Source organism: Microtus oregoni, unplaced genomic scaffold (genome assembly GCF_018167655.1).
Source record: "Microtus oregoni isolate MIOR12 unplaced genomic scaffold, Mior012 000007F_ref0000211, whole genome shotgun sequence".
NCBI classification, from domain to species: domain Eukaryota; kingdom Metazoa; phylum Chordata; class Mammalia; order Rodentia; family Cricetidae; genus Microtus; species Microtus oregoni.
In genome coordinates this window covers 23,441,084-23,513,172 of record NW_024543066.1, presented here as the reverse complement: position 1 = coordinate 23,513,172, position 72,089 = coordinate 23,441,084, and the positions used below count along the sequence as shown (strand labels likewise).

At 41.9% G+C, this 72,089-nt stretch overlaps 1 protein-coding gene across 1 annotated transcript; it reads right to left on the bottom strand.

Annotated features, from left to right (window-relative positions):
* Positions 1 to 37,120: 37,120 nt before the first annotated feature.
* On the bottom strand, positions 37,121 to 66,827 carry Ankrd30bl (ankyrin repeat domain 30B like). The gene is made up of 10 exons (XM_041655915.1): positions 66,574 to 66,827; positions 63,582 to 63,699; positions 62,694 to 62,867; positions 61,267 to 61,373; positions 57,972 to 58,033; positions 47,079 to 47,112; positions 41,844 to 41,901; positions 41,049 to 41,081; positions 40,240 to 40,389; positions 37,121 to 37,288 (listed from the first exon to the last, which is right to left on the bottom strand). The coding sequence occupies exons 1-10, from the start codon at positions 66,825 to 66,827 to the stop codon at positions 37,121 to 37,123; spliced, it is 1,158 nt and encodes a 385-aa protein (XP_041511849.1).
* Between the last annotated feature and the right edge of the window lie 5,262 nt (positions 66,828 to 72,089).

The following is a 72,089-nucleotide window of genomic DNA, read 5'->3' as shown; positions in this document are numbered from 1 at the left end:
GCTCACTGACTATACAAGGAACAGTTTGAGTATTTCTTAGGCGATTTGTAGGTCTCTGTTTGAGCTGAGTCACTGGAGATCATTATTTTTGTCTTTGCTGCTATCCCATTTTGATGGTGTCCCAGTTTTTTGATTCTTCCTGTTCTCTAAAACCCTGTTTCCACTTGAAGACACAGCCTTCTCCTGCACAGTCTATCAACTGGGAGAGTTTTGTTTTGTTTTTTTTTTCATGCAGCCTTGCTAGAGATTTTGGAAGTCCATCTGACTTAGGATGCACCATTGATATACCTGCAGCCCTTGTGTTTCTCTCTTGACTGGGATAAGTATGAAAACTCTGAGTATTTTCCTACTTCCCTTGGCTGAGCCAGCTGTTGGTGAGTGCTTCTGCAGTACTAATGCCATGTAAAGGAGCCATAAACATGTCTTCAAAAGTTTGCAAATAGGTTCTCGGAAATACCCATGGAAAATAGAAGCAAAGGTTGACCAGTAGAGGGCTCAGGTGAGATATCCTGCAGGTTCATAGGAAGGCCCCTCAGTATTTCATAAGACACTTGGGAGTACCTGTGACCACTGCTTTAAGGTTACCTGATGGAGACTCTCCTCATACTCTCTCCCCTCAATGATCTGGGTGAACTAAGGCAGAAGTAGGCCTTTGAGAAGTTCCCTTAGGTTTGAGACTATCTCTGTGCTCTTACCTTCCCAAGTGAGTGGCTTACAGCATGTGTGTTCCTTGACACGGAACCACACCACTTTGAGTGAGATGAGTGAAGGTGAAGTAAAATTGTTCTAGTTTTGGATTATGAGACTTCTTATATCTAAGCACATATACACACTATGCTGAGATTTTTCCACTGGATTCCTATGTTTCCAGAGATATATTCCCATCAATGATAGTCACAATGTTCTTTGGGTATGCACGTGGATATTTGTACATGTGTGCACACATGCACATGGAGGTTATAGGTTGATGACCTATGCTGCTGTCTTCCATTATTACTCATTTCTTTTATTACTTATTTCCCCTTAGTTCCGTTATTACCTTATCTTTTGAGACAGGATCCACTGAATCTGGAGCTCATTGACTAACTAGTTTGTCTGACCGGCAATCTCCAGAGATCTACCTATTCCATGCCCCCATCCCAAGCGCTAGCATTACAGATGCACTTGACCACCCTCAGCTTTTGTGTAAATGCTAAGAATCTGAGCTCAGGTCCAAGCTACTGTGCAGAAGGTACTTTAGTACAGAAACCATTCCTCTGGGCCCACAATTGGTGTTTGCTATCGCCACTTCTGCGGTGAAACATTGTGTGTTTTTTTGTTTTGTTTTGTTTTCTGATAGATTTTTTTTTAGAATTTAATCTTCTCTCATTTATTACATTCCAACAACAATCCCCCCTTCTTCTCTCTCAAATCCCCCCACCCAGGTTCCAGCCCAATCTACTCCTCCTCCTTTCCCTTCAGAAAAAGGAGGGCCTTCCAGAGATATCAATCAAACATGGCATAACAAGCTACAATAAGACCAATCACCTTCTCTCATATTAAGGCTGAATGAGGCAACCCAGTTGGAGGTAAAGGGTCCCAAACTCAGGGAAAAGAGTCCGGGCTAGCTCCTGCTCCCACTGTTAGGAGTCCCACAAGAAGGCCAAGCTGTACCACCGTAACATATGCAAAGGCCTAGGTCAGTCCCATGCACGCTCTCTTTCTCTTCTTCATTCAGTTCATAGCTCCAGTCAGTGGACCAGTGCAGCCCACGTTCAGGGTGGATCTTCCTACCTGACTTAACCCATCTGGGAATTTCCTTGCAAGCATGCTCAGAAACTTGTAGAATCATGTCTACTGGCTGATTCTAGATCCGGTGTGCCTCTCTTGGAGCTATTTACATGCCAGGCACACACACACACACACACACACACACACACACACACACACTCCTGGAAGGATGTCTTATTTCTTCCATCCTACCTACGCATTTGCAAACCAAGAAAGACAGCAAGGAGTGAAGTGGTTGAGGGTGGTCAGTAGGTGACCAAGCCGAGGTGACCAAGGGAGGTTGGTTCCTGAGTGCACACACTGTGTGCTGGGCTCTGGCTCCTGTGCTGCTCTGCAGTGTCTTTGTCACATGCATGCTTGTACGGCTCTCTTTGGTAAGAAGAGCTCCGGAATGCAACCTTCCATGCCTGCAAGGCTGCTTTTAATGCTGTCACCGTCCCATCTGTGCATCCGCCACTCATGAATTTTGAAAACAATTATCTCCATAGAAATTCACAAAATTGAGGATTTTCAGGTAATTCTGCATCTGATTATTTGATTTTACTATCCTTGAGTCCACTGCAGGAGCTGAAGCTATCTCTCCAGGGGTAGAGTGCTTATCACGAAAGCATGAAGACCTGAGTTCAATTTCCAGCACCTACACAGAAGGCAGACCATGAAGGTGTGCCCTTGTAATCCCTGTGATGGGGGAGGTAGAGATAGGATTCCTGGGGATAATTAACCAAGAAGACTATCCAGGTTGGCAAACCCCATCTCAATGTGAAACCCCACCTCAGAAAACAAGTTGGAGAGCTTCTGAGGAACATCTGAGGTTGACCTCTGACCTCCACACATGTGTACACGCATGCACATGCACTGGCATGAACACACATGGAGGCTCCATGAGATTTTCAGGTAATTCTCACTCCGCAATCTCTGTCCACTATGGAGAAGTTCACTGAGATGTGAGGGAAGAGATTCACACTCAGTGAGAGAGCAGAGAGTGTCCAGCCGCCGAGTCTATAGACAGAGAGCAGATGGCGGGGGACTGCGCAGTCACCAAGAGAATAAATAATCAGCAGGGAAGATCGGCCAGTGGGATTCGGGGAGTCGCCGATGAGGCTCTGTGAAATCTCTAAACTGGAGTCGTTTCTTCTGATCGCTCCCCATTAACTGAATATTTCTAATTTAATTAGGTCACATTTTATACCCTGCCTGCGCACGAGCAAAATTACTGCAGGTTTGGAAAGCAAAGACGCTTTAAACATGCTGACAGCAAAGAGAAGCCATAGAAAGGGGTAGGTGAAGGGACCCAAAGGCCGTGCGCAGCTCCAGGCTGGTCTCCTCGGGCAGAGCTGCCACCGTGAAGTCCACGTGTGCTATGTTCTAGGTCACTGTTCAGACCGCAGGCTGCACAGCCTGAGCATAAACAAATTAACCAAGTATAAAACCAGCCAGGCTCCTGCACAGAAACATGCATTTAGACTTTGGTGTTTTATGCATTGGCTAAGAAGACATCTCTACAGAGCAGTTTGTCTGGATGCTTTAGGGCTTTGAGGCTGAAACAGACTTGTGAGGAGGAAATGGATGCCCGCGGAGGAAAGGAAGACTGTCCCCATTCCTCAATTGTGAGCTGCTGTGTATTCTAGTGACTCATCGTCTTGTTGCTGTGACAAGAGACGTAACTTACGGATGTCCTGACGCCAGGGCCCAGGTCATCATGGTGAAGAGGGCCTGGCGTCAGGACAGGAAGCAATTGCTCGCTTGTGTGCAGTCAGGAAGCTGGGAACACTGATTGTTGGAGCTCAGCTCACTTTTGATTTTTTTATTTAGCCCAGGACGTCAGCCCCTTTTATGGTTCGACCTTGATTAACCTAACCTAGAAAGTTCTCCCAGATGTACCCAGGTGACTGGAGGTTCTGTCAGGTTGACAATGGTAACTGGAATGGGGAGGGACAGCGTGTTCTGACAGCTCAACAGGACCTTGTCAGCACACCAGCACCGTTCTCCCAGTGTCCTCTCTGATATCTGGCTGGCAGGGTCAGACCACCAACTGTGCTGGATGGTTTGTGTCAACGTGACAATAACTAGAGTCACCTGGGAAGAGAGGGCCACGATGGAAGAATCATCTCCATCATCTGGCTTGTAGGCACGTCTGCGGGACATTTTCTCAATAGCTAGTTGATGAGGAGGGTCTAACTCAGGGGCAGGTGCCATCCCTGGGCAGGTGGTCCCTGCTTATATAAGAAAGGTAGCTGAGCAAGCCAGCTTCTGTGTCTCTGCCTCAGTCCCTGCCTCCACATTCCTCCCTGAGTTCCTACCCTCGCTTCCTTCAGGGGTACACTGCAACCCAACCTCGAAGTATAATCCAAGTAAACCCTTTCCGCCCCAAGCTGATTTTGTTCTGTGTCATCATGGCAACTGAGAAGCAAAGTAGAGAACCCTACACTCAGAATTATCTTACATTTATGAATTCAAATCCATGGCCTGCTTTGAATTCCACTGCTTTTATTAGCTGCTTGAGATTTTATTTAATTGAATATTGGCTCTAACCATCAGTACCTTGGAATAACATCAGCATTAGCTAAGCAGGATGCAGAATGACAGCGCCCAGCATCTTTACAGGGGCCGTACATGCTCCCTAGTGCTCAGGATATGAGAGCCCGGAAGGAGGGATGACAAAGCTTTGAGTGCATGGATATCAAGGCAGAGACTCTGGGACCGCCTGCCCATCCGTCTTCCTGGTGGTGGTTTAATAAGCCTTTCCTCCGAACCTTTCAGTATTGCTACATTTGACTCCAGGGCAGAACGGGAGTAGCCCAGTATCCTTGCGTGACTGATGTATACCAGTGGTGTAGAGAAGTGATCTCTAAGTGTGGGCAGGAGGATGAGACACATGTCTGGAGGCCACGTTTATAGCGGTGCAGGCTGAAGTCAGAGCTGTAGTGAGGTGTGAGGCCCGAGCTCTAATGTCAGGGAAGGAGGGGAGGGGCATGGGAAGCTGGGAGGTTGAACAGAATTCAAGAGCTGCAGACTCATATGATAGACCTTATTCACGCTGGGTGAAGGCCACCACATAAACTGCTAGGAAGGCAGATGCTGGCAGACACCCAGGAATATACTGGCACATGCATACAACACACATGTGGGCACTCACACACACTCACACACACACACACACACACAGACCCACAAATAGACAGCAGCAGGACAGGCCTACACAGGCATAGTGAGAGGGTAAAGGTCAAATGTCGGGCCTCTGACCTCAAAGCTACATTTCTTTGGAACCAATGCAAATACAGCCTTCTGCCAGGAATGCTGATATGACAGATCATATCACTATTTATTTTGATGGTTTCCAAACATTTGATGTCAGCCATTTTGTGTTAACCATAGCCCCATAAATGTCAATATCAGCCATGTTTAAGCCAACTCTTACAGTATATCTGTATCAGTGCCCTGGCCTCTAAACATAAACTGACCGGCTGGACCTGGCAGCAACAGTAGGGATAGAGGCACAACTACAAGCTGTCCCTGTCAGCCTGAGGACTTCTTTAATCTTTTAAGAACTTTGATTCAAATAAAGTAGATCCTTGGCCATGGCACAGAAATGATTTTTAGCATGAGCTGCTATGAAACAAAGTTGGAGTTTATTAAAGATGAAAGGGAATGGCTTAACCATTTCTGCTGACATGTTGAAACACCATGACCAAGATCAACGTGGGCTTATTCTTCTTACAGCTTGTAGTCCATCATTCAGGGAAGCAGCGTGGAAACTCAGTGCAAAAACTGATGTAGAGGCCCTGGAAGAATCCTTATTGCCTTGCCCCTTGTGGCTTGCTCAGTCTACTTTCTTATAGCATGCAGGACCACCAGCCCACGGGTGGCACCACTCACAGTGAGCTTGGCCCTCTCCCATCAATCACAGATTTTTAAAGAAATGTACCAAGGTTTCCCACAGGCCAACCTTGTGGGGATATTTTCTCAGTTACGGTTTCCTCTTCTAACATTACTGTAGCCTGTGTCGAGTAACTAAGCAACACAGGGGGTTAGGGAGATGGGTCAGGGGGTTAGGGAGATGGCTCAGTGGGTGAAGTGACTATTTCGCAAGTCTGAAGACCTGAATTTGGATCCCCAGAACCCACATTAGGTCAGGCGCAGGCGCCTGCATCTATAACCCCAGAGCTAATGTTCTGAAACAGAGAGCAGAGACGAGAGAATTGCCGGAAACTCAAGGGCAGTGCCAGCTAGTCTGCTAGTCTGGAGGATGCAGTTGTAAACAACCAAGAGATTCTGCCTCAGACAAGGTGGAAGGCAAGGAATGGCACCCACGTTGTCGCCTGACTTCCACTCTTGAGTGTGTGCGCACAAACACGAACACACACATACGCACACACACACACACACACAGACCAGAAAATCACCCAGGGAAAGAATAAATCACACCTGAGACCTTGAGTGCGGGCTTCTCCAGAAAGCATCTAAATTGAGCCATAATAGTGGTGACTCCATCAGATCTGGGGGGCTTTGTAAATCTCATTGTCCAGTGGGCTTCTAAGAGACCCTCCCCTCCTCTATTCCCATCTGCCTTTTGAAAAATTGAGATTATAGGGTGGCCCCGGAGGTGTGCAGGGTGGTATTTCACACTGATAAGGGAAAACCTGGGGCCATCAGGCTTGTACTATGGGTTCTGGAAAACGGCAGCTGGGAATCATAAATGTCCTAAGCAGGTGTCCCTGCTTCTCAGCTGCAGAGAGGTCATAACCAGACTCTATAGAGTGAGGAAGTCCTTTTCCTTTTCATGCCTGTGATGGTCTCTGTTTTTCGAGCTGCACCAGTTCCCTGATGCTCTGGCCTTCACACCATCAATCACCATGCCTGCGGTCAGCTTCAACTTCCAGGATTTTTCTAAAACCTCACATTGGAAACAGAAGGCCTTGAGGCGAGGGGTGCCTGTTTTTCTTGTCCTGGATGCAGCCGCATCTGTCCCAATCCCTGTGGTCTCTGTCCCCAGAGACCTCTGTTCTCTCCAGTAACTTTTCCTTTAGAGCAGAACCACGGCCTGGCTCCTCCACCCCAGTTCCTCTGCCGTGAGTAGCTTCTGCTATAGCCTCTTCCTGAAATACGTTCCCCTTTAATAAGACACACACAGTGTGATAACCATCTGGCTCCTTTATTTCTCAGTGGAGCTGAGCATGTTCGGTACTGACCTTTGCTGGCCTTGCACTTCGCTGGAAGCAATCCGCTTATTAAATCAGAAACCAGAGAAGACCCCTGATCCTTACCCCTGACCGCATGACAAGCCTGAGGCTGGTGTCCTCCTGACTTCTGGCGGACTGGCATTTAAATGCCAACATCTCTCCAAAGAGCTGCGATGTGGGCAGTAGGCTGGGCATAACTTTTTATACTTCATTTCTCACGTACAGGAAGAAAAGGACATAGAAAATGTCGTGAGGTCTTGATACTATCACTAATGGCTGCTTGAGCAGAGGAGCCACTGCTGTGGACTGGGGCTGTGGTAGGCCCTGAAGAGGTTGGGAACGCTCCCACGGTACCCCAGTGATTCTCTGAGTTTCTGCCTGTCATCGCTCTATAAAGCATAGTGACTGACCTATGGCTACAGAAACTGAGCGCAAGGAGTGAACTCATCATGGAAACTAAGAGGCAGGGGCACTGCAGCCAGGCTCTTCTTTTCTATTGGGCGTGGCCATATGGAACAATGATGAGAAATGTTTGCTTAGCCAGCAAAGGCTTGGACCGGACCGTGAGGTCAGTGCAAGAAGCCATGTCCACGTCAGCTTCCATGGGGACCTGACTGGGGTATCCTGCCATCTAAGAATCCAACAGAAAACCCCACCGCAGGATGGTAGAACTCGAGGCAGCACTCACCCTGGAGCATCTGCCTCTGGTTACCCCCGTGGCGTGTGCTGAGAAGGAGTCCGTGGTCCTCTTAGTGACACCTGTCATTAAAACCTTCATGTTCGGTTCTGAATTTAACCAGTGCCTTATGCTCAGGAGCTACTCTTTGGGGTTGGTTCACCCAGCAATTGCTGCATTTCCTGAAGCCAGCTTAGGCCATCTTTTTCTCTTATACAAAGAGGCCTAGTAGTTTATTACTTCTGTGCCAGCCACAGGCCCCATCAAGAAGCCACATTACAGACACGAATACAACAGGACTCAGAAGCGTGGGGCCCTTTGCTTCAGTGTGTGGCACCCGGAGATGCTGAGCAGGACCCAGAGTAAGCTGTCTCATTCTAGACATCACTCTGCTTCCTGGCTTCATAGCCTTAGAAATTTTATAGGCTGTCACGCTTGGATTGCCTCCAAGGATTCTCTTTTTTATCTCCTTTTGTTTTGATCCTCTCAAAACTGCTTTCTTATTAGTCTTTTTTTTGTTACCACTACAATTCTTTTTTTTTATTTAAATTTATTTATTTATTAAAGATTTCTGCCTCCTCCCCGCCACCGCCTCCCATTTCCCCATCAAGTTCCCCTCCCTCATCAGCCCGAAGAGCAATCAGGGTTCCCTGACCTGTGGGAAGCCCAAGGTCTGCCCACCTCTATCCAGGTCTCGTAAGGTGAGCATCCAAACTGCCTAGGCTCCCACAAAACCAGTACGTGCAGTAGGATCAAAAACCCACTGCAATTGTTCTTGAATTCTCAGTATTCCTCATTGTCCGCTATGTTCAGCTAGTCCGGATTTATCCCATGCTTTTTCAGACCTAGGCCAGCTGGCCTTGGTGAGATCCCAATAGAACATCCCCATTGTCTTAGTGTGTGGGTGCACCCCTCGTGGTCCTGAGTTCCTTGCTTGTGCTCCGTCTCCTTCTGCTCCTGATTTGGACCTTGAGATTTCTGTCCGGTGCTCCCGTGTGGGTCTCTGTCTCTGTCTCCTTTCATCGCCTGATGAAGGTTAATATTCAGGAGGATGCCTATATGTTTTTCTTTGGATTCACCTTCTTATTTAGCTTCTCTAGGAACATGAATTATAAGCTCAATGTCCTTATTAGTCTTAATGACGCTTTGGTTGCTTCCTCGTTGTCTACAGAAGACAAGTGCTTTGAATTGGTTTTCAAAATCCTCCAGAATTGTGCCCAACTTACCTTTCCTTTCTATTATAAAAACACTACATGAACTGACACATGATAATTGGCTATTATTAGGACTCCCCAAACCTCTGTAGTCTGCTGTCTCCTCTGTTTCTGGTACATGGCACTCCTAATTCTACCGACCCCCAAACTGATGTAGGGTGGCTTTGGAACCCGGCAGTGGGTAGAATCAGGAAGAACCTTTATAAACACATAGAAAGATCCTGGGCTATTTCAAAGAGCTTGCTAAATATGGACAGTGCTGAGGTAAATGATAATTTTAGAAAATTCCTCAACTACCGAAGAGAAAGTCTAAACTTCATGGAACAGAATGCTAGCAGACACGTGTGTGGAGGAGGTTCACAAAGAGGGCTTTGTGGTAGTTTTCTAGCTTTAGGATATTAGAACAAATGGTATCTTTATGATTATAAACGAATACTGACAGCCTAGCAAAAGTGTGTCTTGTATGATCACAGAGGCATTTGAGATGTAAGGGGAACTAGAGGGCAATTATCGGCCCACAGCTGAAAAGCACATTAGATAGGCTTTGCAAGTTCACTTTTGGTGGTGAAGGATAGATTGGCCACTCTGTTGCCCTGGCAAAATAGCAATGCCTGATGGGTGCAACTTAAGGAAGGAGGGGCTTATTTGGCTCACAGCTGGAGAGGACAGTTCACGGTGGCCAGGAAGCCATGGTGCAGCAGCTCGAGGTAGCTGGTCATATTGCAGCCAGGGCAGCCAGGAAGCAGAGAGCTGGATGCTAGTGCACAGTTCACTTTCTCGTTTTCATTCAGTATGAGACTATCGTCCATGGAATGGTGCTGCCCACATTTAGGGTACCTCTTCCTACCTTAATTAACCCAGTCTAGAAACTCCCTTACATATTCCCAAAGGTTTCGCTTCTAGGAGATTCTGAGTCCTCTTAAGTCGGCAATCAGCATCAGCCATCACAGGAGACCATCTCAGCTGCAAGCCATGGAAAGCAGAGACTTTGGCTCTGCAATATCACAGAACCATTCTCTGCCAGCTGTCCAGTGATGAAGAAGGGTGCTCTCCCCAGAGCAGTTAGCCAGCAGCCTCGCTGGCTGATACCTTGATCTCAGGCTTTTCACACTGAATAGAGGAACAAGGACTTGCAAACCACAGAACAATGAGATGCTAGATGTGTGCTCTTCACAAAAATCTTTTACATGTGTTTATTTGTTTAAGGGAGTGCATGTGGCAAGAGAACGGTTTGTGGCTGTCTGTTCTTCCCTTTTAACCATGTGACCCAGGGATGCCTCATCTCATCTCTGTCACCCAGTGCAGGGGTCACAAGGCCATGTAACCATTTTTCATGTGGGTTCCAGATTCCAGGGCCCAAACTCGGACCCCCATTTTGGGCAACAAGGCCTTTAGCAGTTGAGGCAGTTTTCCAGCCTTAGAACCTACGGTTTTAATTACTATTTTATGTGTGTTTTTGTCTTTCTTGAAAATATTCAAGGAGAGAGGAACGTAGAGCCTATTCTATTCGTTGTCTCCCAGTTTGCTAACTCGTCTCTGATTTGGTCCGATCTCCTGTGAACCAGTAGATTCATACCTTGGTTTTTCGTAAGCATGAGTTCTAGAACTTCTATTACATTCTTCTTCAAGCATTTCAGCTCTCTGGCGAACTTCATTGAAATCTTGTTACTCTTTTCGTGATACATCAATAATCAGCATTTCTTGGCATTTTTCCATGCTGTATTCCATGGCTAGCATTTTTCTCTTAGTTTGGTTTCTTGTTCTTCCCAATTTGAGATTAAAATTAGTCACCATGTTTCAGTCACTTTCTGGGTACAATGACACCTCCCTTCTCTTGTTGTTCTGTCTTTCTAAGCAGGACTCCCGTGGAAGGAGATCAGTTCAGCACAGCCTGGTGTGTGCTTGAGCCATGGGAGGCCGCCGCGGGAGGCTGCCCCGGAGACAGTGCAAGGCCAACCTGTGTGACTTACCCTCGCTGTGAAAGCTAACCCCACCAAGTCCCACCGGAGACCCAGCTCCTTTCTCTCCAGTTTTCACACTCCCTGCTAACCTTTTTGGGATTCCAGATTCCAGATAGAGAGCCTGCACACACACACACACACACACACACACACACACAGTGAACTGGGAACCTTCCCTGACTCCCCAGAACCTGACCCTCCAATAATTGTTGGCTTTTGTCTTGTGCTGTCCTCCTCTGAAGAGCCTAAGATGTGTGTGTGTGTGTGTGTGTGTGTGTGTGTGTGTGTGTGTGTGTATGTGTGCGTGTGTTCACATTCTTGTATCCATGTATGTTTGTGGAGGCCAGAGAACATCATCAGCTGTTGTCACTCACCTGTTGACTCCCTTGGTTTTTTTTGTTTTGTTTTGTTTTTGTTTTTTTAACAGGGTCTTTCACTGGTCTGGAACTCACCAAACAGGAGGCTGCCTGGCTAGCAAGCCCCCTGAGTCTGCCTCTACTTCCTCAACTCTGGGACTACAAGCACAACTTCCCCACCAAGCTCGAAAGAAAACAAACAAACAAACACACACACACACACACACACACACACAAAAAAACCTCCAACAAAGCAGAATAAATAAGCATTAAAATGCATACAGCCATGTGGGCTTTGCACGCGTTGATCCTGGAAGTAACACAGGAGTCCTCTGCTCATGACCCAGCAGGTAGACTCCAGTCACATCACAAAAAAGACTGGCAAGTGAGATTTGTGTCTATCCCAGAAAGCAGAGGTTTTGTTAAGATCTGGGAAACTGCAAAGGCACAGGCTGGGTTGAAAAGGGCGAGAGGTGTAATTTGGTGAGTTTAATAACGTTGGGAATGTGGAAGATGAACTGTGTGACCCCAAAGGCACCTTCAGACCTAGTATTCCCTCTACTCCCGAGTATAGTTTATTAAAGGATTGCCTACAGCACATGGAAACACACAGGCACTAGACAAAGGCATCCCCCTGGCCTAGGGATCAAATGCTGCAATCCCAATAGCTTTCATTTTCATGGCTGCAATGCCAGAGTGGAGCCTGTGATTTAGAATTGACCATGGATTCTTTTAAAAATAATATTCCTACACACATTAATTCAGTGAGTCCTCCGAAAGTTCAGTTCAGTGGCCTGCAATAAAATGTTCACTGGCTAGGAGATAACTCAAAAACTCTGTCTAGCATAAAGCTAAAGTGTCTTTTATCCAAGAAGAATATGAGTTGCTTTCTTTCACTGTTGTTAAATTACATTCAAGTCCTAACTGTGCATTTGGCCACTCAGACCTTTAATAGCTGTTCAGGAAATGCAAGCAAAGCAAGATCATCGTGCCTTTCCCCAGAGATACTGCGCTCCCACCAATGAAATGTAGGCAAAGAAAATGACAAAGGAGCCAGGAAGAAGGTTCAATGGTCAAGTGCCTGCTGGGCAAACCTGAGAATCTGAATTCAGATTCATAGCTCTCACAGAAAAGCCAGGCACAGCGGAACCCATCTATAACTCTAGTGATGGGGATGCAGAGACAGGAGCAGCCCTGCCATTCATTGGCCGGCCACTCTAGCTGATTTGATGAACCCCAGGACCAGTGAGAGGACTTGTCTCAAGACACAAGGAAGACAGCTACTGAGGAAGACACACAGTACTGACCTTTAGCCTCCACAAGCACCAACAAGAAAGCAACACTCACTCATACATACACACACACACACACACACACACACACACATACACATATACACACACACGATGACCCAACACAACAGCCAGAAGACACCAACATTAGGCCTAGAAATATACATCATATTAAGATGTTATTGTTCGTTGTTTTATAAGTTACTGGGCCTTGTTTCTAGATAAGCTTTATATCTCCTGAAAAACTAAAAAGATAGTACAAAAAACTCACACACACGCTTTCCCCCCTCTTTCTTCTGTTGGCACATTTCACATTAATAGGGTACATTCATTAAATTTCATGAACAGATGTTGATATATTATTATTGAATATGATCTATGGTTCACATTAGGGCTCCATCTTTGTGTGGTAAAGTAATGTATTTTGACAAATGTGTAATGTTATTTAAGGCAGTATTGGAAAAAAATAGTTTTATTGCTATTATTTTCACTTGTAATTTTCTGATGTTAACCAGGTTCTGATGGCTTAATGTGTGAAGAGTCTGTTCAAATACTTTAGTTCATTTTCATTCTTTGGGAATTGGGCCATTTGTCTTCCTGTTGTCGACTTTCAAGAGTTTGCTGTAGGGGTGGGAGGATGGCTTGGCTGTTGGCATTGTTTGCTGTCCTTGCAGAGGACTAAGTTTGGTTCCCAGCACTCATGTCAGGAGGCTGACAACTGCCTGTAACTAGGGTGCAAGGAGGGGATCCAGTGACCTCTTCTGGACTCTGCAGTGTGTGTGTGTGTGTGTGTGTGTGTGTGTGTGTGTATGTGTGTGTCTGTGTTGAGAGCATGCATGCATATATATGGAGGCCAAAGTCAATCTTGGATCTTATTCCTCTGCTAACATCCACTTTGTCTTTTGACACAGATTTCTCACCAGCCTGGAACTCATCATATGCTTGGTTATACATACTGGGAAGGATGCCCCTGGCATCTATCTCTTCAAGCATGTTCCACCACTTCTGGCTTTTTACATGGATGCTGGAATCAACACATGTCTTCATGCTTACATGCCAAGCACTTTACTGACATCTCCTTAGTACCAGGTCAGAGTTTGGTTCTACAGAAGTCAGGCTTACCAATTTCCTTCTTCAATGGATAGTGTTCTTGCTGCTGAACCAAAAAACAAGCTCTGGGGCTGGAGAGATGGCTCAGAGGTTAAGAGCACTGACTGCTCTTCCAGAGGACCTGAGTTCAATTCCCAGTAACCACATGATGGCTCACAGCCATCTGTAATGAGATCTGGTGCCCTCTTCTGGCCAGCAAGCATACAGAGAGACAGAACACTGTATGCATAATAAATAAATAAAATTAAAAAAACAGCTCTAAGGTCTATGAATTTCTCCTGCAAAATTTATAGCCTATAAGTTTTGTTGTGTATATTTAGCATTTTGTGTATAATGTATTTTGAATTCATTTGTTGAGAAGCAGGAAATCTGTTTGTACTGTATTCACATGGACGTCAGTATGTTCTAGCATCACTTGGTGAAAGACTTTTTCTTTCCATATTAAATTGTCTTTGTTTCTTTGACAAATGTCACTGGCGTATGTAGGTCTATTTCAGAGCTCTCTATTTTGTTCTATCAATCCAGTATTCCATCTTCCCTCCAGTTACACTGTCTTAATTACTACTGCTGTTCTAAAGGCAGTCTTGAAGTCAGATGATGAGAGAATTCCTTCAAATTTGTATATATATATATATATATATATATATATATATATATATAATCTTTTAGTTAGGATTACTATTGCTGTGATGAAACACCATGATCAAAAGAAAATTGGGGAGAAAAGGGTTTATTTGGTTTGCATATCCTGAATCATAGACAATTGAGGGAAGTCAAGGCAAGAACCAAACCCGATAGGAACCAGGAGGCAGGAGCTGAGGCAGAAGTCATGAGGTGTGCTGCTTACTGACTTACTCCAAGTGGCTTGCTCAGCCTGCTTTCTTACAGAACTCAGGACCGCCATTCCGGAGCTGTCCCCATCTACAATGGGTCAGGCCCTCCACCATCAATCACTAATTAAGAAAATGCCCTGCAGACCAGCCTGCAGATAAGTCTTATGAAGGCAATTGCTCAGTTGAGGTTTTGTCCTTTCAGATGATTCTAGCTTGTGTCAAGTTGACAAAAAACTATTCAGAACAGGTAATGATTTATTCGTGAACTTTTCTTTTGAAGGGCAAGGTGGTTGGTTAGAGATTAATTGGAGATATATTTAGTTCTCTCTTTTTCCCCCTACTTCTCCCTCCCTCTCTCTCCCTCTTCCTCCCTCCCTCCCTCCCCCCTCTCACTGTGCATGCACATGTATGTGTGCACATGTGTGTGCCTATGTGTGTTCCTATGTGTGTCTGCCATGATGCATATGTGGAAGTCAGAGAGTCTTGACTACTGACCCTTCCCTTCCACCTTGGGTGAGACAGCTTTTAAGTATTGCTGCACAGGACAGGTTGGTGTTTAGAGAGTCTCCTATTTCTGCCTTCCAGATGTGCACTGGGCCACCCACCTTTTTAGCAAATTCAGGTCCTTGGACTCATGTGGTAAGCATTTTACCCACAGGGCCATCTCCACAGCCCTCCTTCTATTTTTAGTTTTCATCAATGCCTTAAGTTTCATTATACAAGTCTTTCACTTGCTGGGTCAGAGTTATCCCAGGATTTTTTTTTTTTTGAGGCTACTGTGAAAGGTATTATTCCTCCAATTTCTTTCTCAGTATGTTTGTCATTTATGTATAGGAAGACTATTGATTTTTCTTGTTAATTTTGTGTCCTGCTACTTTGCTGAAAGTGTTTCTCAGCTGTAAAGTTTCCTGGTACAGTTTTCTTTCATGTATAAAGTCCTATCATAAATAAGGATACTTTGACTACTTCCTTTTCTTTTTGTATCCCCTTTCTATCTTTTTTCTCCTCTCCATTTATATTATGGATACTTGGAATTATGGAATAGAAATGTATCTGGAACTGTGGCAGCCATGCGGACGTGGGAAGTGATAAGCATACGGCATCTACATGGAAAAGAAAACCCATTGACATACAACATGCAGTGGAGATAAGAAGGGATGAACGCAGGGCAGCCGTGTGGAGATGGGAAACCATGAGCATGAGGCAGCCATGTAGAGATGAGAAGGGATGAAGGTGGAGGAGGAGAAATTATTGTTATGAGGCAGCCATGTGCAGAGGTAAAATGATGAACATGATGCAACCATGGAGATGGGAAGTGAGGGATTGACATGAGGCAGTCGTGTGGAGATGGGAAATGTCTAACATGAGCTCTAAAAGCCAGCACACGCAAAGAGCCTGAACCCTTCATGGATGGCGCACAACACAAGTGGCTAAGAAATAAATGCATAAAATTCCTGGAATTGAAGACAAGTTGGACCTCTGGTTTTTGGAACTGAACACGCTGCGGCCCATCATCAAGATCTCTTCCCTGGTGCTTGCCTCAGAATTCCTGCTCATCCTAGGAAGAAGGATCAGGGAGGAGAACCTTGAGAGGGAGTTAAACAAAATGAGCTGAACTAGTATTAGCTTTGAGCCTCGAAGAAAAAGAAAAGTTGATGTCGCATAATTTAGGCTAATTTCATTTTCCATGAATGTTTTCTGTAAAGAAAAAAGGAGTTTCTACATTGACAGATTTGGGCTTTTGTAAATTACTGACATCTGTGACATGCAGATAGATTAAGTTATAATGTGCCCTCTAGGTGTCCTGAGTGATAAAGCAGAGGTGCTGTGAGTGAGAAATGAGCTCCCCAGAGGGACCCCAACTTCAGCTAGGCTCACAAGCATTGGCCACGCACAGAGCACACATGTTCAAATGGCAGAACTTCGTGATTTGTCTCCATCAAGCCTAACTGACGTGCTTTCTTGCAGGAAGAAGTGAAGTCTGAGATTGTGCTCACTCTCTCCCGCTCTGGATGGCCAACCAGACTGGCAGGTGTCCCACTTATCAGGAGTGGATAAGCAGCCAGCACGAGCTGTGGGAGGCACTAGTGTCTCAGAGCATAGGCTAAGAGACGAAGCAAGATTTTCAGAAATGCCAGGAAAAGCAGCCCAGAATCAAATAGACATGCAAGCAATGCTAACGCAAAATAAAACAAAAAGCAAAAGCAATGTTCAAAGAAAATATGAATTAATTAGTATTACCTGATAGTTATGGAATAATTGTTCTTAAATTATATATCAAAACAGAATGGAGTTCTATATTGGTTATAAGATGAATATATATAAAATAGAAGGACAAAGAAAGGCTAATAAGAAACTCATGGGGAAATATAGTCACAAAAACTCTTAATAAAACCCAGCATAGTAGGGCTGGAAGGATGTCTCGGCAGCTAGGAAAGCTTAAGACTCAGTGTTACTGCTCTTCCAGCATCTGTGGGAGGCTTACCAGTGCCGCTAACTCCAGCTCCAGGGGGATCCAGTGCTTCCGGATTCCTCAGGCACATGCAGACACTCATCCATACACACAGAGCTAAAATAAAACAAAATGAATTATAGATTCTTAAGAAATAAAAATCATAGCATTATAAATATTAACAAAATGTATTTTTAAGGGGGAAATACTGTGATAAATGAAGAAGCTTTCTAGAGGACAAAAGGGTAAGAAAATATAGTCAGGAAGAATAAAAAAAAGTCTGAACTTTGTTTGATTAAATAACATAATCTTCAGTTAACCAAAACAAGCATTAGTGGCTTTACAGGAAGTAAATTACAAATCCAAAATTGTAAGGAAAATTTCCTACCAAGATATCTGTGCAATTTAGCTATTTCCCCTTAAAAACCCAGATAATAAATTGGTAGAAATTGTTAGTTAGCTTCACTGTGGTATAAATGATGTGTAGAAACTTTCACAGTCAGTGTGTATGGTCTGGTGGGTTGGCATTATACATATACCCCCCAAGAAGTCGCCACATAGCCCAGGTGAACATACCCATCACTTCCAACACTTCCAAACTCAAAACATGCTCCTTTAAAAAAAAAAAAACCCTCAAATGTGAATCCAACTGTCCTAACAAGTTTGGATGTGTGCAGATCTTTATTCTTGTCTATAGGCAACTGTGATGGTTGATATTGAGTGCTAGCTTCATAGGACCTAGAAGGACACATCTCTGAACAAGCCTGTGAGGGATCATCTTGATTACAGTAATCAAGATAGGAAGACCCACTCTAGTTGTGGCTAGCGCCATCCCTTGGGGTGGGATCCTGGTCTGAATGAAAAGGAGTGCGTGAGCTGGGCACCAGCATCCATCCCTCTCTCATTCTTGACTCAAGTTATGTGACCGGCTGCCTTGAACTCTTGTCCCTCGACCTCCCTGTCATGATGGGATCCACCCTCCCATCATATCCCAAAATGAGCTCTTCCCCCCTGAAGCTGCTTTGTCAGATATTTTGCCACAACAATGAGAAAAGAAACCCAAACAGGTCACCTCTGATCATTTCTAGAACTTGTTCATCTCACGTAACTAAGACTTGATTCCAATTGAGCAAACACCCATTTCCCCCTTTGGAACCACCAACCTTTGGTGACTACTGTTCTCTTCCCTGCCTCTATGAATTTGATGAGTTCAGAATCCCTTGTCCTTTAGCTGACTTACTTCAATTAAGACAGAGTCAGTATATTACCCCGCAGTTTTATTCATGTTGCAGAAAACAACAGAATTTCTTTCCCCAAGATAATAGAAAAACCCAAGTATCCATTGATACACAAATGCACCAAAAAAATATAGGTTTTACTTACAATGTAACTTGAAGTAAATGGGACCAGTGAGATGGGGCATGAGGTAAAGGCTCTTGCTGACAAGCCTGAAGACTCATGTTCGATTCCCAGGCACCAAACCATGGAAAGAGAAAACCAGCACTTATAACTTGTCCTCTGACCTCTATAGATACACTATTCTTCATGAAAACACACACAAATGTTAAAAAAGGTAAATGTATAATTATCTTAATATACATGAATAGCATAATTTAAAAACATGTCCTTCAAACTAAGAAAGCAACTGATATTCTAGTAAATCTTTCTTACTTTAGCAATGTGTTGGTAACAAAGTCCTCATAAACAGTAGAGAATTGGTATCTAGAGCATGCTTTTTTGGCTTCTTCTAAATGTAAAATGGTGTGGTGGATCAACTTTATAAGTTTTTTTAATTTCTGGGTGAAATAATAAGCTAAAGACTGCTCCTGAGTGTCCTGCAGACATAGAGCCAGAATAAGAGGGCAGACTCTATTCCAAGGAGATACAGAAAGGAAAGAGGCTGCTCAGTGACGTGATGCTGGAAGAGCTATGCCAGACAGCAGATGCGTGAACTGCAATCCAAAAGCACAAGAAACCCCAAATCATCAGGGGAATAGAGTGCGTCCAAATGACCATAACTCCTCAGCCACAGAACTCAGAGGTACTGAAACGGGAACATGCCAGGTGATGATTTCCAAAGTTTGCCAGCGGAAGTCATCACTGTCCTGAAATAGGACATAGGGAAGCAGATGGGTTCAGGAGAGGCCCTGGGAGGAGAGCCAGGAAAGCAAAAGAATAAGACAATCAGCAAGAGGAATGAGAAAGTCAGGCTCGTGTGAGTCGAGGGGAACCTTCTCACCTCATGGGGTGAAGGAAGAGAAGGGGGTGCGGAGAATACTGGTATACTGCTGTTTTGTTTGAGGACACCAGCTCCTAGTTGGCCTGACTTCTCCCACAGGCTCTGCTTCTTGGAGGTTCTGCCATCCCCCAGGAGCACCTGGGCTGTGGTCCAAGGCTTAACACACAGATCTTCTCAATTCCTTGCAGGCCTATAATAGGGGTAATTAGGTGTGCTCTAAATGATCATCAACATTAAAGGGCATGAATAAGATGGGGAAGATGGCTCACCGTGTGAGGGCTCCTGCCACCTCACCACCTGGCTTGATCTCCAGAACCTACTTTACGGAAGGAGAGAACTAACACCCGCCGGCTGTCTTCTGACCTCCACATGTACTGTGGCTCATGTGTAGCCCACGTGTACACACATACATAAATCAATGGAAGAGCAAGATTTTTTAAGGCATAAATAAACCGTGGTGTATTTACTCGATAGAAAGTTATTTAGGTGAAAGTTTATTGACAAGAACTGCCGGCTTGAACAACAGACAAATCTCAGAACTCAATGGTGTTTAGTCTACAACAACAGTCTTAAAGATTTCTACCCCACACATCTATGAAAATATTGAAATTACAAAGGTTTTCTATTTGGTGAGTGTGGGATGTTGTATAATAATGCTTGCCATCCCATAATGCAGGTTTAATATTCTGATGTTGCAAGTTGGTGTTGTTCACCCCCTGCCGTATGTGCGCATGCCCACACCAGGCCTGAGACTGAATGTAGTGCCTCATCCGTGCTAGGCAAGTACTCTATGACTGAGTGATGTTTCCAGCCTGGAGAAGTCAGAATGCTGTTTGCGGGCACTTGGGAGAAACTGCTTGCATGGGTTTCTAACTATAGGGTGAGACAAGAGTGCCCTTGGAGGCCTTTGTGGGACATCACATTACTTTGTTTTTTAAAAGCCTGCAGCTAATAGTCAACACATTAAAGCTTCCCAGGGCTAGCAATGTTCATTATATGATTCTGCATAAAACTTCTTGTGTTTACAATATTTCATAATAAAAACTGGACAACAGCTAACAGAGAAAGATGAATGTAAGCTGAATTTGCCAGTGCCTCACCACCAAAGTCTGGCTCAGTGGGCTTGACTGCTGACAGGAAGCTTGGCACCCAGTGCCTCTGTCATCTGCACTAAAATAAAATTCTTTCAATATGTTCGTTCATATAATTCATATAAAATTGTTAAAGTTAAAACGCATTAACTAGAGCCACTGAGGTGAACAATAGATGCCAAGGTTCAATCACACCCTCAATAGATGACCCATTCTTCTTATTACTGTGTGTGTATGTCCTAGCCGCTGTTCTATTGTTGGGAAGAGACATCAAGACCAGAGCAAGTCTTCTAAAAAGAAACCATTTAATTGGAGTTTGCTTGCCCTTGCAAAGGTTAGTCCATTATGTCTGAGAGTATGGTGACATGTAGGCAGACATCGTGCTGGAAAAGCAGCTGCGAGTTCTACACCCAGATCCACAGACAGCAGGAAGAAAGAGACACTGGGCTTGTCTTCCTCCAACAAGACCACACCCACTCCAATCAGACCACACCTCCAAATCCTTCCCAAGTAAGTGCCGCTCCCTGATGACTAGAAGTTCAAATATATGAGCCTGTGAGGCCATTCTCATTCAAACCCCCACAGTATGTGTGTGGCTATGCATGCCATTGCACATATATAGAGGTCAGAAGACAACTTGTGGGAGGCACCCCTCTCCTTTCACCACATAGGTCCTGGGATTAAACAGCAGTCAAGCCCACTGTCCCAGACTTTGGTGGTGATGCACTGGCAAATTCAGCTTACATTCATCTTTCTCTTTTAGCTGTTGTCCATTTTTATTATGAAATATTGTAAACACAAGAAGTTTTATGCAGAATCATATAATGAACACTGCTAGCCCTGGGAAGCTTTAATATCTTGACTATTAGCTTCAGACTTTTAAATAACAAAGTAATGTGATGTCCCACAAAGGCCTCCAAGGGCATTCATGTCTCACCCCATAGTTAGAAACCCATGCATGCAGTATATCCCAAGAGCCTTCACACACTGATCTATCCCCTCCTTACTGCACCCCCTCAGGGTAGAATGTTTCTGTGTGTAAGGAATTATATTAGAGCACCTCCAAATATCACAGGCTCCCAACCATGCTGCTTGCCCTTTTAGGGTGAAGTTCCTTGTTCCTATTTGCTATAGACAATTCTCTCAGAGTTACAAGAAGCCACACAGATGGACACTGAATGTATCTGAATAACAGAGAGGGTGATGGGAGGTTTCCTGAACAGAATCCCAGATCAGATCAACCCACTCGGTCCCTTCCTTCTTGGAGCAGGACTTGTACCCTTCATGCCCAAGGCACGAAGGAACAGAGCAACCATGAAGGGAAAAGGTTATATACATATGTATCTGATCATGGCTCCAGAAGTCGGGTATGGCAGCCCTCCCACCCCTCAAAGAGAGGCTGCAGGAAATGAACCTATAACTCTGTGCACAGAGGCTAGGTGGAGAGCCTCCTCCAAGAGGCTTTCATGGGTGTGCTATAAGGATGAGAGAAATCGTGAATGCAGGTCCTTGGGCAGGTGGCTGGGACATGGCAAGGGTTTGGCAGTGACCTCAGCTGTGTAGTTTGCATTACTGAAATGTTGATATTTGCAGCTATGCTTGTTATCTACTGCAGCTACCTGCATCCTTCTCCATGTCTCCCTCTTTCAATAACATGAGACAGAAACCTCTTTCCACACAGTACAGTTGACAATGGTGAGTGACAGAGTCATGAATGGAATCCAAGCCAACTTAGAGCCAGCACCCCGCCCGGGAGAAATCAGCTTGATATTCCATCTGTGGTGAACAGGAAGGAGGGGTCCAGGGGTATTGGGTGGAGATGCTGCTCATGTTCCCTGTGGCAGTCTTGCCTTGTGATGGCTTGTGGGCGAGATGTTCAGAAAGGAGGGGCACAGCATTGTGAGCAGAATTGGTGAGCAGGGTGTTGAGTGAAGTCCCGAGTGACTGCATGCTGTTGACATGGGCACAGTAACATTGAGGACCAATGTCACGGCCCCATGCTCCCAGGTGAAGTTCAGGAGAATGGCAAAGCCTTTCTCTGGTCCAAGTGAGAATGTTGAAAATGTGTACGGACAATGCCCACAGTAGCTTTCTCCCCTGGGTGTTAATGACCTGAAGATTGCTTGCCCGCAGATACTGCTCCTACTGAGAACAGGCAAACCTGCTTCCTTGTTCAGCTGTGTATAACAACCCTGCTTTCTATTTAGCTGCATCTGACAGGCTGTATGCAATAACTTCGCCTCCCTGGGGTTTTATGATAAACACACTTAGCTTCTGGGAAGGCTGTGGCTTCTCCATCCGAGAGCCCAGACCATTGGATTCCAGTTTTTCTGTGTCCATGTGTCTGTGTGTGATTCATTTATTTATACTTTTTTTTTGTAATAAATACAAACTCAAGAGAGAAACAGCAGAGAAGAGACTAGTGACCTCCTCTCCCCCCATCCCTGCTTATTTCTCCTTCTAAAAAAGCCGAGACCCTTTCTAAGCCTTGCCCTAGTACTTCCTGCCTCTCTATCTTCCCTTAGTCCTCTAAAACCTCTATGGTTAATTTTGGTCAGTTAGTAGCTAGCTCTGCCCTGTGATTCAAAACAAACTTTACTGTCAGTCTTGAAGCATCAGAATGCAATCTGATATCACACAATGTGTGTCTATCTTTCTTGATTCCCTTACCACCCGGGCTAGGCCACTCCCTGGAGCCTTGCAGAGTGTAGCCTTCATGTACATACTATGCCCAGGTCTGTCCATGCGATCCAATAGGACAGACTCGGCTACTGTGGAGGGACTGGCACTATGAACAACCATGTGAGTCCTGTACTGTGCCCTATGGATATAAAGACTGACCCTGACCGGCAGAGCCCTGTGAGACCCCTCATTTCTGTTCTGACCTCTCTGGAGATGAGTCAGCCCTAGAGAGGACTGCCACAATCCTGTTGTCAGGAGTCGCATCTTACTGACGTCAATGCGTGCCCGGAGCCCAAAATAATGTATTACCCAAGACTGTTTAATGAGCAAAGGCATTTGGTTTGGTGCATAATGAAAATAAATCTCAGAGCAGTGTTTCCGGCTGATTTCCCCAGTTAGAGTCTGTCGCATTAGTGTGACATTCTGGCTTATAAAGCTTGCACTTGGCACACTGGCGTTCCGTAAAAAGTCGTTTTCTGCGGCTGCTAAAACGGCTCAGCGGATAAAACATTTGTCACCAGAGCATGCGGATCAGAGTTTGGATGCCCGAAACCCACATAAAATTCAGGCAGGTGTGGCAGCCACCTGTGATCCCAGAACTCAGGAGGCAGTGATGGGATCCCTGAGGCAGGCTGGCTAACTCCACTAGCCTGAACTGATGAGCTCTGCACTCGACAAGAGATGCTGCATCGGCAAATCAAGTAGGGGGCAATGGAGGAGGGCGCCTGATGTCATCTTCTGGCCTCTGGGACCACACACGCACACACATACCTGTACACAGCTGTTCCTTCACGTGCAAACATGCCCAAACACATGCAAAATGAAATGATTCTCCCCGTCTTTGTTGAAGCCAGCATATCGCTTGGCCCCATTCACCTTCTGAACCGAGGCCTACACTCCACGGCAGCACCGTGTTTCCTCAGCCAGCCGAGCGGGGCTGGAAGTGAGATTCTAGACTTTAACCACCTCCACGCAGGGAGCAAAGCCCTCAGGAAGTAATTGTGGTGTCGGGCCCACATCAGCCCTCACGAGCAGCATGGGGGAGGATAAATGTACCCTTTGCCTCACATCTGTTTGACATGAGAACTAATTACAGGGCCAAACACACAAGAAGTCAGTCTCTCACCTTCAAGCAAAGCTCCGTGCATTGAACACAAAAGGCCGAGGTTCCGCCTACAGGTCCCCACGCTCCACACATTCTGTGTACAAAGGGCTTCTCGGAGTTTCTGATTCATTTCTATAAATTCTTTTTTTTTCTTTTTTTTTTTTAGTAAGATATATTTGTTTATTCATTAATATTTCTTTTTTTAATTGAGAAAAGGAGAAAAAAAAACAAGTTTCCACCTCCTTCCAGCCTCCCATTTCCCTCCCCCTCATCCCCCCCCTACGCCCCCTCCTCCCACCCTTCTCCCCCTCCCCCCACTCCTTTCCCCCTCCCTCTCCAGTCCAAAGAGCAGTCAGGGTTTTCTGCCCTGTGGTAAGACCTAGGACCTCCCACCTCCGTCCATATCTAGGAAGGTGAACATCCAAACTGGCTGGGCTCCCACAAAGCCATCACATTACGTAGGATCAAACCCCCGTGCCATTGTCCTTTGCGTCTCACCAGCCCTCATAGTTCGCCATGTTCAGAGAGTCCAGTTTTATCCCATGCTTTTTCAGTCACAGTCCAGCTGGTCTTGGTGAGCTCTCAATAGATCAGCTCCACTGTCTCAGTGGGTGGGTGCATCCCTCGTGGTCCCGACTTCTTTGCTCATGTTCTCCCTCCTTCTGCTCCTCATTGGGACTTTGGGAGCTCAGTCCAGTGCTCCAGCATATAAATAAACTGAAGGAAAATAACCATATGATCATCTCATTAGATGCTGAAAAAGCATTCGACAAAATTCAACATCCATTTATGTTAAAAGTCTTGGAGAGATTAGGGATACAAGGGTCATACCTAAATATAATAAAAGCTATATACAGCAAGCCGACAGCTAACATCAAATTAAACGGAGAGAAACTCAAAGCCATCCCGCTTAACTCAGGAACACGACAAGGATGTCCACTCTCTCCATACCTCTTCAATATAGTACTTGAAGTTCTAGCAATAGCAATAAGACAACATAATGGGATCAAGGGGATTCGAATTGGAAAGGAAGAAGTTAAACTTTCGTTATTCGCAGATGATATGATAGTGTACTTAAGCGACCCCCAAAACTCCACCAAAGAACTTTTACAGCTGATAAACAGCTTTAGTAATGTGGCAGGATACAAGATCAACTCCAAAAAATCAGTCGCCCTCTTATACACAAAGGATAGGGAAGCAGAGAGGGAAATCAGAGAAGCTTCACCATTCACGATAGCCACAAACAGCACTAAATATCTTGGGGGTAAATCTAACCAAGGAAGTGAAAGATCTATTTGACAAGAACTTTAAGGCATTGAAGAAAGAAATTGAAGAGGATACCAAAAAATGGATGGATCTACCTTGCTCTTGGATTGGGAGGATCAACATAGTAAAAATGGCAATTCTACCTAAGGCAATTTATAGATTCAATGCAATCCCCATCAAGATCCCATCAAAATTCTTCACAGATCTGGAGAGGACAATAATCAACTTTATATGGAAAAACAAAAAACCCAGGATAGCCAAAACAATCCTATACAATAAAGGATCTTCTGGAGGCATTACCATCCCTGACTTCCAACTCTATTACAGAGCTACAGTAATGAAAACAGTGTGGTACTGGCATAAAAACAGAGAAGTCGACCTATGGAATCGTATAGAAGACCCGGATTTTAACCCATTTCTATAAATTCTAACACAGGTGAGGGCATGTTTTGTGATTGCTGACTCCTTTTTCCAACGTTTGGTCCAGAATCTAACTGAAAGCCTGAAAGAACGTTTAAAAACAAAACAAAACAAAAAAACAAATCTGGGTAGAGGAGGCCTGCTCACTTGATGCCCAAACCCAGTGACAATTGTGCTGTTTCAAACCACTGCTGCCCATCTATCTTTTTTTTTTTTTTTTTGGTTTTTCAAGACAGGGTTTCTCTGTGGTTTTGGAGCCTGTCCTGGAACTAGCTCTTGTAGACCAGGCTGGTCTCGAACCCACAGAGATGCACCTGCCTCTGCCTCCCGAGTGCTGGAATTAAAGGCATGTGCCACCACTGCCCGGCTTGCCCATCAATCTTATGTCTGCCTTATTTTTGTTATTGTTGTTTTTTTCTTTTTCTTTCTTTCTTTCTTTCTTTTTTTTTTTTTTTTTTTTTTTTGAGACAGGGTTTCTCTGTAGCTTTGGAGCCTATCCTGGAACTTATTCTGTAGACCAGGCTGGCCTTGAAGCCTTGAACTCATGGAGATCCACCTGTCTCTGCCTCCCGAGTGCTGGTTTTAAAGGCATATATGATGTGGGAAGTCCTTCTGTATATGTGTTGCTCTTATTGGTTAAGGAATAAAGCTGCTTCGGCCTATGGCAGTACAGAGTATAGCCAGGCTGGAAGAGATATATAGAGAGAGTAGGTGGAGTCAAGGAGACGCCATGTAGCTGCCAAAGGAGAAGGACACGCCAGACCCTTACCAGTAAGCCTCAGCCGTATATGGCTCCATTTGTAAATGGAGACTACTCATTCGTTTCCTGACTGCTCAGACCTGAATAATCACACAGAAATGATATTAATTCCAGCATTGTTTGCCCTGTTAGTTCAGGCTTCTTATTAACTAACTCCTACATCTTGAATTAAACCATTCCTATTAGTCTGTGTATCGGCACGAGGCTGTGGTCACATTCTGTCTCAATAAACCAGACCCAGTGTGATCCTGGACTTGTCCCATCCTGTGGCACTTTGATAGATGACCATGCTGCTTTTGGGTTTTATTTATTTTGTACATTATTAGCAGAATAATTACTACGTAAATGTGTGTGTGTGTGTGTGTGTGTGTGTGTATCCTGGTGTCATCATCTACTACATGCCTTGCTTTTCAGACATGGCCTTAACTCACCCTCTGCTCTAGGCTTGTTGGTCAGTGAGATGCAGGAATCTGTCTATTTCCACCTCTCTGGTCCTGAGATTATAAGCATCAGCACCATCTCTGCCCTTGTTATGTATGTTCAGTATTGAGATAGATTCTCAGGCTTGGAAACCTAGTATTTCATCAACCGAACCATCTCCCCAGGCCCAATAAGGGTGTGTGTGTGTGTGTGTGTGCGCACGCGCACACACACTCATGTGCATGAAAGATTTTATTTTTCTTCAAGAAAATTGGAGCTTGTAGAAACAGCAAATAAAAATACAATATAGATTTTAATTACAGATACAGAGTAAATTTTTAGTGCAGGTATGGCCCATGTAATATTTTATTGGATTATACTTAAACAATATTCATTTTTTTCTAGAATTCAAAATTAACCCAACACTACAGCCTGCACTTAGTGGGCAGCACACTGAGTAAGGGAACTGTTGGGTGACTGTACAGGTGAACGCTTAGCTATGAGAACTAGTACATTCCTCCTTGTTTGTATGCGTCCCTGTGTGTGCACATGTGTATGTGTATGGTGTATTACGCATTCATGTGACGGACATGTTCCACTACTGAACCATTCACATGAACTTTTAATGGGCACGAAACAAAAGAAAATCCTTAGTCAATCCATTTGTGAGGACAGCCAGTAGGCTGCAGAAGAGCTGAGAAATCTCTGCTGTAGGTTTCAGCAGCTATCTGAAGACATTCTTAAGCTCCGCATTGATGGACTCTGATGATTTGCCATGTTTGTACATTCGGAAGGATTACCTCATGGTCGGGAAATGTTGTATGAGAAGCAGAGAAATATGGTTATTAAGGAGACTAAAGGTCATCCAAGGTAGTCTTGTCTCTAGATCTGCAACATTCCAACTCCCCACAGTCAGGAAGTTCCAGCCAACCACCGTTCAGAATGCTCCACATAAAAGTGACTTTTTCAAGGAATTCTGGATCACTTTTCTGAGCCAGTGACACAGAATCCAGTTCTTTCCACCTCTCTGACAGCTGAAGCAAGGGGATGCTGGGACTGAAGTCGACTCCTAGCCCTCCCCACTCACAGACCAGAGCATGGCTGCGGCTGCTGCCACCAGGGTTTGCTCAGATCACAACCAGCTAGACAGCAAGCCAGCAAGGTAGAGGCCAAACTGAATTCTTTTGTGACCTAGCCTCGGAAGGCCCTAATGCTACCACATTTCCACTCTGTTCCTGGGAAGCACTAAAGTTTGCCAGCATGAGACCGAAGAGGATGCACGCCACACAAATAGCTCCCACTGGGGTTTTAAAAAAGATCCTTGCACTTGACCCTCATGGGGTAGAAGAAAAGGGAGCCAGCAAATTCCCTTTCTTTGAAGTCTGGCCTGCAGATATGGGAGGGATTGTATCTTCTACAAGATCCAGCAGGATAACGGCTTATTCAGCATGGTCTTCTGAGTGGTCTTCTGGTCCTTAGTAATCCTGAAGGAATCATTCACCACTTACCATGCTTTGCTCAGAAACAGGAAGTGGGAGCATAAGCTGGTGGCATTCTTCAGCGTGGGCAATGGTCACTGAGTTTGCGAATGGGTCCCTATTCTCTGCGGCCATCAGGGTAGAGGTTTCAGGAGCCTCCTGAGGATATGGTGGCGTTGACTGGCTGTGTGCCAATGGGACTCAATCCAAATCAGCAAATTCTCTCTCATGCTACCTTTGACCTTCTCCAATTCCACCCTAAACCTAGATCAGGAGGTGACACTGGCTTTTCCAAAGATGGCAAACACCTGCATTCTGGGTTGCCACTTCTCTGAACCCTAAGCAGATGTTCTCAGCTGAACAAGTTTTTATTTCCTGCCACCCCAAATCTAGGTGTGTGTGTGTGTGTGTGCAGTGTCTAGGACTATTTCTGTGTGTATATCTACATATGTGTTGTGTGATTTTGTACTTTACATATATGTATACCTATATATGTGTTTGTATTTTAGTGTTCACGTGTACATCTGTATGTTTTGTGCCTATATAACTGTTTGTATTTGTGTGTGCCTACTGTGTGTGATATGTGTGTGTCTGTATGTAATTGAGTGTGTCTGTGTCTGATGTGATGTAGTTGTGTCTATATGTCTAGTATGTGTGACACCCTGTGAGTATGTGTCAGTAGGGAGGTACGAATGTCTTCTTGCTGTAGCCATTGACGGGGAGCTCAGTGGGGAGAAGTAAGCATCTGTTGTACAGACCCAGAAACTTGGCTTTCTGATCCCAATGTATTTGCCCAGAAGAGCAAACTATGCCCTCGGTGAGATTCCTGTGTGAACCCAAGAGGCAGCTGGGATTTCTAGAACAGGAGATATCACTGTTCTGAGGGTGACCAGCACCACTCACTAGAGGACAGGTTTTGTTGGGGGACGATGGCTGCAGGCTGTCTGTGAGGGGAGCTGCTGGCTGCGGAGTCCTGGGATGACAGCCTCTGGCACTCCTTGCTCTCTTGGGAAGCTCAAATTCAGTGAAAACTTTCCGGTTTCAGCTTCCAGTCCTCTCTATTTCTCACCTGAATAAATACCTTTTTAGTTTTAATTACTTCCCTGGAGTATTGAATACGATGACTTTCAAGTTACAGAGCCAAAAAATTTGAAAACTGGGGTTTTCGTGAAAAGAAATCACTCATGCTTAGGTGGCCTTCTGGCAACAGGAGCTGTGTGCGTCCTGTCTGGCTGATAGCTCCTGCCATGTCTGAATCCTGTCACATAATCATGTTGGGGTAACTTGGTTGAGAAACATTTTTTGCAAGAGTCGAATGAATGACAGGGAGTGATGGACTTCCTATTTCCTTCTGGTTGGGAGAAGTGGCCAGGGAAGAACGAGCCAAAGAAGTAGGTCTGCCCCGTGCTGGGTTCCAATGGAGCATGGCTGAGATGCAGGCCCAGGCTGGTAGTAAGAGGAGGTGGGGCCAGGTGGGAGGGTAACTTCTAGGAACAGCCCCACCCACAAGATCCCCTCCTGCTTTAGACCCACCTGATCTGGTCTCCATAAAACAGCACAGCTTTGTGAAATAGATTATTCTGCCTTCTAACTCCCAAGGCCCTCTGTGAGCAGGCGTGGAGCCAAGAGTGCTTAGCTACCTAGGGGAGGCACCGGTTCAGAAGTGCAGTCTTTTTTTTTCTTTGTTTTTTTGCTTTGGAGCCTGTCCTGGAACTAGCTCTGTAGACCAGGCTGGCCTTGAACTCATAGAGATCTCCCTGCTTCTGCCTCCTGAGTGCTGGGATTAAAGGTGTGCGCCACAGAATTCACTCCTATGAACTCACAGTGGCTGTGACTATGCACAAGACTGAACCAGCTCAAATCCAGCACCAGTGGGGAGGGACTCATGAAGTCCCACCCCTAGCTGAGGAGCTACTGGCAACTGATGGCTTTGGGGTGAAGGAAAGTCAGTTTTTTTTTCAGGGATGCAGCCTTTGAGGGGCTGCCCATGATCCAGTAGATACACATACAGGCAATCTAAGTGGACTCTGTGAGGTTTTTTTTTTTGGTTTTTCGAGACAGGGTTTCTCCGTGGCTTTGGAGCCTGTCCTGGAACTAGCTCTGTAGACCAGGCTGGTCTCGAACTCACAGAGATCCACCTGCCTCTGCCTCCCGAGTGCTGGGATTAAAGGCGTGCGCCACCATCACCCGGCCTGGACTCCGTGAGTTTAAAGAAAGCACACATAAATTTGGGAGGGAAAAGTGGTTGGGATAGGGGAGTGTCTGAGAGGAAATGAGGAGTGGATTTGATCAAAGAACATCGTAGCATATATGAAATTCTCAAACAATAAAGAAAGAAGAAAGCCCTCCAGGCTTCAAATATTTAAAAAAAAGGCTTTGAAAGAACTAATATTTCTTTAAATATTTACTTTTTCCCAGCTCTGCAGCAGATGTATTGAACCACAGGAGTCCTGTGAAAACCTCTACATGGTGACCACATGCGTATACCTCATTTACCAGAGGAGAAAAGGGCCGCATCCAAATAACTAAAACCAGTTGCCAAAATTAGATGCAAAGCAAGGGGCAGTGTCGACACCTCTGCTCTTAAACCATGTTAGGAGTCTAGATAATGGTAACGATTACAGATATTGGACTACAGGATACATTGATTATCTGGAGCCTGATACACCACCAAGACCCACTCCATCCAGCCTTTATAGCAACTCCATAGTATACATCTTTAACAGATGCCAAAACGGAAACTCAAGCACCATGTCCAGGACTGGCTTCCACTTACTTCAAGTGCTTATGTGTTCACAAAGGCAAAGTACCTGGGATGGTGAGGACACAATTCTCATCCTAGTCCCTTTCTTTCTTGTTCCCCAGCTGGTTGCACACAAGTATCTCTAGCACTTAAAACATCCGAGTCATCCTTAATCCTACAGGATCATAGGCAGAACAAATATGTATTGTTACTTGTTGGAATACTGCCCAACCGTATGTGAGTATGTGAGTCATGTGAGAATTCTGAGTGCTTTTGAGAATACGCCAAGAAAATAAGACAAGAATCTTGTGACTTTAGTTTCTTAAAAAATATGGAATTGTTCTTGGGATGTCTCCATGTTCCTCTCAGGTATAGTGGGTACGAGTGAATGTATTTCGGATTGCTCATATCTCTTCCTGTTGTTATTCAATTAAGTGTTTAAACTATATTTGATATGACTCTATGGGAAAACATGGTTGCTCGTCCTTGTGATTGCATACAGCTTGGACTTATGAGACCTTAATTCATGTGACCTTTATTAACCCTCAGAGTATAGATTGTCTGAGGCTCTGAACTCATGGCCAGTGCATGAGTCTTTAGTCTTCCTCATTTACTGGCTCCATTCTCCCAGGTCCCACCACCTCGAGAGCAGTGACAACTATCATTAGTCAGGTAGTGACATAATAACTCCTAGTTTCCCAGGCTCCAGTGGATGGTTGCTGGGCCCCATCGCTGGGGCCAGCGGTGGAGCAGAGCCCTGTGACGGGTCTGTTTCCCTCATGGCGTAGGGGTAACAAAGAGAGAAATGGGAAAAGATGGGCTCTCAATGTCTCCTGCACCAGGACCTAACCCTACCTTGCTTCAGACGCTAGCTGTGAATTCAAGACTCCCTTGGCTATGCACACTTCATGGAAATGGGGGATTCTTAGGAAATCATTGCCCCTTTTATAAAGCAAAGATAGCCCGATAGCCGAGAAAGTCTGGCTGCTACTTTCTGTCATTCAGATTTTCTTTCTGTCTGTCCATTCTTAGGGAACACAGATGATTAATCATGGGGTCCCTCTGTTACAGATGCATAGGAAGGGTAGGATCAACTGGCAGAAGGTTCTGGGCAAGGATGCTGAGGATGTAGGCACAAAAACATGAGCAATTGTATCTAGACACTCGTGGTGGCTTGAGACAGGAAGTTCAATGCCAAGTAAAATACTGTCACCTCGAAGACTGACAGAACTCCACTATGTTCAATAGATTTCCACAAAGAAAACAGCTCTAATAATTCCCAAAGCTTATTTTTCAAGACGGCTATTTGAGCCTAATCTTATTGAAATCTGTAAGCCTTTCACTTAGGATTCTTTGCTCCATAAGTGACATTTATTGATCACCTATTATGTACTGGACATCTCTAAGGCTTCTTGACTGCAATCGCTCTTTCAGACAGGGTTTACAGATCCAATTTTAAAGGATCAACCTTGAGGTTTAGCTTTTCTTCCTTCCTTCCTTCCTTCTTTCCTTCCTTCCTTCTTTCCTTCCTTCTTTCCTTTCTTCAATCCATCCCTTTTCCTTCCTTTTTGAGACAGAGTTTCTCTGTGTAACAGTTCTGGCTGTCCTGAAACTCACTCTGTAGACGAGGCTGACCTTAAACTCACAGAGATCCACCTGCGTCTGCCTCCCAGTTGTTGAGTGAAGGTGTGAGCCACCACGCCTGGCTTGCCTTTCTTATATATGATCAGAACACGGAGGGAGTCAGTGGGCAGGTCTTTGGACAGCCTTTAGTCATTTTACTCTCCCACAATATCTCAGTAGAGTTGACAGTGGGAAATGTGGGGACCTGAGCGAATGATTCAGATTCCTTGGTCTGTAGAAGGAGGCAGAAAGAGGTTTACAGAGGGACACAAAGCATTAGTATGTCTCCGTGGCTGCGGCAAAACACCGTGACCAGAAGTGACTCGTGGAAGAAAGAGTTTATTTTCACTCCAGAAGAATAAGAGTTCATCGTGGTGGAAAAGCATGGCGGCAAGTGGCAGACGTGTCAGCAGGAACAGGAAGCTGAGAGATCATATCCCAACAACTAGCTTAAAACAGAGACTGGGGCATTAAACTCTCAAGGTCTACTCCTAGGGGAGGAGAACTGGCACTTTGTTAAGCTCATAACTTCCAAACGGTTTCTATCTCTTTGTCAGGATGTTTGGTCTGACACACAGAGAGTAAGGAATAGCTATTTACCAGGCTAAAGATTGCCCCAAATAAATTGTAAAGGGGCCCTGGACCTGCAACATTCCCACCCCTCCACATCATTGCAGCTTTAGGCGATCAACTCTTTCAGCTTCATGTAGTTTCTTCCAGACATTCTTTCACAATGTCACAATGCTGACTGCATTTAGTCCAGCTTCAAAGTCTCCAGAGTCTCTCAGTCTCGACACTGTTCAAAAGTTCAACATCTCTTCTAAGACTCAAGACAATCTCTGGACTGTAACCATCTCTAAAACTAAAAAAAAAAAAATAAAAAGAACAAATGATACAACACTTCTACCCTGCTTCCTACCCTAAACTCCCTCTAGTTCAGAAGCATCCCTCTCCCAGCTTCTCATTCTCTTTCTAAACCTATCTATCTGTCTCCTCCTGTCCCTATGTTGCTCTCCCTCTCTCTGTGTCCCCTCTTCTGTCTCTCTCCATCTGCCTCTCTGCTCTGCTTCTGCTCTCTCATAGGCAGGTGCAGTTGACTATGTTCACCAACATCTATTTCTGCTCTGGGTGATTTGATATGCCGCTGTTTGTTCTATCTCTGATAGGTATAATGGAAGCTTTCTCCTTAAACATGTCACCAAGAGGTCATGCCATCAGCTTGTACAATACAAGGAAACAGTTTAAAATATTTTCATAGTACATTTTAATGAAAAGCTACTAAAAACTTATATACAAAATTCAATATATACTGTATCAATTTTCAGAGAAATATTTAACATTAAAATTTCTAATTTTTTTCTGAGAGTAAGAATTTTATTAATTATTATTATTATTATTAAAATTTTTCACCTCCTCCTCTCCTATTTCCCTCCCCCTTCCCTTTTTCCCCCTCCCCCTCCCCTCCAGTCCAAAGAGCAGTCAGGATTCCCTGCCCTGTGGGAAGTCCAAGGTCCTCCCCCTCCATCCAGGTCTAGGAAGGTGAGCATCCAAACAGACTAGGCTCCCACAAAGCCAGTACATGCAGTAGAATCAAAACCCAGTGCCATTGTCCTTGGCTTCTCTGTCAGCCCTCCTTGTCAGCCATGTTCAGAGAGTCCGGTTTGATCACATGCTCCATCAATCCCAGTCCAGCTGGCCTTGGTGAGCTCCCATTAGATCAGACCCACTGTCACAGTGGGTGGACACACCCCTTGTGGTCCTGACTTCCTTGCTCATGTTCTTTCTCCTCAGTGGTAAAAAACAATGACATCTTGAATTTTGCATCCAAATGGATGGAAATAGAACACACTATCCTGAGTGAGGTAACCCAGACCCAAAAAGATGAATATGGTATGTACTCACTCATTAGTGGATTCTAGCAATAAATAAAGGACATTGAGCCTATACATCGTGATCCTAGAGAAGCGAAACAGGAAGGTGAGCCTAAAGAAACACATGTAGTTATCCTCCCGGATATTGGAAGTAGACAAGATAGCCAGGAAAATTTGAGAGCTTGAGGGTGGGGGTAAGGTGGGAGTAAGGGGAGAGGGGGAGAGAGAAGTGAGAAGGGAAGGATGGGGAGAACTTGGGGGGATGGGACGGTTGAGGATGGAGGAAGAGTGGATATGGGAGCAGGGAAGTATATATCTTAATTAAGGGAGCCATTTTAGGGTTGGCAAGAGACTGGACTCTAGAGAAGTTTCCAGGTATCCAAGGAGATGTCCCCAGCTTGTTCCTTTAGCAGCTGAGGGGAGGGAGCCTGAACTGGCCCTATCCTATAGCCACACTGATGAATATCTTGCATATCACCATAGAACCTTCATCTGGCAATGGATTGAGATGGAGACAGAGACCCACATTGAAGCACTGGACTGAGCTCCCAAGGTCTAAATGAGGAAAATTTCTAAATTTTATAAAATATTTCTGACAGATTGTCACTTGAAAGCCAATGTAATAACATCATAAAAACATCATTTTTAAAGGTGTTTAATATCTTTAATTTTTTAAAAATAATGTACAACAGGTTAATAGGTTTTTTAGAATACTACAAAAGGAGGTGAACTAAGAAGGAACTAGATTACTATATGCTACCAGAAATACATTCTAGTTTATTTTTATGATATATTTTGATAGTATTCTTTCCTCCCCTGCAGTATATTCCACATGCTTCCTTAAAAATACAGTTTTAAAATCATGCATTCTGACTACAATTGAGCTCATTTAAAGGACCAGGTATTTTAATTGTACATATATACATACATAACCCCCCCACACACATATGCCATGTTGATTTTTATATTCTAACCCTAGCTGAGCCTCTTAGCCTCAACAATTCTCAGTGGAATTTTTCATTCCTGAATGTTGAACAATAGGGTGCCAAGGAACCCATACATATCTATATTTGTATTCATAAAGATGTGGCAAACTCAGCATCTAATATTTGTAATCTTTTGTTACAAATGAGCAACTCTACTCATTTTCTGGAAATGTCACGAAATTCATTCTAGGCAGAAATTGATTTCAATATTTTATCGGATGGCAGAATAATGAATTTATTGACCTCTTGGAAATACTTTTGACCCTTTGCTCCTTTCAACTCTCCATTACAGATCCTTAACCTCCTTAGAATTCCACACAACTAGGAGGCTTCTGATCAAGGATTAAGAGAGAAAGTCCAAGTAGCAAAGTGTTTTTGTTTATCTTTCAGAATTTATCAGTATGTTCCACTAGATAAAGTCAAATTTCTATTGAATTGTGTATCCCCTTGAGTTGTGTCCTCTCTCTGGGGATGCATGTACAGTACATGTTTAAATAGGTGAATGAAAGTTTAGCAAGCTTTACATGTACTGAAAGCATAATAAGGTCTATAGAATTAGATAAGATTTAATGTTTTAATGCCTGGCCAGTAATTCAAGGAACAAAACACTATATGTAATTTATCTGCAAAAGTGGTGAAAGATGGATGTTATGTCTCCCTCCCTTTTTTAATAACTCACTTGGTCCAACTGATAATGTCCACATGCACTTGGCTGTGGGGGATCCTACTGGAAGTCTTACTCCTTAAGATAAATGATACAAAAATGGGATGAAGACAAGTTAGGGGATGGGATGGAGGCAGATGACAGAAATGGGGAGGATATGAGCAACATGGATGATCTGAATTACATACATTAAAATGTCAAAGAGTAAACTGAAAATATTCTTCAAACAATAAAAGGAAAGAAAACCTCAAAAAATATTTCTGACACCTGATGACAGGAGCTCCTCATAGGTTGTTCAGCAGAAACTAAAAAGAAAAGCAAGAATTATCAGTAGTATCAAGAACATCATTGGTAGCATCGTCAAGATGAGCAGTAACAGAAGCATCACCCGTAGAATCCTATGTAGTGTCATGTCACAATGAGTATCATTGTATTTGAGAATGGTGAGAATGTGGAGTCTTGTTTCATTGGTTTTATTCTCAGAGGTTGTTTCTTTTGGGGTGTTTGTTTCCAAAATAATGCTGTCCACATAAGTCACAGTGTATGGACACAGAAAAATAACAACTAATATCTAACAGTTACATTTCCCTGCTTAGCCATTCAGAAAATACAAGTTTCACATTAAGAGTGAAAATCATTTCCTCATTCCAGAATGGGAGGCAACTGTGTGCTGACCAACTTTACTTGATCAGTTTGGTTGGACTAAACTGATTTTGTTAATTTTATGTGATGCATTTTCAATATGACTAGAAAAGATAATCATTTTTTTCTAGTTATAGGTAATATCTAAAGAGTCCTATACAAAGTATGAAATTTATTTATCATCATGCATATTAGAGCCAAAGAGAATTGGATTTCCCGCACAGAAATATTTATCTATTTTAAGCCATTGGTGTGGTCTAACTCACCTTGTTAAGCTCCTTTAACTTTAACTGTGCAGGATTTCTAAATTAGGTTCCATACCCACGGCATCGTCAAAGCCACCAACTGCAGCAACCACATTGACGATGTTAGGAGGAGCAAGGATGTGGTTGCTGCCCAAATTGGAAAAACCATGACGGGAGTATTCGCTGCATAGCTGGTGCCATGAGCAGGACTTGAAGCAAGAACCCGCATATGGGCATTCTGAGGGTCCAACGCGTCACCTGGGATACAAACAAGAGCAGATTTCTGGTCAGTAGTGAAGCTAAGACACTGTGTTCTCTTCTAAGCAGGTATCAAGAACAGGGTCAGAATGTTGCACAGGGTCCATGGTGTCACCAGTGTGGCTACCAGGAGCAAGCTCAGGGACAGCATGTGTTCTCCCCCTTGCATGCCCAGTATAAGTACCTAGAGAAGGTGTGTGATCCACGCTGGTGGTGTTAACAGTAGTTTCCTCGGATGACTGACGATTGTCACCTGTTTCACTAACATGAGAAGTTGATGTGGCATCAGCATGGGCAGGAGGCTGGGGCAAGATGTCATGCATATTGGATGGAGGAAGGAAACCTTCTCCCTTCTTTGTTTCAACCTTTAAGGAAATTTTGAGATGTTAGATTTCATTGAAAATTTCACTTATTTTTTGTTCATTTTAGAACTTATCTGTTAATGTCAGGGTCTTGATTTAGAGTCCCCAAATGTTTGTTTTCTCAGGCTAATTTTATCACTATAACCGCTGATATCCTGAAACTTTTGCTTCCATTGGTTTAGTCAAAGGCCCAGAGTTTGAGAATCTTAAAAGGGGACCTATTCAGCTTTATGCCTTCTTTTCTACTGTTCTTTGCTACCTCTCTATAATGGAAAGATGGAAAAAAAGACACAATGTCTTTTTGCAATTAGTGTTGTTGAATTCTAACTTTAACCCATAGGTGATCCAATAAGACACAGGGTTATTTCCACTTTTTTTAATCTGTTGAGATTTGCTTTGTGATCAAATATGAGATCGATTATAGAAAGAAAAAACCCTGCAGAAACAGCTGACCCAAGGTTGTGGGAGCTCACTGGCTCCTGACTGACAACTAGGGAACTGGCACAGGACCAAACTAGGCCCTCTGAATGTGGGTGACAGTCATATGGTTTGGTCAGTTTTGTTAGTCCACTGGCAGTGGGTCCAGTATTTATTTACCCCTAGTGTGTGAACTGGCTTTTTGGAACCCATTCCCTATGGAGGGATACTTTGCTCAGCCTAGATACAGGGAGGATAGCCTTAGTCCTGCCTCAAGGGATATGACAGACTTTGTTGACTCCCTGTGGGAGACCTCATCCTCTATGAGGAATGAATGGGGAGTGGGATAGTGTGGAGTGGGGTGGTGGGGAGTTGGGAGAGCAGGCAGAAGGGAGGGAGAGGGAATTGGGATTGGTATGTAAAATAAAAAAGATTGTCTTAAAGAATAAGAGAAAAAGTAAAATAAATAAATAAAAAACAAAGAAGGCTATTACTTTTATAGTTGCTGTGACAAAATATCTGACAGAGATTATTTAAGCAAGGGAGAGAGGCTCATGTCTACAGGGAACTACTGTTTGCCTTCCCTGCTCTAACTGACTGACTTTCCCTGCATCAGTTGAAGTAGGTAAAGCAAACAGGGAAGCTTTGTCTGTGGCAACGGTCTATTGCTTCTCACATGCTGGTAGACAGGGAAGGAGACAACTCAGAACTGATTCCAGAAGTAGTGATAACCATTAAGACCCACCACAGACAACCTTCTGCTAACCAGACCAAATCCCATCCCAAAGGTTAACCAATCTCCTAAATTGTAACAAAGTATTCAAACACATGATATCCCTTCTCTCTCTGTCACTCTTTTTCTCTTGTTTGATGGTGGTGGTAGTGCAGGTGGTGCTGGTGGTGTGTGTGAGTGCTACAAAATTTCAGTCCAAGTGTAAATCAGAGAGCCAGTGTGATGGCTAAATGGATGAAGGCACTTGCCAGCATGACTGACAACTTGAATTTGATACCTGAGCCTGAAATGAGAAAACTTACTCCTATATGCATTATCCTTTGACCTCCACACTTCTGCTTGGTGCACATGTTCCTTGCCTCCCCCCATCCTTCAAATAAATAGAGACCAGGGTGTCCTTGAACTGACAGAGAACAGTCAGCCTCTGCTTCCTGATTACGGGGATTAAAGGTGTGCACCAACATGCCCAGCCTCCTATTGCTCTTTGTGCTGCCTCTGTGTTCTCTGGATTTCAATGTGTCAAAGTGGCCTAAGGCTAGCAGTTTAGTAAACATCCTGAGACTGACTACTCATTTCCACTGATGATATACTCTATTTGTGTACCAAACAGATTCATTCTGGGGACTGGAAAGATGGCTCAGTAGTTTATGACACTTGTTCCTCTTGCAGAGACCTGGACTAGATTCGAGCACCCACACATATGCTGACAACCATCTGGAACACCAATTCCAGGAGATCGAATGCTGTCTTGGGTGTCTGTGGGCAGCACACACACAAGGTGAATGGAGAGAATGCATGCAAAATATTTATACACATAAAATAAATCAGTTTAAAACATTGTATGTATGTTATGTGCACTCACGTTGACAGTTATGACTCCAGGAGTCTTTAGTTTTTATTCTCTGTATTTCATGAGTCCTCCACAACTGTGATAAAAGTTACTCACTTTCTGATTTTTGTTTCCATAGTCTAATTTGCTATCACTTACACCTTAGAACAGGGATTCTCAACCTGTGAACCCATTTGGGGATCATAGGACCTTTTTACAGAGATCATCTAAGGCCATGTGGAAACACAGATATCAGCATTATGATTCATCACATTAGCAAAATTACAGTTATGAAGGAGCAGCAAAAATCATTTTACCGTTAGGCTCACCACATGAGAAATTGTGTTGAATGTTCACAGCATAAGGAATATTGAGAACTACTGTCTTAGAAGGGGACAGGCTAGCATGGGTATTCGTAGGAATGAGAGTATGATGGAGGTGAAAGGTATGTTCAAGGCTTTGTCTTCCCTGACATGATTTGCAACTATACAGACTTAGAAACACAAAGTCAACATTCTCCTCACAGGCAAATATGTTACTTTTTAAATTAATAGGAATTACCATCAAGCATGATTTCTTTTTAGAGACTTCAGGGAGTGCCTCTCCCAGAGTACTTAGGTCTATCATTGATTTTGATCTGCTAAGACCTGCTTGGTCCCGCTTCTTCATTGCAGCGATCTTCTTGGAATACAACATTTCTTTCTCTATGATCTGCAATGAAAAGACAGAGGATCAATTTTCCTAGTTTGATTAGGAAATGAACTCTTGATTTGAGGTGCACAATATCAAAACTACTTTATTCCTTACTAGCTAGATTGAGAAAATCATGAATTGAGAAATTTGGCCTTTCCCTGTGATTGAGACTAAACTTAACTCACTATATTTTAAATTTTCTGAATCTTATTTGAGATGATTATTACTTTTAATAGCCCCCCTTCATCAGTGTTTCTCGTCTATGTTTGGGAGGCAAAATGTATATTATTTTCAACTTATAAATATACTCTCACTTACTAGTGTCCTCCATATCATAGTATCTGTGAAACTGCTTTATAGAAACCCATTTTTCTGCTGAGTCCCATTCAAAAGTCATTAATATTCAACTTCTGATTCACACAACACTTACTCTAAGGCTCCAGGTTACAAACAGGATTCCTAACCTCCAGCAGCTCACAGTGATGAGGTCACTTTACTATGAACACATAAATGCTAAGTATAACCATAAGATATTTTAAATAGGTGAACATGATACAAAGAATCAGAGTGTATATTATTGTCAAATACAGAGCAAATATCCAGAAACCAAAGTGTTACTATATGGTAATTGAATCTTCACATCTACAATTGCTGGCTAATTGGGGAAAAATACTTACCGTGTACCTGGAGGAAGAGTTGTCAATATCCTCCTAGTGGAATCAAATAGAAAACAGACTGTAATCTCTTCATAATGAAAACTTGGTTGAACAGATTACAAATAGCTAAATTTCCAAAATTTCTTGCTAATGTAAATACAGAAGAAAAGAGACAAACAGAGGAGATGCTTTTATCTGTGATCGTGAAATAGGAATATCCAAGGGGAGAGAAAACCTACCTGCAATTATGCTGGGAGAAAAGGCACCTGGGTGATGCCTGGACCACTACAATAACCGGACCCTCTAAAATGTATTCAGATGTATCACCACAGTTGTTTTTTTTTTTTTTTTTTTTTTTGGTTTTTCGAGACAGTGTTTCTCTGTGGCTTTGGAGCCTGTCCTGGAACTCCCTTTGTAGACCAGGCTGGTCTCGAACTCACAGACATCCGCCTGCCTCTGCCTCCTGAGTGCTGGGATTAAAGGCGTGCGCCACCACCGCCCGGCCTCCACAGTTGTTTTTAAAATCAGTCTAATGTGTATCTATTTCTGCAAACCATCCTTGATCAAGCACCAGGCATCTTCTAATATATGAGAACTGCACTCAATCTTTCCCTCCCTGTGTTTCCAGTTCATTCTCCTATTGGGCCACCGCTATCTGCAAGAACTTAATGCTCACTGGAATTTACAGAAAGGATGGTTCACTGATACCAAACACTTTTCTCTGACCAAATTTCCATATAAATCTGTGATAGGTAGAGTACTGCTGCATTTTAACAAAATTCATAAGGAAACAAATTTCACAAAGGAGAATTTTACCTTAATAGCAGAGGTGGTGGTCGTGTCCTCTGTTGTAACATGAGGGTTTTCAGAGAGCCTTTAGAATAAAAACATGCAGTGAGGGGTGAGTTTGGTCCTTAGAGCATCTTTCTTGAAAGATTTGTTATTTGTGCACTAAGTGACATTTTTGCATTTATGTAATTCAACGTTGACCCCTGTTTTAAAAAGTTTTTACTTTGGTAGTTTCAACTTGTCTCAATCTATGTAACATTCAGTGAAGACTCACTCATAGTTCTATTTAAAAATAAAAATTTAAAAAGCCAGTGGTTTGGGAGATGGCTCAGTCAATAAGAATGTTTGCTGCCAACACAGATCAACCTGAGTTTGAATCCTCAGCATCCACATAAAAAACTGGGCATGGACACATGCACATGTACCCCAGTACTGTGGGTGGAACAGGCTACCAATTGGACTTGTTGGCTGCCAGACCAGCTCCAGGGTCAGTCAGAGATCTTATGTCAAGTGGATAAGTTAGAGAATGATGCAAGACACCAATATCCTCCTCTTTCCCTCATGTCTGCACAAAAAAATATGCAAAGCATGCAACAGGCACAGACACATGCACACATGCAACACACACATGCAACACACACACACACACACACACACACACACACACACACACACATCCAATCACATAAGAGGGGGAAATGGCGAGTTTTGCACACACTTGTTATGATGCTTGCAGTAACTGATTGTTTTGAGCACTTAATGCTCCTATTTCATTTGTTCCCCTAAACCTAAAGTACAATGGCCTGTTTTTTGTAAAAAAAAAAAAAAAAAAAAAATTAGGCATTTCATTTCATAGCACTCTCTCCCAAGGAGTTGCTTTGGGCAAACATGAAATGTACTCCATGTCTAAGCATTAAGTTGCCATCAATCTCAGAAGTCATCATATTTTGGGGCCTTGAAGATTTGATAGTGTGTCCACATGCACATGTTGAAACTCTTTATACTCAAGGGTATTTCTGAGTCATTTTATAGGACACTAGGGAGCAACATTGTCCCCTCAGCTTTGATTCATCTGAACTACAGCTAAAAGTTCCTAATTTCAGGGTTTCTGATTGGCAAACTCTGGAACAAACACTTTCTTTTTGTAACTTCCACCTACCTAGGGATTCACCACAGAGGTGGAACTCATTAAGAGGGAAATAAACCTGCTAAACAGAAGCATGTCTATAAGGCCATTCTGAGGTGATTTTCTCAGCAAAGTTTGGGAGAGTTTTGCCCACACTCTTCCCAGCAGACACCTTGTCCCAAACATACTAGTAAACAGGATTAACAGCCTGAAAACTAATATTTTTACATATATGTAACTGCATGTTATGTGCAGTGTATTTGTAAGTATGTATGATTTCAGATAAATACGTGCCAGTGTGTAGGTGTGGTGATTGGAGTACAGACTTGGGTGTCGACCCTCACCCTCAGCCTTAGTTATATGGCTGAATCTCATTCATGAATGCAAGCCCCAGGCTAGCAATCCAGGCAAGACATCCAGAAAATATGAGAGTATGCTCTGTCTCCACCTGCAATCTCACCAAAGCTCACCAGGATTTTAGAAGTGCACAAGACCAACAGGCCTCATGTGGGCCCTGGGCATCCATCTCCCATTCTCCCATATGCACAGCCAGCATTTTATCTGCTGAATCACCGCCACAGACAGGGAGTCCTAACAGCATTGCACGCTGTATCTGAGGCATAATTCAGCTTTCATTAGCAAATAATCAAGAAGCTAAAAAACACAGAGGAAAACTTGGTGCCAGCTTCTGAACTTTATATTCTCTACATACTGTATTTAAAATCCAGACATTCTTACCTAAGTGGGATTTGGTCTTGATTTCTTCCATTATCTACAGAGTAGAAAGGCAAAATATGTTATAAGCAACTGTAGAAAAAAAGAGCATTGAATGCCAAGGCCAATGCTTCGTTACTACATATACTTTGAATCTGTGTAGCCTTCAAGGTGAATACTGATTTATAGACAGTAAAAACAAGGATAATTCTTAATTTACACTTCTTTGTATGTTTAAAATACAGAGACAATTTTATCAAAAGTCGATACTAATAATAAATTGGTATACAAAATACCTATGATCATGAGCATTATCAAACAGAGAAACTGACATCTTAACCAGAATCAATATCACAAGCTGAAGTGTTAATTGGTAGCACAGTGTTGCTGCTGCTGGACTTGTCTCTGGACTAGTGGTGTTAGGAGAATTGCAAGTGAGCATACTCATCTTGCATGGAAGTGAAAAGAGCCTCTCTAAAGATTAAGTTGAACTTATTTTGTTGACGATGAAAATTCCAGACACAGGGAAGCTAAGTCTATGAGGACTGCTATTTGCAGTATATCAAAATTTAAGAAACACAGGTAAACCAAGGGCAAAGAATTTCCAGATGCCAGGGTGGCAAAGCTACACACACAGAGAGAGGGCATTGTGTGTACTCTCCTCAAGTGCTTCTGAGGAAGCTGCAGAAGCCCCTCAGTTCTAGCTTCTGGTCCCTTGCTAACGGGCAGTGCAAAGAAGCTCAGCACTTGCAGCTATCACCTCCCATGGTAAGAGCTATGGGAAAGCCCCCTGCAGTAGTTATGCACCCTGAACAGTATCTCCAGGGCGAGAAGCATGGAAGAAACACGGGGGAAAAGCAGCAATTCCATGGGAGTAGTACCTCACAGGAAACGTTTGTGTCCACACATACACAGCTTCAAGTGAGCAGCTTTCACTGCATGCTAACAGCCTGCCCTCTACAAAAGAATAAAGCAAATTTTTGCTTATTTCATTCACAGTATGGAAACTGCAGTATAACCTCCTTGGCATTGCCTATGGCTGAGGCAGAGCATTTGTCCCACCAACAAATGGACTGCCAATGAGGCTTAGCATGTGAGAGACCTCCATCAACCATCATCACCACAAAGGAAATTTAGTGTGGAAATAATGTAAAGGACAGTCACCCACATTACAATAATACTGACTCTCTTCACCTCTTCTCTTATGGGAAGAAGGTCTTTCAGACCCTCTACACTGCATGTACTCCTATTCACTTGATGCTGTGCTCTCTATAGGCAAGGTAGGTGTGAAAGACACTGTGGTGACAGCTGAGAGCCCAAACTCTGTAGTGTTCTTCCCACTCTTAGAAACTTATCCAGACTCAGTGGACCAGTCAGTGCTGTCCCCTGCAGAATGATGCTCTTCTCTCAGCCTTCCTCCTACTGTGGTAAATTGTTCTGGAAATTATGTCTATCAGCATATAAACCAACAATCACCATATCCTACACTAATAAAACCAAAGGAAAAAGGCGCTGGCGGTATAGCCATTAGGGTGAGCGCTAGTCTAGAATGCTTAGAATGGCAATGTTCAATCTGCAGCACTGCGTACAGGATTCAAAGTCCATTTTTTAAAAAAGTTGACCAAGCCTATTATTTCTTATGCCAAGAAATAGTCAGAATAAATAGCAGATAATTAAAGATAAACACAAAACCATATGTGAATTTTCTAATATGTCTAAGTAGGGAAATTATAGAAAGGAACAAAATCCATAAAAATGTAGTTAATTTAGTTCTCAAAATCCTTAATGAAAGTAATTGAATACTGTATTTCTGTTTTTTACATGATCACCTTTCATTGACACTAATATATATGTAGCATAAATGTAATATATTTATTATAAAAATGAAAGAAAAATTCATTTTATAACAAGCAAAATTGCTGTCACATAATTCTAGAGGACACATACTGTGGACTAGTTAGAGGTCCTTTTATTTATACAAAGATACTGTGTGCATCAGAGGCTCATGTTAAATAAATAAACATGGTTCAAATAATATAGTTTGATACTGAAATTTCTCAGAAAATCATTTCTGAAATAATTTTGAATGTGAAAAACATTAGGAAGCAAATTTTAAAAAATGAAATTACATTTATATCTTATTTACTTTGTTCCTTTTTTGAATGAATTAAGTTGCTATTGAAACTAAGGAAGTAGCAGCAAAGTATTCATGATTACTCTTACCTCCACTGGTCTGAAGAGACTTCTTAAGTATTGGTTTCAGCTCTCCAGGTGGTCGTATGCCGCTGTTGCATATTTTAAAATGTAATATTTTAATATTCATACAAGAACATTTACCAAATGCTTTGATTATTTGCTGTTTGATTTCCTAACATACATTAGAGATTTACAGTCAAGCATTAACTTGTCCTTCAATCAGTTGATTAGGTTTGGTGACACTTTTTTAAAACTTTTCCCATGTGAAAGAAAGGATTTAGTCTACAGAAATTAGTCCACCAAAAGCATAGAAACACACGAGGGAGAGAAAGAGAGAAAGACAGACAGAGATAGATATTTTTTTGAAATTGTAGTAACGGATGGTCACTCTTGTGCTCAATGTAATTAGTACCCCGATTCCACTTGGTAAGCTCTGGACCAACCAGTTTGTTTTTCTAACTTCACCTACCTTGTGAGTCACCACAGTTGGGTAACTCGTTAAGGGAGCTATTAACCTGCTGGACAGAAGCATTTCTATAAGGCCATTCTGAGGTAATCTTTAGCAAAGCCTTGGAGAGTTTTGAACCTTGCCATATTATTCATATTCTTCCCACAGACAACTCAAACAAACAAATTAGTGAAAAAGATTAATGACTTGAAAATGGATCCTTTTACATATATGTGCAAAATATGTTATATGCTGTGTATTTCTATGTATGTGTGATTTAAGATAAATACATGCGAGTGTGTAGGTGTGGTGATTGGAATATAGACTTGGGAGTTGACCCTAACCTTAAGCATTAGTTTACTAGCTGGGTCTCTCACTCATGAATGCAAACCTCAGGCAAGCAATCCAGAAAATGTCAGGGGATGCTCTCTGTCCATGTGCAATCTCATCATAACCTCACCGGAATTTTAGAAGCACACAAGACCAACAGGCCTCATATAGACCCTGGGAATCCATCTCCCATTTTCCCATATACACAGCCAGCACTTTACCCACTGAATCACCTCCACAGACAGGGAGTCCTAATAGCATTTCATGCTGTATCAGAGGAATAATCAGTTATTTAAAACTATATGCCTCTCCATAGATAAATATTCAGCTTTGATTAGCATATAATCAAGAAGCTGAAACTGCCTTACACAGAGAAAAACATGGTGGCAGCTTCTAAACTTTATATTTGCTACATACTCAGTGTATTTTAAAATCCAGACATTCTTACTTGAGTGAGACCTCGTCTTTTAGTCTTCGACTACCTATAAAGTAGAAAAACAAAATATGTTATAATCAATTGTAAAATATAAGAGCATTAAATGCCAAGGCCAATATTTTTTTTACTACATATACTTTGTCCCCAAATGAGGCTAAAATTTAAAGTGAATATTGATTTATAGACAACAAATATAGATAACTCTTAATTGAGACTTCTTTGTATGTTTCAAATAGAGACAAACTTATCAAAAGTTACTACTTATAATAAATTGGTGTACAAAACACCTATGATCTTGAGCACTATAAGACATCTTAACCAGAATCAATATCACAAGCTGAAGTGTTAAAGTAGTAGCACAGTGTTGCTGCTGTTGCTTTTGTCTCTGGACTAGTGGTGGTAGGAGAATTGTAAGTGAGTATACTCATCTTGTATGGAAGTGAAAAGAGTTTCTCTAAGGTTTGAGTTGACCTTATTCCATTGAAGATGAAAATTCCAGACACAAGGAAGCTAAGTCTATGGTGACTGCCCTTTGCAGCATAGCAAAATTAAAACAAAACAAAACAAACCCACAAGCAGAACAAGGACAATGGCCCCTGCAAAGAATTTCAAACTGATAGGTTGGCAAAGCTCCAGAGAGGGGTCAAGGTGTGTACTCTCCTCAAGTGCTTCTGAGGAAGCTGCAGAAGCCCCTCAGTTCTAGCTTCTGGTCCTTTGCTAATGGGCAGTGCAAAGAAGTTCAGCATTAGTAGCTATCACCTCCCATGGTAAGAGCTATTGCAAAGCCCCCTGCAGTAGTTATGCACCCTGAACTGTATCTCTAGGGCGAGAAGCATGGAAAAACATGGGGACCAAGCAGCAATTCCATGGCAGTAGTACCTTACAGGAAACATCAGAGTTCCCACAGACAATGTATCAAGCTCCCACTGCATGCTAAAAGCCCGCCCTCTGAAAAGGAATAAAGCAAATTCTTGTTTATTTTGTTCACAGTATATAAACTGTAATATAACTTCCTTGACATTGCTTATGGCTGAGGCAGAGTGTTGGTCCCACCAACAAATGGACTGCCAATGAGGCTTAGCATGTGGGAGACCTCCATCAACCCTCTTTACCACAATGAAAACCAAGGTGGTTCCTGTTCACCTGCAAGCTCTGTGGAACCCTAAAACACAGTTTGTTCCAACACTGACGGCCCCAAGAGCCTGCGAGCTCCGTGGAATTTTGAAACACAGCTTGCTCCAATACTCAGGAGACCTAAGAGACAGCCACAGCAAAAATTGGACCAAGATGCCAAGACACTGCTGGCCTCATTTGAAGGAAGAGATGGTAGGTGCCTATGCAAAAATTCCTCTAATATCCTAAAACACAGCATGGTAACACGAGAATTCAGTAGACACACAAAAGGAAGACTTGACCATTCTAACCCAGAAGTAGAAGAAAACGACTTTTAACATAACTTTATGAAAATGATGAATACCTTTAAAGAGGAAGTGAAAAACTCCCTTAAAAAATTGAAGAGAAGACAAAGTTGGAAGAAATGAATAAATCCCTCAAAGAAACCCAAAAATACCCATGATAAAACAATCAAACAAGTGAAAGAAACAGTTGAAGACGTGAAGACTGAAATACATGTAATAAAGAAAATACAAACCAAGGGAATTGTGGATATGGAAAATCTGGGTAAATGAACAGGAGCTACAGAGACAAGTATAACCAACGGAATATAAGAGATAGAAGAAAGACTCTCAGGTGCTGAACATACTATAAAGAAAATACTCATTGGTCAAAAAACATTAAATCCAACAAATTCTTAACACAAAACATTCAGGAAATCTGAGCTACCATGAAAAGGCCAACACTAAGAATAATAGGAGTAGAAGAATAAGAATTCCAGCTCAAAGGCACAAAAAACATATTCAACAAAATTATAGAAGAAAACTTTCCCAACCTAAAGAAGGATATCTTTATGAAGACACAAGAAGCTTACAGAACACCAAATAGACTGGATCAAAAGAATAGCATCCCCTAGCCATATAATAATCAAAACAAAGAACATACAGAATAATGAAAGAATATTAAAAGGTGCAAAGGAAAATGGTCAAGTAATATATAAGGCAAACCTATAAGAATTATGCCTGACTTCTCAATGGGAACCATGAAAGCCAGAAGGTCCTGGATAGATGTGTTGCAGACACTAAGAAACTATGGATACAAGCCCAGGCTACTATACTCAGCAAAGCTTTCACTCACCATCTATGGATAAAGCAAGATACTCCATGACAAAAGCATATTTAAACAGTACATATCCAAAAACTCAGCCTTACAGAAAGTACTAGTAGGAAAACTTCCACCCAAGGAAGCTAACTACACCCACAACACCACAGAAATCTTACTAAAAGAATGTTTCTTAGTAAAAGAAACATTACTAAAACTTAAATCATACATCAAACCACACATACTAATAGTAGGAGATTTCAACATTCCTCTCTATCCAATGGACAGTTCAACCAGACAGAAACTTAAGAGAGAAATAATAGAACTAACAGATGTAAAGAATCACATGGACTTAACAGATATCTATATAACACTCCACCCCACCCCCCCCCAAAAAAAAGAACTCACTCAGAAGGAGTAGAAGACAAGAAATAATCAAACAGAGGGCTGAAATCAACAAAATAGAAACACAGAAAACAATACAAAGAATCAATGACACAAAGAGCTGGTTCTTTGAAAAAAAAATCAACAAGATTGACAAACCATTATCCAAACTAATCAAAAGATGGAGAGAGATCATTCAAATTAACAAAATCAGAAATGAAAAGAAGGACATAACAACAGACATTGAGGAAATTCAGAGAATCATTAGGTCATACTACAAAACCTGTACTACACAGTATTGGAAAATGTAAAAGAAATGAACAATTTTTTAGATAGATACCATATACTCAATGCACCAATATGTGCTGTCGACTGTAGAATGATAGACTTTCTCAGCCTTCCTCCTATTGTGGCAAATTGCTCTGGAAATTATGTCTATCATCATATAAACCAAGTATCATCATATCTTAAACTAACTAATAAAACCAAAGGAAAAAGGTGCTGGCAATATAGTCAATAGGGCGTGCGCTATCGGAGAATGCTTATAAGAGCAGTGTTCAATCCCCCGAACTGCCTACAGGACTCAAAGTCCGTTTATTTCTTTAAATTTTGGGCAAGCCTATTATTTCTTAGGTCAAGATTTTTGTCAAGATATATTCAGATTAAATAACAGATAATTAAAGATAAACATAATACCATATGTGAATTGTCTAATATGTCGAAATTAAGAAATTATAGAAGGAGCAAAACCCAGAAAAACTTATTAGCATTTAGTTCTCAAAAAACTTAAAATAATTGAATACTTTATTTTTGGTTTTTTAACATGATCATCTTATTGACATTGACATTGATGTATATAATAATATGTAGCATAAACACAATGTGGTTTTAATAAAAAATCCATTTATAACAAGCCAACTTGTGGTTACATGACCATAAAGGACACATACTGTGGAATAGTTAGAGATCTTTTTATTTATACAAAGATACCGTGTACATCAGAGGTTCACATTAAATAAACAAACATGTTTCAGATGATAAAGTTTGAGACTGACAATTTCTCAGAAACTACTTCTTAAATAATTCTGAATCCAAACCCATTTGAAGGCAGATCAAAAGAAGATAGAATTACATTTCTATATTATTTCCTCTGTTCATATTTTGAAAAAAACCAAGCTGTTTTTGAAATTAGGGAGTTGGTAGTCAAGTATTCACCATTACTCTTACCTCTCTTAATCAGGAAAGCCTCCTTCAATAGGGATTTTAGCTGTCTTGCTGGTCTTACTGCACTGTGGCATATTTTAAAAAGTAATACTTTAATATTCATATAAAAACATTTACCAAATGTTTTCCTAAAATACATTAGAGATTTACCATCAGCCATTAAATTGTCCTTCAATCAGTTGATTAGGTTTGGTGACAATTTCCTTAACACTTTTTTTCATGTGAAAAAAGAATGTGGTCCACTAAAAACATAGAAATACACACACACACACACACACACACACACACGAAGAAAGACACTAGTTTCTCCACAGAACTTTTTTAATGCTGTAGTAACTGATGGTCACTCTTGTGCTCAATGTAATTAGTACCCCGATTCCACTTGTCATGTCATCATCTGTTCCTAGAGCATCACAGAACCCCTCTCTCTCAGGTTACTTTGTGGGCTCTCAATGCATGTGATGCTATCTCTCACAAGGTTTGTTTGTGGACCATAGACTAGATTCCTGCTTCTGCTAGCACGCTGACAAGATACCATGGCCTAGGCTATGCTCAGGCTGTACCTTAGTAGTCCATTCATGAGTGGACTTGAAACTACAATCGGCCTGTTTCTATGCCAAATGAGCATTGCTATTCACTTAACGAGATAAAAATATGAACAAACAACAATAAAACTCAGTGGATAATTTCAGCTTGAGACAGTTTAGAACTCTTAGTAGAAGAGAACATAGTTTTTACAAGGTGTGTCTTTGAACAGTTGTAGCTACTGTAATTTATGAATCTGCACTTTGGATATTAACTGTGATGCATTTTGGACCTTTTAACTTGGAGTAATTTATTAATAAATAATTAGTAATAAGCAATTTACTAATGTGTATCGAATGCTTTATGATACATGTTACCACAAATGATAACACAATTGTCCTCTATTATGGAAGCAATCAATTAAGATGAGCACAGAACTAGCTTGACATACCACCTTTAATTTTCTGCCAAATCAGTGTCTGAGATAGCAGATCACTGACAGAAGGGGCCTTTTACTCTATGTTCATGTCCTACTGATGGGGAAGACAAAGCCCCTTTTATAGACACATAAAGAGTAGACATGCCACAGTTTGGCTCTCTACATCCAGATAATCTACTGAGATCCAGAGACTTCATTACTGTAGAAAACAGCTCACAGAAATGGAAAAGTGATGGATGGAGCACTGTGGTAGGAGGAAGGCATGGGATCTTCTACCAACTATGAAAGGGTGCTACACAGAACAAAAGGGCCTCTGCATGTGGAGATGGTGTCAAAGGCGGTAAACAATTTGTTGATTTCTTGTAACACTATGTGATAATGCAGAATGATCCCAAGTTCTGTCAGCTTTCAGAAAGACAAATGCAATAAAGATCTAGTTCACTAGCTGATTTCAGGAAGTTTTGAAAAGGCAAGGAGTATCAGATGGACATAGTGTGTGTGGTAAACATTAGGAAGCTCATGTTCCAAAACACCGAATTGGTACAGGGGAAGTGATGGTTGAGTAAAAACCTCATGCCCATGATCTAAAAACAATAAATTTTCAGTCTAAAAATACATTGAAAAAACTGTGGGGTTGTAAGACAACACAAAAATTGAGTGTATAAATTGGTATCTATCTGAGAATACAACCAATAATTAGCTTGTTATCTTTGAATTTCCTTAGTCTTTATATATTGTTAGACCTTACCTGCAAGAAGACTTTATGTCAGTGCTGAAATTTTCTTCTAAAAAAATCAAAATTAATTCATTACAATGCTAGAGAAATATAACACATAAAATTTATTAGACAAATAATATATTTTTTGAGATTAATCTAGATTATTCTAGAGTAAATACTCCTTTGTAAGAAATTTCTTCATGGAAAATTCATTCATTTTTCCTAATATTTCAAATCAAAGAAGACTTAAATTTAACAAGCATAATACCTAAAGGTAAACACCCACCCATAAACAATTGAGATGATCCTAAATGATCTCTCTCAGACAGATGGAGAGTAGCATCCTTACCAGTATAAGCATCAATTGACTGTGTCACAAAATAGCTTCTGTGGTTCTTGTTTGACTTTGGGATAATGACACTTGAGAAAAATTCTAGAATCTGGATGGTGGCACACAACTTTAATCCCAGCACATGGATGGCAAAGGCAGGTGGATGCCTGTGATTCCCAAGACAGCCAGAACTACCTAACAATGAGATGGTGTCTCACAAACAAAACAACAGATTCAAAATGGAAAAAAAAATCCATGAAGGGAAACAAAGAATCTTGTTCAGCTTTTTAGTTAAAATTGTTTATTTTATGGTACAAAATGCTACCACTGGGACTACATGTATGGCTTTTGTCTTTTGTATCAGGGTATAACCTAACAGAAAGAAAGAGAAGAGGGGCAAAGACTTTTACCTAACAGCTCAAGGGAGTGCAACAGGATTCCTCTCCTCATCCCTGTTGAGGGAAGAAGTTCCTTAGTTTTATCTGTGTTCCCAGCCTTATATGCAGCTTAAAGGATGCTCATGAAAACATGCATCATTTCCCCTGAAAAGAATTATTGGAAAGATCCCTCCCTTGGGAGTAATAACCCCGAGCTCTACCCCAGGTGAGAGAGCAGCAGAGAAGAAGCTGTGAGACTGCAGCAGCAAATTCCATGGGATTCCTTCTGACATAGGATCATTGTACATGCTTACATATGTAAACAATAAACTCACTGAATCCTTCCCTAGACACTTGCAGCTTGCTTTTAGAAATAAACATTTGAGTTGGGCAGTGATGGTACACTCCTTTAATCCCAGCACTTGGTACCAGAGACATGCAGATCTCTGTAATTTCAAGCTTAGCATTGTCTACAGAATGAATTTCAGGTTAGGCTCAAAGTCAACACACAGGAAAACCCTGTCTCACAAAACCAAAATAAACATAAGAAAACAAAAATGAAATGAAACCTTCATTTATTTTTTTTTGTCTTGATTAAAGTTAGGGAAACTTAGTGTGCTTTTAAGCATTCCTCATGACTCAGGAAGGTCATTTGAGCCATCAACTAGTGGACTGGGATTGCGGCTCAGTCGGAAAGCCTATGCTTATTATTCAGGAGGCCTCAGTCAGTTCTCACCACCACAAATGCCATGAACAGCAAACTTCATAATACAGTGACACAAAGCTGTCTCCATTACAATATTGACTCTCTTCATCTTATCTCTTGAGAGAAGAGGGTTTTGGATTCACTACCTAGTGTGGTTGTCACTGACAACGTAAGGTATAAAAGGCACTGTGGTGACAGTTACTGAATGTAAATAGTACGTGATGTTCCTGCCACTGCCACAAAGTCTCTCCAGACTCAGTGGAGAAGCAGACAATTCTTTGAAATACAGAATGATGTCATTTTCTACACTCTGCTTTTTTCCAATATTTATTCCTGAATCATGCTTTGCAGCATGGGAATGATATTCACCCTTACCATGTTCTATAAGAAAAACTAAAGAGAAAAGTACTGAAGGTAGGGATAATGGGTAGAGTGCTTTCCTAGAATGCTCCCAAAGCCTTGTGCTCAATGTCTAGCTCTTCAGAAAACCAAATCAAAACAAAAAAGAAGGAAAGAAGAGAAGAAAGGAAGGAAGGAAGAAAGGAAGGAAGAAAGAAAAAGGAAAGGAAAACATGTCAGGATTGATAAGTCTTCATAAACTCAATACATTCATTACAGAACGAAACTTTCACCCCTAAATGGGAGATTTCTAAAGAAAACAATTATACAGTAGGACAAAACTGTCCAAACTGAGAAATTGCACAGACATTAAAGAGGTCAGAAGATTTTAATTATATCATAAGGTAGGAAATTATTTAATGAAAGTTATTGATTACTGAGGTTGGTTTGTGACATAATTACATTCTAGTGACACCTACCTGTGTACTGTTATGCAGTACAAAATACAAGACTTTTGTCATAAAACTCAAGGAGAGTATGTATTTCTAATAATCCTATTTGCTGCAATGTGACTATGGAGGACACATGTGTAAAGTTGATTTCTCCTTTATTCAAAGGCAGTACAGATATCAGCATTAATATAAAATAAGCAATGTTTTGACAATATATTTCACAGTTGAAAGTTCTTTGAAATAAATTCTTAATTCTGACTTTTCAGAATATTTGAAAACCACAGAACTGCATTTATACTGGATTTCCTTAACTCCTTTTTGGGGATCTAAAATCTTTACTCTTCCTTATTTTCTTTAGGGAAGGTAGGAGCAGTTGGAGTCATTCTTGTTGAAATACGAGCGGTGAGCTGTGTCCCGCCACCCGGCTAGCTTTACCCAAAATAATTACACGGAAACTGTATTCTTTTAAACACTGCCAGACCCATTAGTTTCAGTTTCTTATTGGCTAGCTTTTACATATTGATCTAACCCATTTCTATTAATCTTTGTAGCCCACGAGCTGGCTTACCAGGAATGATCTTAACCTGCGTCTGTCTGGAGTGGGAGAATCATGGCGACTCCCTGACTCAGCTTCTTTCTCCCAGCATTCCGTTCTGTTTACTCCGCCTACCTAAGGGTTGGCCTATCAAATGGGTCTAGGCAGTTTCTTTATTAATAAGAAATTACTCCCACATCATTTCCCCTTTTTCTGTTTAAACAAAAAAGAAAGGCTTTAACTTTAACATAGTAAAATTACATATAGCAAAACAGTTATCAAGCAAGAATTACAGTTACAATATTTATATCTATTTTATCTTTTATCATAACTAAGGAAAACTATAACTATCTATTCATTCTTCAACTCCATCAAAGACTCCAGAAGGATATAATACTACCTAAGTAAACAAGAAATAAGAAAACTCTGGAAATGACAGAGACATCTTGCTGCCTGGACAGTCACCCAAAGTTCTTTTGTATGGTTGGGGCATCCATCTTCAGCCTTTAGCCCATAGTATCCAGCAGACATTTCCATGAAGCAGGAAATTTCAAAGACAGTTCAGTCACTATCTGCTGTGTCCTGCAGAATGTCTCGCAGACTCTTTCATGAGTCATGAACCCCAAAAGACCGTCTCACCTTTAGGCAAGTTCAGCAGTCCTCTCTCTGCGGGTTCTCTGTGTCCATTTTATGCAACAGTCCAGGCAAGAGCAGTTTCTTGCCCAAATGGCTATCCAACTCCATATGGATCCTCTTCGATGCCCATCTTCCTCTTGAAGTAGATTGGTGCCGCCAGGAGCAGATATGTCTCATTGTCATGAAAAGTCCTAAGTTATTAAAACATTAAATGCCATATTCTGTAGTCTTTGAAAGATATGAAGAATGTCTATCTAACTGAAATGTATCTCTATATATCTAGAAAATCTAACTAACATGACTACAAGCTTGACTATTACTGATGATTATCCATTAACCTTTATTTCTTAATTATACATTACATTTTTAAATGAACTACACAATCACAATACCTTAATCAAGATCAGAAATACATATACATATAACAAAATTGACTGTAAAATCTACACCAATGCAAATCACTCATACCTATATCATTTCCCCCTTTAAATGTAAAAGAACATTTACAAACAATATTTTGGGAACATGGGCGCAGTTTTTTCTCTCCAAACTGCTTCCTGCTGAATGGGGGCGCTGTTAATCAGATCATTTAGGGTGTAACCTGTGTGCCAGGTTTATCTCAGTTGCCAGTTGAGTGAAGTAATTTTTTGAGGGTGTTCACAGGAACTTTTCGGGAGGTCGTGGTCTATCATACCATATCGGGATAGATGCAATCCATAGGGTCTGGTCCTCTGTGAAAACAAAAGAAGACCCTTTCCAAAGCATCATATCCTGAGACCCAAATTTTGAAGTCATACCCTCATGATATCCATTTTGGTTCCACTTGGCAGCCCATAGAATGAAATGTCTCTCTGTACTTAGCTCCTTTACAGTCAAAAATTTTAAAGAAAGCACAATGTACATAATCCAGACTCTCTGTGAATTTTCCATTTTTACGTGGCTTATTTTTTTTTATTTCTTTTAATCTCTTAACTATCTGTACTCTGTCTCTTTAAAGACTTTACCTTTTTTTTAAACCATTAACTTTATTTTTTATATTCTTTTTATTCTCTCTCTCAAGTCTATGTGCATTCATCCAACAGTGTGGTCTTTTATGTCTGAATCTGTTTTATTGTGAATCTGTAACATTTTTTTACTATCCAGGAGCATTTATTAAAATGTTAAGCAGTTCTTAAAAACTTAAGTTGCACCATGTACAGGTAATACGGTACCACCTGTGTCCTGCCCAGTTGAAACCTTAAATGCGCTGTTTTTATGGTAATTACGGTAGTTTTTGCCTGAGACCAGCACAGTTCAGCATGGCAGAGCTGAGCCAAGCCGCTCCTGCCTCAGAGCCATTTGGTGCCTCTGAGCCACACACAGTTTCAGGCACACAGCAGTCCACATTGCCATCAAGCAAGCCGTAGAGCTTTACTCCAAATGCTCCATTCAAAAGCTCTGTCTCCCACAGGAGCCAGACAGAGATCGCAATGGCGGCACAGCCCAGAAAGTCACACTTTAAAATGACGCAGCTTTTTTTCTGCTGCTGTTGCTGATTCAGGAACTCTCTCTACAGCAAGCCACCAACAAACAGCCAAAAGCTGTGTTAAACTCTGTTTTTTTCTGTGATAAAAATTAAGCTCTCTCAGGTTTTACGTGGAGTTCATTAGCACGTTGGGAGCCACTCTGTTGAAATACGAGCGGTGGGCTGTGTCCCGCCACCCGGCTAGCTTTACCCAAAATAATTACACGGAAACTGTATTCTTTTAAACACTGCCGGACCCATTAGTTTCAGTTTCTTATTGGCTAGCTTTTACATATTGATCTAACCCATTTCTATTAATCTTTGTAGCCCACGAGCTGGCTTACCAGGAATGATCTTAACCTGCGTCTGTCTGGAGTGGGAGAATCATGGCGACTCCCTGACTCAGCTTCTTTCTCCCAGCATTCCGTTCTGTTTACTCCGCCTACCTAAGGGTTGGCCTATCAAATGGGTCTAGGCAGTTTCTTTATTAATAAGAAATTACTCCCACATCACATTCTTACCTTCGTTGGAGTTGGCACACGTTTTCATGGCTTGTTCTGATTCTACTGCAGCTGCTCCTCCACTGTGACATATGTTTAAAAGTGATCATCATTTAACTATTCATATAAAAATACTTAGCATGTTTTCTAAATTCTTTATTTTTGAGTCCCTAATATATCTCTCATTAGATATTTACAAATAATTTTTTGAAACAGGTCTCATTATGCAGTCCAGATTACTTTAAACCCACTATATGCATCATGTTGGTCTTGAAATCAAAGAGATCTCTGTGCCTCCTGTTTTCCAAGTTCTGGGATTAAAGGCATGGGCAACAAGGCCCAGCCTAAGAACTCTATACTAATTCTTCAACAGTTGGTGATGATTAATGACTGCTGTCCTTCCCACCTTCCCTCATAGAGAAGAAACAGAGAAAATTTAGCTCTTGATTAAAACTCTCTCTCTCTCTCTCTCTCTCTCTCTCTCTCTCTCTCTCACTCACACACACACACACACACACACACACACACACACACACACGAATGATAGCAGTGCTTTTTCCATAGATTTGCTTTGAATGCTCCAGTAACCTTGTATTTCTATGCTCGTGGTGTCAGTGTTCCTGTTCCACTCATCTGCCTGCTTGTCCCTATGGCCCCACAGTCCTATCTGTCAGAACTCTTTGGAGGTATTTTGTTGAGTACTATGCTCTCAATGGTCAGTATACGAAAAAGTATTTTTTTTTTTTTTTTTTTGCTTCTAAGCATCCTTCTGCCTGCATTCTTAGAAGCCATGACAGTTCTGGCACCTTCAAATTGTTTTAAACAGTTCTTTCATGTGTGAATGCTGAAACCACCGCCTGGCTGTTTCTTTGTTCATAAGCCTTTTTGTGTAATCCTGAGTCTTTGTAACTCATGACCAGCTTCCAAACTCAAGAAAAGCAACACTCTTTTGTCAGCTATATTCTTCCCAGGTCAGAGCTAAGACTGCTGTACTTCAGAGCCTATTGCCAGTATATTCTGGACTAGCAGCTTTATTTTCCTAGTTTCTGCTTTGGTTGTCATCACATTCTTGGAACTTGTCATGGGGACTTTTCACCTGCGGTGTGAACCTAGTCCAAAATAGCATCGCTGCTGAAGTGATCTCCAGAAAACTAAGAAAACCTTCAACCTTGACCACTATTTTCAATGTCTTTTTAGCAGATAATGATCCCCAGTCTTACTAGATCAACAACCTAAACTTACTTTTTCATCTTCATATTTGATATGCATTCTTGTTCACATCTGTGTATGCATTTGTGTCTGTTGATCCCAGTGCATGTTTTTTAGGTCAGAGGACATCCTTGACTGGCAATCCTTGCCTCCTAACTTAGTTTTGAGGCAGAGTTTCTTGTTGTTAACAGCTGTAAAAAGCAAGACTATCTAAAGTATAACTTTCCAGACAGTCTCCTCTCTCCATCTCCCATTTCCTTCAAGGTTCCCTGAGATTAAGATGCACACAGCACATGAGGCCCTTTCTATGTTCTGAGGAGTTGAACTCTGAAATCTTGGGTTTGTGTGATAAGTACTTTATTCCTGAGACATGTTCCTAGTCGTGAATTCCTAAAACTGTGCTATTCCATGTCAAAGTCACAAGCATACTTTATTTGCTTCAAAAGTACCAGCTTTACAAATTTCTGTCTATTTTGTATTAAAGGAAGAATAAATGACCTCAAATGGTTCTTCTTAGAGGGAAACACAGGACCTCTAACTGGATTAGAGGTTTAATTGAAAGTGCTCTGCACTCAGAAGCCTTAGTTCCATATATAGCAATACACTTATAGCCACCTCTTTAATTTAGACCCAAAGTCTTCTTTTAAAAATTGAGTGTTTTAGAGCCAGATAGATGGCTCAGTGGGCATACATATTGTCTCAGTAGCCAAGAATTTGAATACCTGGAATTCAACAAAAAGTCAGACACTGTGTAATGTATCTATAATCCCAGCACTTTTATAGTACAAAGGAAGTGGAGGTAGTAAGATACCAAAGAGGCTTCCCAGCCTGCTTACCTGGAGTAAGTGGCCAAGTGCCAAATAAAAATAGAAAAAAATGCCTCAAATAAGATGGAAGACAAAGCCATCACACAGTGTTTTACTGTGTCTTGGTTGGGAATATCAGTGCATGCACGTCCTCTGACACAAAAACAAGTACATGAAGATGAGGGATGCTAAACCATGTTTAGAATATATGGTATGTCCAAAGTGTATTTTCAATAAAAAATACACAACACACAGGCTTTACTTTTTAATTCATCTGACTTTAAACTTGCATGTATGAATAGAAAAGGTAATCATTTAATTTTTAATGCTGAAATTATCTTAAATACCAAGTGTCCATTTTAGAGCTGATATTTCTGTGATAAAACACCGTGACCAATATGAACTTGGGGACCAAAGGATTCATTTGGCTTATATGTCTGCATCATAGTTCATCATTAAAGGAAGATAGGGCAGGAACTCAAACAGGGAAGGAAGCTGGAGGCAGGAGCTTACAGAGGCCATGGAAGAGAGCTGCTTACTGGCTTGCTCATTCTGCTTTCTTATAGAACTCAGGGCCATGAGCCCTGGAACAGCACCTCCCATGATGTGTTGGGCCCTTATCCATCAATCACTAATTAAGAAAATGCCTTACAACCAGATCTTATGGAGGCATTTTCTCAATGGAGTCTTAGTTCTTTGTACTAATTTTGGACAAGTGTCCCTATCCAGATTAGCTGTTTTAGGAGTTTGGGTGTTCAGATTCACATATGACTAACACAGTGTCAAGATAGTTCAGACAGGACAGGGGAAAATAATAGCATCTGGTAATATCATCTAATTGATGGATACCCTAAACTATTTGCTTACTCAAATTCACTTAAAGCAAAGTGAGTGATCAAAGAGACAATATGATTTGAAAAAAATATTTAAGTTGAACATATATAAGAAGAAAATATATAAGGAACAGGTTAAAAATAATAAAATTATACATTTCAGTGTTGATAATAAAGTTGACACTTTTCAAAGTAAACATTAATGTGAAGTTGCCTTAACAAGTAGAAAATTGCCAATCAAATCAGATTAGAAATGATCACTTGTTTTTGAATGGGAAGCTGAGCCCTGGTACACACTGTTCCTTTATGTTAGAACAGTCTCTTTTCCAGCTCACACTCCCTGTGAGCTAGTCTTTCTCAATATATGCTTATGAGTTGAAGCCATTTTCCCTCTAGCATTTTAGTGTTCATTACTTAAGCAATGACACCCTCAAGAACAGCACTAAGATTGTAAAAAAGAAACGGTACCTATTTGGTGTAAGCTCCGAAGGTGCCTCTGCACCGTTGTCAATTAAAAACTCCGCCATTTTAAGTTGATTTTCAAACAAAGCGAGTTTATAGGGTGTCAAACCATACTGTGAAGGAAACATTTCATTTTATAAATTGACATGCTTTTCAAATGAAAAATGTATCACAGATTTTGAAAACAAAATGAGTCACAAAAGGATAGATTTTCCTTCAGCCCTTGCTGCAGATTCACACACACAGGCTTCCCTTTCCTTTGAAACATTTTTCCCTGTCCAACAATGCCCGTGAACACCACTATTTCCAGAACTTCCCACAAACGCTTGCTGGTTCCAAGTTTCTTAGCTCCATAGAGAGCTCAATTGCCCCAATCCTAAAACATGGAGATAGATTTGGTATGCCTCTGTTGAATGAGTGAACCCAAGTGGCATCTCTGGAGCAGTTTCTCAACCTGTTTTTCAAAACTATTTTCCCTAACCTAAAAATTTTCTCCCAAACCAAACATCGTTTCCTGTTGTAGTGGTCCAAAAGATGCTGGAGGAAGACCTCAGACTCAAATGGTATGTAAACACAAAGAGTGCTTATTCTTCAGAAATAGCCAGCATGCAACAGTGATAATGAGGACCACGGACAAAGACATACAGGCCCTTTTAAAGTGGACATGGGGAATTCTATCTTTTTAAACTTTTAAATATTTTTTCAATAATTGGGCAGTCAGGGAGCAGTTACATGGGGGGCATGTTGATTGGACAGAATTAGTAACAGTTTCATCCATTGTGGGATTTTTCTGTCACATGTGGTCAGTAGCAGCCAGATCCTGCAACTCTGGTCTCCCGGCCTTATAAGGCCAGGTTTGGAACTGTTTAGCCAATTGGCTAAACTTGACTGGGGAACGTCCTGGATTCAGGCTTAGGTCATTAATTACAATGGAGTTGCTCCTTGTCTAAGATAGAGTCCCATTTTGGCCCCTTTGTTATGTACATGTAACATCTGAAAAAGTTAAGTGAAAATGTCTTCTCAGCATGTTTTCTTCAATGATCAAATTTCCACATTTACCTGTGTGCCTGTGACCTTCCCATTCTAGCCTCATCTCTGAGAGACAAGTCACATCAGTAACTTCTTAATTGCAACAGATTTCTGTTTTTTCTTCAGACATTTATCTTAAAATTTTTTTTCTATTGTTTGTGTGTATGTGAAGTATGTGTGGGCCCAAGTCCTTTACTTGTTGAATTTTAAAGTAAAGCCCAAATCTCAAACAAAATGTGCTGTGCTGAGTTCCTTTAAGTTACCTACAAAACTATGAAAAACAGATTTGAAAAAATGCTTTACTCTGAAGAGATTCAGTGAGACTGCTTGAGCTTCAGAATGTGGAAAGTGATCTGAGTGTCATTGCTAGAAGTACATTGTGAATGAAGTTGAATGATTCTTACCTCTGTTTTGGCTTTAATATCTACATTATACTCCAGCAGTTTGCTGACAACTGGTATGTTCCCTCTGCAAATGGCGTGGTGGAGGGCAGCATCGCCATTGGCATCTACAATGTGGGGATCAGCCCCGTGCATGAGGAGAATAGAGATGCATTCTATATTATCCCGCTGGGCGGCCTGTGGGTATTGGATAAAGAAAGAGACACTGAAATCAAGAACTTTAAAAAGCATTCCAACAATTCCATTGACTAGTTACCCTTGGATCAGACCAATTGTTTAGGTCATGCATATTATCCCTCTCAAGTAACCAGACTTTCCTAAATTCATAACCTCCCTACCAAAGTTTTCCAAGTGGTAGAGTTTCAGAGGTGTGCCACCACACCTAGATATTAAAGGATTTCACTAGCACTGTTTGGCCATTTTTGTAGTGGGGGAGGTTGCTTGTTCATTTGCTTGTTTTGATAACTTGACACAGGTTGAAGACACCTGGAAAAAAAGAATCTCACTTGAAGAATTGGCTCCACCAGACTGGACTCTGGGAAGCGTGTATAGTATTTTCTTGATTGAGGTTGATCTGGGAGGGCACAGCTTCCTAGGGGTGGTGGCATGACTGGGAAGGTTATCCTGAGTAGTATAAGATATCTGAGCAAGTCTTGGAAAAAGCCACGGGAAAGCATCATTCCCCCATGACCTCTGCTTCATTTCCTGCCTCATGTCCTGATTGAACTCCTGACCTGGTTTCTCTTCATGACTGACTGTGATGTAGAATTGTAAGCCAATAAACCTTTCCTTTCCTGAGATGGTTTTGGCCAGTGTTTCATCACAGCAACAAAAACCAAACAAGGATAATTTCTAATCCATTTTATACCAAAAGTGTTTTGCGATAGCTACCTTAATTAGGGGCGTGCAGCCTTCATCATCCTTCATATTAATATCGGTACAGTCGTTGGATGATAGCAATGTTACTACATTAGGATGATTATGGGCAGAGGCGTAGTGCAGTGAACTCCTACAAATTGAGAGGACATTTTAGGAAATTACAGATTATTATGTAAAGGCACACTCAAGTAGACACCAATGTGCATTTCCTTCTGATGTAAAAGAAGAAACTAAAATTTTCTTATTTACTTATTTCTCTACTCAGGTGTTCATTTTCTGTGCTAGGCATATAGCGCATGGCTGTCCCATTCAAGGCGAGTGCTCTATCACAAGCTTCACCCTTCCTCAGAGCAGCCTCTCTGGATAACAGGAGAATGCCCAGTAGATTGAACTCAGATTGGATTTGAATCCTACTCTAATCACCAAGTGTTACTAGTTACAACATAGACCTCCTATGAGCTCCACAAATCAATCTCTCCATCTGTAGAATGGGGATTCAACACTGCAGCTCTCTTACACAGTGCTGCTGTGACGCTTCAACTCACATCTTCAAGAGCACGTACAAATGCTTCCAGCACCTGACAGCTCAGTGTTGCTGGATACAATTACAATTTGTTCCTAATGGTAACAAACACAATATTTCAATGAAGAGAAATAGCAGAATTATACCTACTGCAGATGTGAAAGTTTTTACTCAAGTATCTTTACAATATTTTAAAACTATATTCCCTAAGCTGGCCTTGAACTTGGTAATCCTTCCAGTAGGTAGGAATGCAGGCAGTTCCACTGCACCCACCTTACTCTTTGTTTCACACTTTAGCATCGCTGATGTCTGCCACTTATAATTCATGATATTTTATGACAATAATTGGCAATGTTTTTTTACTTTGCTACCATACAAAATAAAAGGTCACCATGCAGTCCATTGTGTCTGACATCCAATGAAATATGACACAATCCACAGGCCCATGACACTTCTAAAGGTCACATGTATCTATGTAAATTTCTGCTCTTAAGACTATGAAATGTAAACTATTTAGAATAGCAATAACAACAAACAAAAATCTAAAATTTCAGTCATCAATACTTTAATTTTTTTTCATTTCTCTTTGCCCAGAATTAATGTTTCTATATTTGCTACCAACAGGGACACAGCATAGTCCTCAGTCAATAGACAAAATGTCCATGTTAATATAGACACCAGGTGGTAGCAAATGGCTTTGCCTTATACCTCCATGAATTAGCACCAAAACTTAGCAAATCTATCCAGAAGGAGATAACCCATGGTATCATAGCTCCCTTGCTTTGATTTTCAAAAAGTTTAAAGACAAAAATTACTAGGGATTCAATTGAGCATCATTCATTGTTTTCAATATTTAAATTTATAGAACGTCAGGAAAGCTGACTGGACAGAGAAATGTAATATTTTACAAATGAGAGGGTCTTGAGAGCTAGTAGATTTGTATGCTGTACAGTAAATATCTAAGTTATGTGCAGGGAATAAGTGGATTGGTAGAATGGATAAATACAGCTGGAAAATTCAGTGTTTCTAAAGAATACACATATTAAGCAAAAATACTTTGAAACAATAATTTACTGTTCTATTATTTGTATGAAGCTCTAATTTGGAAGACTGAACAACTATAGACTAAGTAACCTCACAACTACAGACATGATCAAGAAGCATGTGAGCTATGGAGAATCTACTGTTGAGGGTCATTGTTTCCTGCCTATAATCTAGTGAGAAACAGGAAACAAGGACTAGGAAAGAGGGCTGCAGTGACTGTTACAACTCAGTTGGAAAATCACTCACCCTGCAAGCCTGAGACCCCAACTTCAAAACCCCCAGCAACTTGAGAAACTGGTGCTGGAGATGTGGATACAGGAGGATCCCCAAATCTATCTTGCCAGCAAGTCTAGGTCAATCAGTATACTCCAAGACAATCAGTCAAACACAGCGGGGATTTGGGTGAGAGAATCTGTCTAAAAAGCTGAGGTGGAGGAACCACAGGGTGGTTCATCAGGTGAGGGCACCTACTGGCAGAGCCAATGGCCTATGTTCAATCCCCAGAATCCACAACGTGGCAGAACACAGCTGTCGATAGTTCTCTTCTGACCTTCAGACACTTGCTTGGCATGTGTGAGGCATAGGTGCACACACACATATGATTTTTTTAATGAGATGAAAAGAAATTTTCAAAGAGAATGTCAACCGTTAGCCTTCATGTATTTACCAAAACACACACAACATGTATATAAGGGGCCGGGGGACAGAGTTATAGTTCAAGTTGAAAATTTCCTTATGAAATCCCTCAGCAAGCATAAAACAGACATAAGATTTCTTGTTAATTCTTTGGGGTTTTTTTGGCTTTGAGTTGGCTTTTTATGTGAAAATTTATCTTATGATACAATTTTCTGTGTTGCATATAACATAGCATTAAAACATATACATTAAAGGGCTGGAGAGATGGCTTGGCATTTACAAGCTCTAGTTTTTCCTGCAGAGGACCTGGGTTTGATTCCTAGCATCCACACAGCAGATCACAACTGTCCATGACCCCAGTTCCAGGAGATCCAACACCCTCTTCCTATGCTTGTGTGGTACACTGAAAATACATGCAGCCAAAACACTCAAACCTAAAAATATTATAAGTGTACACATAAAAAGATGTATGTGGTTTCCTTAGCTAAATTCCTTTAAAGCCCTCAATAAAGTGCTCTAAAAGAGACAATGTAAAGGGATTTGTAAACTAACTGAAGTTCTTTGTTTTGCTTCTCTTAAAGAAAGCCTCAGAGCTGCCCTTCCAAGGTGTGCAGGTTTCAGATGCCTAGGAGCTTAAAGCAGGCACAAACCCAGAGGTCTCCATGAAAGAAGAGCCTTAAGCATGACATCTGCCCTCCCACAGGCTGCAGGTCTGGAAGGTATGTTTCTCCCTGGTAGACCCTGACTGTCCCCAACAGTTTCTGCCCCTCCTGCCCCTCGCCCCTCCTCAGGCCCCATTACCTGCCCCTTCTGTCGCACTCGTTAACATGGTGTTCCCTGGCATTGATCAATCTCTCGACTAATTTGACATCACCCACACTGGCCGCCCTTTGGAACCGGCCCACGGGATCGTACCCAATTAGGTACAAAGGAAATCGCTGCTGTCTTCTACCCAGGCATCCACAACCCAGGCATGCGGGCCACAGGCGGGTATACCAGCGAGACCGCTGAGGGGCCCGCATGGTTAGGGCATCATAATCCATATCCTCCTGCATGCTAAGGCTCAAGGCTCTAAAGGCCCTCCTGGCCCTCCTGGCCCTCCCGACAATACCGCCCTCCCTCTCAGCCTTCCTGGCCCTCCTGGCCCTCCTGGCCCTCCTGGCCCTCCTGGGCCTACTGCCCCTCCCTTCCTTCCCCTTTAACCACCCCCACCCTCCCAAACCCAATAGTAAACGTTCAAAAATCTGGTTAAAACTCCCCACTGAACCAAATAAGCGTCCTGCTTGGGCAGATCCTTGGTTCAGTGTGAGCTGAATTCTGATTCACACTTAGCAACACAGTTCTAGGGGCATAGTGATGCGCTATGAGCTCACAATGGTACTCAGCAGCTGTGCACCGAGGTTGTGTTCTGTGCGTGCCCATGTCAGACTCCAGCGTCAAAAGCATACAGTGCTCAGTACATGTAGACAAATATTGTATGTTTTCTCTTTTAAGAATGTTATGGTTCTGATATGGGAACTTCAATCTGAATACCCACAGAGGTATGGAACCTAGTAAGGGACCAGGAGGGAGGAGAGGAAAGGAAAGAAAAGTCTATAGTGTTATTTAGCTATTAAGGAAAACTAGAATTGGATGGTTTAATGAAAGGGGGATGGGACAGAAAGGTAAAGGAAGGAAAATGGAGAGGGACAACCAATACTAAAGGTCCTTTGAAAAACTATATGGACACTGACTATCCTAGAATCTTCCTTTACATGTGTGAAAGGAACCCACAGGGAGACAAAAAACAACAGGGGAGTGAAGACTTCAACTAGATATCTTGTGCCACCAAATTAAACCTCCAGTGCCAGGAACAGGTTACAGCCTGTTGAGTCATTCACCAAAGGGACCCATGGAAACCACCAAATAGCACAGGCTATTGCCAAGGCTCTTGGTTGCTCACACAACCTGATGTTAAGGTCTTGTTTCTGGAGGGAACACTTCTGTCACTGAATATGGAGAAGTTGAGCTGGTGTCTAACTACATTATTCACCTACTAACCACAGTTCACTGTACTGGAAGGTACTCTACATGCCCCTGGAGGAGAAAAGTAGTCCTCAATACCTCTCAGCACAAACCCTTCAACCGATAACCACACCCAAATGAAAGGAAGCTCACAGATATTTATAGCTAGGGGATCCAACACCCTCTTGTCTCTTTGCAGGCACCAGACATGCACACAGTGAACATACATATATGCAGACAAAACATACACAGACATGAAGTGTGATCTGTAGATATTGAGAAGTAATACATTTATGTAGTAAGTTTACTCTTTTAAAGCATATAACCCAGTAGGTATTTTTTTACTATGTTCTTACAATAACGCAACCATTATTCTATTTACTTTTAAAATAATTTTGTCATTCGAGAAAAAACCCTTTATTCATTAGGAGTTACTCTTCATTTCTCCAGACCCCCACCACCTATTAGTTACTAATCTAACTTTCTGTTTCAAGTTTCTCATCCTGGGTATTAAAGAGAAATCAAATCATCTAATAAAGAAGTGTCCCATTCTTCAGTCCTTTGGCTACTTTCAACTCAATGTTTGTGATATTTATTCATGTTATAGGATGTATCCTTTCTCTACCCCTTTCCATGACTAGAAACTAGACCACTGTATTAACACACCACCCTTTGTTTACCTACTCATCAAGCGGTAGGTAATTGGGGTATCTCCTTTTTTATATATATATAAACGCTCACTTGCTAGTAGTTGCACCAGCAGTAATGTAGCAGGTTCCTGTTCTCTGGTATGTTTACACTCTCACATATGTCCCAGCACCTGTGCATGCTAGACAAGTGCTTTCTCTGTGACTTATATCCTCAGCATGCAACATGTACTTTTCAATTCTTAAACCAGCTTCAAACTCATATATGATAGACACCACACACACATACACACACACACACACACACACACACACACACACACACTCCTCTACCAAGTGCTGGGATTGCAGAGCTGTGAAACCAGGACTGACTTATCTTTTGTATTTTCACCATCTTAATGATATCAAGTATCATCTCATTGAAATTTGATTTGCAACACTTGACGGCTGATGGTGTTGAACATCTTCCAGTGTGCCAGTGGGACATTTGGAAATCTTTCCAGGTCCCATGGCATGTGGGTGAGGTTCAACCCGCGGCTGGTAAGGGACAGACAAATATGTCATGTAGATGAAGATTGAGTGCAAAGTTTTATTAAAAGGGGAGGTGTAGTGGGGAGGAAGGAATGGGAGGAAGGGACAGAGAGAAAGAGAGGGAGGAGGGAGAAGGAAAAGAGGCTGAGACCTGCTTGCCTGGGGGGGGGATAGAGAAAAAGAGAGAGGGGGAAGGGAGGGATGGAGGAAGGGAGGGAGTGCACTAGAGAGACTGAGAGTGAACGGAGGGTCTCTTAAAGGGACAGGATACCATTTTCTATACAGCCAGGCAGATGGTGTGAGGTGCTGTGTGAGGGTGTGCCTGAATACTAACAAAATTTCTCTTCAGATCCATTTATTGCCCTCTGTGTCACTGGGCTGTCATTCTAGTGTTGAGTTATAAGAAATCTTAAATTCTGAAGAAAATTCCCTATAGGCCTATATATGATTATATACAACACATGAGAATAAATCAAAGAGCAGGGGATATATAATGATTTCTTCTGGACCCATGTATGAGGCAAGCTCACACTACCCCCAAGCTGCATGCACAGCCCTATGTTTTCCTTACTAGACAGCATTTTACAAGCATTTACTTATTTAGGGAGGGAGAGAAATATAAGAAACACTTCTGTTTTTATTTTTTAATGGAAAGAAAACATGGGAAAGGGGCCATTGAAATGGCTCAGCACCTAAGACCATATTCCATACAAGCCTGATAACCTGAATTCCATTCCTGGAATCCATGATAGGAGAATTAAACCAACTCCCAGATAGTGTCCTCTGATCTCCACATATATACCTTGTCTTTCACACACACACACACACACAGAGAGAGAGAGAGAGAGAGAGAGAGAGAGAGAGAAAGAGAGAGAGAGAGAAAGGGGGGGCACCAAGGAGGATCACTGCTTATTGGCCTGTTCCTTATGGCTTTCTCAGCCTGCTTTCTTATGGGAATGAGGACCATCTGTACAGATTGCTGCTACCCACAGTAAGCTGGACCTTCCACATCAATCATTAATCAAGAAAATGTCTTCAATGACTTGCCTACAGGAAAATGTGACAGAAAATTTCCCTCCTTCCCACATTATGTCTAGGTAGGTGTCAAACTGGCAAAAATTAACCACCACAGCAGCACCCAAGGCTCAGGTGTTACTGTAGAAGAGGGAGCAAGAAAGGGTGTAAAAGTCAGAGTTGGGGGAGAATTGCTGGAAACTGGGTCTTCAGGAGAGGACACAATGACTGCACTCAGGAATTCCATGCAGCCATGTTTTCCTGAAGCAGAGCTATATAATACTGGGGCTTCACCACTCCATCATTCATTGAGAAAGGCTCATAAGGTCCCATCCCTCTATGAGGAACTATGAGAAGTTAATGGAGTGTAGGTGAGGGATCAGCATAAAATTTTTACAGAGGAGAAAAATGCAGGTAAACCATTAATCAACTGTTTTTTCTCTCTACCAAAATATTTAGTGATATGAATAATATTTAAGGGGGTAGCACTTGGGCAGAAGGACTGGTTGCCACCTTAAAAATCCACCAAAAAGCTACTGATGCCATAAAGAGTTTTAAATGAATGATTTCTAATTAATGTATTTTAATAGAAAACTCTTAAATATGCAAACACTTTAGTAAATTTTTGTCAGCATTCAGAAAATGCTTTTCTTTAAAATTTCTATAGGTTTTTCATTCTTCCTGACATAGACTGTGAATGTCAGCATACTGATCTTAAAGGAGGAGCTTACAAGGAACAAGGATGTACTTGAGCAGAACCTAGACAGAAAAGCAAGAGAAACATGCTCAATCTCAAAGGCTTTAGAAATGGGTTAGCATAAGCCAGTAGGGCAGATTGAGAGCACCACTCATAGTTGAGAATAAAATTATGTAAGTACCCCTACATTACAAAACGAGAAGAATGCAATATGCTTATGTTTGCACCCAGATTTGTCATCATCTACCTAAATGCTGGATAGTTTTCCATTGTTATCTAGTCAACAACCATGTACTAGGACAAGCAGTAGACTCACGAAAAGATCTACTATTCAGCAACCATATGATATAACCCTCCCAAATCAGATGGACAGCATGTCCACACTGGTCATATTCTATGTACTTGTAGTACAGGGAACTGCTAGAGCACACAGAAGGCTTATATGTCAGACTTGGGCCAGCACTACAGGCTCTAAGGTGGAGAACAGTGAAGACAAAGTAAGCCAGAAAGACAGAGGCAGTACCTGCAAACAGCCAGAGGTGAGAAAGCACACATCTGATGGGAAGCTACAGAGAAAGGAGTGGATGGGGCAGTTGGTGAGAGGTGAGGATGAATAACTGGATGATGGAGGAAGGTCATTGGTTAATTAATAAAGAAACTGCATGGCCCTGATAGGTTAGAACATAGGTGGGTGGAGTAAACAGAACAGAATGCTGGGAGGAAGAGGAAGTGAGCTCAGACTCGATAGCTCTGCTCTCTGGGGCAGACACGATGAAGCTCCGACCCAGGATGGACATAGGCTAGAATCTTCCTGGTAAGTGCACTTTGGGGTGCTACACACATTAATAGAAATGAGTAATCAAGATGTAAGAATAAGCCAGTAAGAAGCTAGAGCTAATGGGCCGGGCAGTGTTTAAATGAATACAGGTTTTGTGTTGTTATTTCGGGGCATAAGCTAGCCAGGCAACCAGTAGCTGGTGGCAGGAATGCAGCCCGCAGCTCCTTCAACAACTGGACAACGTAATTGATAAGGATTGGTCACTTTATTCATAGGCCACAGTGTCTGACAACTATCATTAGTCAGGTAGTGACATAATAACTCCTAGTTTCCCAGGCTCCAGTGGATGGTTGCTGGGCCCCATCGCTGGGGCCAGCGGTGGAGCAGAGCCCCGTGACAGGTCTGTTTCCCTCATGGTGTCGGGGTAACAAAGAGAGAAATGGGAAAAGATGGGCTCTCAATGTCTCCTGCACCAGGACCTAACCCTACCTTGCTTCAGACGCTAGCTGTGAATTCAAGACTCCCTTGGCTATGCACACTTCATGGAAATGGGGGATTCTTAGGAAATCATTGCCCCTTTTATAAAGCAAAGATAGCCCGATAGCCGAGAAAGTCTGGCTGCTACTTTCTGTCATTCAGATTTTCT

Bases quoted from the DNA above. Each gene is read 5' to 3' on its own strand.
- Ankrd30bl (XM_041655915.1), bottom strand. From the start codon at position 66,827: ATGCAGGAGGATATGGATTATGATGCCCTAACCATGCGGGCCCCTCAG. The intron at 40,390-41,048 runs GTAAGTATTTTT...TTTTCATTGCAG, and splicing joins ACTCTTCCTCCAGGTACACG to ATCATAGAGAAAGAAATGTT. The intron at 37,289-40,239 runs GTAATTCCTATT...TCTTGCTTCAAG, and splicing joins AAAAGAAATCATGCTTGATG to TCCTGCTCATGGCACCAGCT.